Raw genomic sequence first — 70,617 nt, forward strand, 5'->3', positions numbered from 1 at the left:
AAAAATGCCTCGGGCATCCTTATTGTCCAAGTTCTTCCTGATGAAAATACATCGTTATTTACTTTCCTAGAAGGATCACTCTTTTTCCTCCTAGTATTCAACCCTTCTGCTGTATCAGTCATTTTATCTCTCCTTTCTTCCATAGAATCCAATCTAACTCCATCATGCCCCGAACATAGTTTTTTTCAATAATATCTGATAATTTAATCAACCAAATTCTGTACATTCTAGCGTATCAGTTTTTTTCTCCGATCGATGGCTCAATAACACAGATCTTGGAGAAGATTCGAAAAAGAAGAAGAATCAGAGAAAAAACATCGAAGAAGAAGGATTCAAAGAATTAGCATGAAGAAGAAGAAGAAAAGGAAACCCTAAAAAATCGTGGGCTTTTTTTGTAGAAAAGAATAAGAATCTTAATTTGTAGGGTATTTTGGGAACAAAAAATACAGAAAATGACCTTAATGACAATTAGTCATATTATTTTACGCTTCATGTATTATTAAGCATAATATTTTGACAACTTTTTGTCAATAGAAAAAAATGTAGGTTTTGTTTATGTTATTATGATAATTTTTTTAACTCTTTTTTTTTTGTTGAAGAGAGTGCCAGCAGACACCACTAACTACTATCTAGATCTAGATTCATAGACATCCTCGAGTTCCATAGTCGCCGAGACCGGTGAAGACGTCCCCATTTTTTCAACTCAGAAAGTCATTTTCTAAAACAACATTAGGCCATTTAATTTGGCTCAAATTGACATGATGTTATTCTAGTGACTTTTTAAGTTATTAAACCAAATTATTTTGGCCTAAACAACCACTTGTATTTCAAACAAGTTCCATTTGTTTTGGCACAATCAACCGATCTATAGAGGGATTAGGGATTTTTTAGAAGAGAGTGTTGGGTTATGGTGGTGTCTACTAATGTCGTAGGCGGAATCTCAGACATCTCATGTCTTGACATTAGTATGGTCCCAAGATTATATATCATGCATAAAGTAATAGTTAAACTAATAAGAAAATAGATTCTTACCTTAATCGTTATTTTCCCTCGAACCTTTCCAATCGCTAAAGAAGACCAAGAGCTCCAATCGTCGCTCCTCTACTTGAGACACCGAATGGTATACTTAATCTCCCACCTTGAAAGCTTGCTAGCACCCCAATGATGGTTTGATATGAAGAAGACCTTCTTGCTTGACTAGTTGATAGCTTGGGAATTAGCTCGCTTTCTCTTCTCTACTTGATGTGGTAGAGTAAGAAAGCTCTAAGAGAAATTCCACACCTTATTCTCTGCCCTAAGAGTCTTTATATAGAACCCTAATAAAAATCTACCTCCAATTAGGTTTCCTAAAAGACCATTTAGAATAAGATTTAAGGAAATTGCCGAAAATAGCAATTAGTTGATATTTTCTCAATTCCTTGAGGAGGTGACGTCCAAACCCAGCCAAAATTGGCAGATTTTATGTTCCTTGGTCGAAGGACATCTCCTTCAGAGAGAACGTCCCAAAACTTCTCTCCACACCGTACCCGAGCAATTCTCAGTCTTGAATTTTCCTCAATTAGATACCAATCATCACTTTAGGTGAACAAATCACCCCTAATACCTAATCCTAAAAGCCCTAGTTTAAAAAATCAAACAACCTAGACGAAATTGATAATATCTAACTTCTTAATATTTCCTTTCATTCTCAGATCTAATCTTTCGCAAACATACGAGAAGATTAATCATCATCTTGAACAAGATTTCAACAGGTCGAAAACGTCGAACAAGTGGTCTATTTGAAAAAGCTCTTTAATCTCTTCTACAAGAGAGTTGTAGAGGTTCACCATAGTTAGAGAAGATCAGCAGAGTCAGATCTCAATAATTAGAGAATATTAACAAAGTTGGGAAAGATCTAACATCGCAGTCAAGACTCCAGAAACCACTTGCGATCCTCGTCTGATCTACTAAACCGAACTAGAGGGGAGTCTATCAAACCTTAATCCTTTTAGTTCTAATCTGTCTTTATATTCTCTATCGTATTATCATCTTGTAGTCGTCAGATCTCTTTTACTTTGATTATTCGTTCCAGCTCTTATTCATTCATCAGTTATGGTTAGTAAGCAACCCTAAAAATTCTATTCCCGACTCTAGTAAATTAAACACCATTAATGGACTTAGACCAAACACCACTTCATCTTTCAAGCAGGTATCGACTTCATTGATCAATCATGTTTAATCTTCGTGGTTATTTTGTTTCTTACTCTTTTAGTCATCTTCATAACTCGTTATGTTACTACCGACTAACATCCGAGTTGATCTGCAATCTACCCTTCCTCCACTTTATGACCATCGGTCGGCCTGTTGCCGGCCGCTTTGGTCTTTATTCATTAAAACCACACATACCATCTTACTAAAGACGTGGCTTTTTTTTAAAAGAAATCGACTATGATCTACATTAGTCGTCACAAGCCATTGATACATCAGGAAGATGTGATAAGCACGATAATTGCCTAAGTTAACCCAGTAATGAAAGAGGCCTAAAGCCCAATAACATGAAAGAGGCCTAAAGTCCGACAAAATTATTACATTATTTATACCTTTAATAACCCAAGTTCAATAAACCATGAGTTCCACCTCCTCTAGCAAATGAACTTAGGACTTCTAGGAATTTGGAGTTTATGTCACCACTTTCATCCACTTGGCCAAGCAAGTGTTGACATAGCTATGTGGCTTTGACCTTGCGTCTTAAGGGGCCTTGTCCCTTTTCTTCTGAAAATTATAATATCAATCTCATTCTACCCTTTGACCCCGGAGGATACTGTATACTAGATATGAACTGTCCTCGTTGTTGCTCGTGTTTTGTATCTCATTTCTCAGCTCCTTTTTTGTGGTTCACTTTAGTCGTTGGTTGTCGGTTAGATATAACTTTTTATCATACCACCTTAACATTTCACTTCCACCCTTCTTTGCAATTCATTTGCGATCATTTGTTGGCTTAGTTCAGTATTTATACCTATACTATGACAGCGATCCCAATTACCAGGTGCCCAACTCGTTTCTTTTATTTAAGATTCGAGTGAGCATGGTCTCTTTATCCAGAGAATACTGGCGGGAAACTTTGGAATTAATTTTTTGTTCCACCCTTTGGACATCTTCTCTTCCCTTGGGAATTTTGGGTGTCCATTTAGTCCATCTACAATGTTACTAGATGCTAGATAAAATTTTCATCCTCCATTTAACTATGCAGGCTTGTATGATCAAGTTCCATATCACTTTGAAGTCGAGATGTCAGAATTACAAGCCACCGAAGGAAGATTTTTTTCTGAATCGAAGTTATTTTATGCAATTCTTTAGTTCTGAAATTTTGATTTATATAGTTTGTACTGTTGTTGCATTCTAATTTAATGCATTTGTCTTTCAACAAAAAAAAACCGATCTCTAGTCTTATAAAAGGGACTAAATCATCATTATCCAGAGAAAAAGAAGTTCTTGAGCAAAAGCAAAGGATTTTTGGCTATCTTTTGAAGCACATATTAGGCTTAATTAGCTATGCGTTATTGCTATATAAACTTTTGGAGCAAGTATGAACACACCCACATACAAACTTCATGACTATGTAGTCTGACTAGGCCGAGCCATCTGAGTGACTCAGGAGTCGACTCGGAATCAGGTCTTACTCGGATATGCTTGTTTTTTTCTTTATTTGTCAAATATGAATGTTGTTTTTGAAAATATTCTATTTCTTACCTTTTTTATTTTGTTGCAAAAATTTTATTTCCTACCTAATTAATAATAACTACCAAAAGAATAAACATATTAAATAGTTATAGAAACTCAATTTTGTGGGTACTTGATTAAGTATTTACCATCTTTGGAATACCAAAAGATTTTCTAAAAATAAAAAGAAAAAATTTGTTAGTAAGTACTTCTCTAGAGTCTAGTTTCTGATGTTGGGAATTACATGTCTCTAAGACTACCCTAACGATCCAACTAGTATTGCTAGCGGAATCTTAAACATCTAATGTTTAACACTTAGTTATCCTGGATCATATACATGAACTAAAGGTGAAATAGAATGGAAAAAAGAATACCTTTATTCGCTTTCCCGCGAACTAAATCCCGACCAGTATTCGAAAGATTAGAGCTTCAAGTGTAGCTCCTTTACTTGAGACACCGAATGTATAACTTGAACTCCCTGCCCCTTTCAGTTAGCTAGGACCTTCTTCAAGGTTTAGATGAAGAACACCTTCTTCTAGACTTGATAGATAGAATGGGAACCTTTTATCTAAAATCTTCTTCTCTCTGAGATGTATGAGAGAGATGATTTTCTTCTGAGAAAATTCCACACCTTTTCTGAATTCTAAGTTGGTCCTTATATAGGTAATACCTTAGTAGAGTCCTACTCAAATAAGGATTCCTAAAAGTCTCTCAGAAAAGATAAGCTTTAGTTAGAGTCCCATCTAACTGGGGATCCCTATTAGGGTCAAAGTCCTATTAGGGTTTCCCCTTTATGTGGCCGGCCAGACTAGCCCTTAATGGGCTTAGTCTGTCCGGCCCAATCCCCTCTTTTCGCTGGCAAGGAATATCCCTTTAAGGGATTTCCTTAGTTGGCCCAAAAGTGGGTTTTGCTCCTTTTCGGGCTTCCTTTTCGAGCCCGATTCTTTTCTATCTTTTGAGCATTATTAGACAAGATCATATCCACTTATATGCTAGTTCTCGTCAGTCTATTCTCGCCGTTCAAGTTACCATTCTTATGTGTAACCCGTTGTAGGATCCGATCTATGTTAGCCGCGGATAACCGAAGTGATCCGATAATCGTAAGTGACTTCTAGCTAACCATTACAACTCCTAATTGAACTGGATTAATATTTCAAATAAGGTCTGTAGGTATATCCTTCCGAATGAATGTCCTTCGACCAAGATGCTAGTTCTCGTCAGTCTATTCTCGTCGTTCAAGTTACCATTCTTATGTGTAACCTGTTGTAGGATCCGATCTATGTTAGCCGCGGATAACCGAAGTGATCCGATAATCGTAAGTGACTTCTAGCTAACCATTACAACTCCTAATTGAACTGGATTGATTAATATTTCAAATAAGGTCAGCATTATCCCATGAGCCAAATCGTACGCATTGCCATCTTGGTCGAAGGACATTCATTCGGAAGGATATACCTTTAGACCTTAAGGACATATATCCTTCAGTCTCCCACTTGTACTTATAACAAGTGTAATGCTCGATTCCCATGTCTTTTCATATCTCATCTGATACGTCACACTTATCAAACTTTCTTGATCGGGAGGACAAACTCTCAAATCAAATGATTAAGTCTTAATCCATTTGAGCACGGCCATGCATTTTTAGTTGTCACTCCTCAAGTGGCCTAGAGATACTTTATCATAACTTTCGTTAGGAAGACATATTCCATTCTTGTACTCCCACTCAGCTTCATGTCTATCCTGTTTCACCCGGCCTCCGTTTTTATAACCTCTTTTCACGGCGCTGCGTTTGACGGGACCAAGGCTCGACATTCCTTACATAAGATGAGTGAGTACTCATGTTTTGAGGAATCTGTCTAATTTGTTAAATGAGAGTCATGACGTTCATATCTTCAATTCTTTAAGCACCCTCACTTGGTGGGTTTCCAGTGTATCTCATACACCCATAAAGTTGACTTGAATACTCTTATTCCCATAGCCCAAAAAACAACGTTATCTTGTCAATCACTCATGCTAGTCTTCTTAAGTCATTGTTGTCCAGCCAATAACCTGGACTAGGGATAATATAATGGAATGCTTCCTTGTTCACTTAGTAGGGTTTCTTTCATTAAATCACGTATCTAATAAACCTGCCTAGAACTTTCCATTATTTTTGGACTGTCGTCTAAATTCTAAACCACAATTTAGATGACGAAATAAACTAATTTTATTTCGGATCATAAGAGTTTGTAAAAGTGAGTTCCCCACATAAACTCCTTTATGTGCCATATTTTATAAGTTTTTCCGAGGGCAGTCTTTCATGATCCTAATTCCTTAAATTCGTACATCTTTCATGTTCGATTTAAGGTGACAGTTTAGTTGTGGATTTAATCCACGTTTTGTTTCACTTTGCTCATTATTATCATGTTGAAGAACACCTTCGTCAGCTTTTACGATAATATCAGTTTTCTTTGAACTGAAACTAAAACTACCTAACTCCTAATTGTTCTTTCTTTACTAGTAGAGTTTGTAACGATTCCCACTGTGAAAAACCCCGTTTCACCTGGTTGTCCTACCTAAAAGATTCATATTTTTATACTATGAATATTTCTTTTTATGACTTTCTTCAACTTTTACTTTCAGAGACTCTCCTAGATGCTCCAATTATCTCAAGACTCTCTCTGTTATTTATGGGCTGACGACATCAAATACTTCTAGTATTTCAAGATGTTCGGGTAAACATCGATCATATCCATAATTGATCTTGTGCTTGGTGATACAAGTGTTTCTCCTTCATGTGTGCTTTCGCTCATCAGAACTTCCAAATTTTGAGTCTTGCTTAGCAGTGATCCATGAGAGATGGGTAGAATCTTTCTCTAAGAGTATTTCTGAGCAGATCTCTTCAAAACTTCTTTTGAACGAGTCTTGTCATTTGTTAATCTATAACTATATAGATTTCGATGCCCAATTAATTTACCCTCGGCTGGTGTTCTATTGAGTCAGTTAGTACCGATTCTCAAATTTAGTACGTCTCACATACAGGATGTAAAACAAACTTGTTTCACTCTCACTTACCTTCTTGTCGAACAAGACTCTAACAATTCTTTTCAGAAAATCAATCCTTGAATTTCTTTATGAATGTTAGATACCAACTCTTACTTCTGATCCTTTTGACTCTTAACCAAATTTCAGAGTTTGGTTCTGCTATGGTTTTTGTGGGTCTTCTAAAGACTCCCTAGGGTATTGAACAATATCGTGAAACCTTCTTAACTCTTTAAGAAATTACTTGGCGAGTTTTTCTCGTACTCCCATTTTGTTGTTCATTTGTCGCTTGGTTCGAATCAGATTCAATTATTTCTCCCACTTATCTTCTTGAATAACTCCTTACAAGGAAGACACCATCGAAAGCAACAATCCAATTTTTTTTCGATGTTGTGAGTGAAAAAACCCCATATTCTTTCGTTTGAAGAAACTATGTCTAAAGTTTTTAGATTGAAATAAAAGACTATTTTTAGAACTTCTTCTAAAATCTATACACGTATGGAATTCTTTTATTTTCTATAGCAGTTTTAGTTTCAGTGGGTATGCAGCATGTATTAGACATTGTTGTTTTGGAAGACTTGTTATGACTAAGACTATTGATCTCATCAAAATCTTCAGTCATTTAGATTCATTACCAGTTTTTAAGTCAACTTTCTAAAATCTTCTCCTAAATTCGAGGACTTAGTTGATTCTAGTCACATTAACCATAATCTTATGTTTAACATAAGTATTAGTGATTAATTGACCTTTGTTTTGTCATAAGAGATCTTGTCAGACCAGTTAGTTTGAACCATGTTCCTCCTAGTTGTCTGACTAGATTAGAATAACTAATTGAATCGTTTGGTACCGATGTTTGTAAGTTAAATAGGCACCTTTCTAAGAACATCATAAAATATTAAAACCAAATACTTTATTTTCTCATAAATCTAATTCTAGAGACGAAGTTCAAAAGGAAAATACTAAAATCTAATAAAAGTAATGCCTATAGGAGACTAAAATCCTTTTTGAGCCTTCTCAGCAACCATTGCTTCTTCTACTCTTGACAGGTTCGTCTCCTTTCTAATTAAATACTCAGTTTACATTTGCTTTTGTCATTCATAATGAGATGAGCATTATGTATCCAATACCTTTAAGGGAATGTATTTAATTGAATCAACTTTTAACATTTTTACCTTTTGCGGAAACCACGGTTCTGTTTTTCTTGTCTCCCAGGAAGTTGGGACAGTTTCTCTTCAATGGCCCATGCCTTCACAATAGAAACACTTGGAATCAGAAGAGGAATTCTTAGTTTCGGCAACTTGCTTGCCTTTTCCTATGCCCATTTTCCTTTTGTTCTTCTGTTTTCCATCCCTGTTAAATCCCTTGTCCTTCTGAACCATTAGAACTTCTTTCTTAGGTTCAACTACTATGATACACTCTTTGGTTGTCTGGAGCATTGCGTGTAATTCCTCCAAAGATTTATCCCATCCATTCATGTTGTAGTGCATTCTAAATTGATTGAATCCATTATGAAGTGAATGCATGATAATATCAGTGGTGAAATCCCGGCTAGATCTACTCCAAGTCGTGCTAGTTTCTCAAAAAGATTGACTATTTTGAAAACATGCGGGCGACAATCTAGTATTGCCTTTGATGTCTCGTACTTTTTCATTCTGGACTTCTTTTGGAACAATTCCTTAAGTTGTCCTATCATGGTGTAAGCATCCACGTGTATGAACTTATCCTGATGACTAGGTTCCATGGTTGCTAACATTAAGCACGTTACGGGTTTGGATTTCCTCTGAAGTCTCTTTTCTTGCTCCTTCTCCTCATTAGTCGAATCTTCAGCAATTATCGAAATAAAAGTGTCTAATACAGCTGCATTGTTTTCGGATCTGAGAACGATCCCCAGATTCCGTTCCCATACCATAAAGTTATATCCATTCAGTTTTTCCCTCTCATGGAGCCAAGAATGTTGAGGGTTTCTTTGTTCGTCATAATTAAACTACATGTAAAGAATGCAAAGTGACATAAACTTGTTATCCTAGCAAAATCCTAATTCTTCCATATTATTCAAGAATATTTTCCCTATTTGAATAATATGATTCCAAGATCCCAATTCTTCGAAGTTAAGCATATTAGGACACTGCCCTTAACTTCGTCGTCTTGGGGGAGTAACATCTTTACTAATCATACTCTTACGACTCTTGGTTGATTAGTTTCACTTTTGAGTGTCAAACTAATCCTTTGCCTCGAAGTCCAAAACCCTTTTGCTGACTCGTTGAGAATAACTAGTTTAGACGTGTAGACCCCTTCATAAATCTACCCGTATGGTCCCGAGATAAAAGACGGTACCATGCGGAGGCAGACCCACCATCGATGAAGAAGGGATCAACACGTGTCTTATTCTGGGTAGGCTTGTACTCAAAATTCTTTTAGGGATTATTACGTATTTTATCAAGTTTGCGTTACTCTGAACTCTATCGTAACCATTCGGGACAGTATACGTAAGTGTTTTATGTGAATTCTCGTAAGGTTTTAACTAAACCCTAGTATAGCCTTTTGGATTATCATCCTTGAACCACCATTGATTACTCCCACTCGAATCATGATCTCATCATTCAATTCATCAATGGTTTCTACAGACCCTATACTCTAAGTATTATTTGGGGCACATACTTGTTTGTGCTTAGAAACAAGAATCAATAACTTATCTAAAGGCAATACTATTCTACGCATTCACATATATTTACATACAAAAATATGACATTCATAAGATAAAGTATAAATCCTAGATTCGTTTCTAAGTTTGCTATGTTCCATATAGCTATTCGTGGGAAATAGTGACATCTCTATGTCTGACGGGCTCCTAAGTCTAATTTCTGTAAATATGGACTAATGGCACGTTAAGTTTCTTCCTTAAAGATTTCTAAAACTGATTTAGGAAAAAACTCCGCTTTATGCTCTCGGATGGTCCAGGTCATTGTCGGAAAAATATGTTTGTAATCGGATGAAAAGGTAAGAAAAATCTCCCACTCGAGTCAAGGCCCAATGGGCCCAAGTCAAACATGAAAAGACTCAAGTCAAACTTGGTCAAAGTCCTTTGAGTGGTCTCGGGTCAATGTCTTCATCTTGGACTCCAAATCTGGGAGGCATCGGACGTGCTAGACGCGTCCTAGAATGGGACAACACCTAGGCCATCCCGGTTTATAAGTCTGAGATGCCTAAGTGTACCATGGACGCGTCTTAGACGCGTCCTGTGCATAGGACGGCTTTGACCATCTCGGACTATAAGTCTGAGATGCCCTTGGACGCTCCAGACGCGTCTGGACGTTCCGACCGCATCCTAGGTGCGTCTGGAAGCTTCCAGACGCATCCTAGATGCGTCCGGGCTTACGTTCAGGGTCTCGGTCCTAGACCGAGACCAACTAGGAGTACCCAGACGCGTCTGGGATGTCCGAGACGCGTATGTCTCGGACTATCCTAGTCCATCTCGGACTGGGACTACCCAGACGCGTCCTAGACGCGCTGGGTTGTCCGAGATTCTAAAATCTCAGACTCCCAATTCGGTATGGAATAGGAATCCGACCCTAGTCGGAGTGGGACGTCCCAGTCCCTACTGTCTCGGGTCTCGGGATACTGTCTCGAGACCTGCTGGACCGTTTGGACACGTCCTGGCCGGTCCGACCAGCAGTGTTTCCAAATTTTTGGAAACACTTACCCGAGCTATGTCTTCTTTCTTCTTCTTTCTGCTGTTTTAGCTGATGTTTTGATGAAATTCATCATCAAAAATACCGTATTTTGATGATTTTCATCAAAATCTATTGAACATCAAACTAGTTTTCAAAAACCCTTCTCAACAAACTAAGATTTCAATGTTTTGAGTCATTGAATCCCATTCAAAACCCTAATTGATTACATCTAAATCATGTTTAAACTAATCAAGAATATGTTCGAATCTCTATTCAAACAAATGTATCTATCAATTTGAAGTTTGAATCTAAGTCGTTCTAGCCAAAGATAGTTTCATGCAAACGGCTCGTGATGCCACTGTGAGGAATTAGATGTCCCTAAGACTACCTTCATGATCTAACTAGTGTTGTTAGCAGAATCTCAAACATCTAATGTTTAACACTAAGTTATCCAGAATCATATACATGAACTAAAGATGAACTAGAATGGAAAGAAGAATACCTTTATTCTCTTTCCCACGAACTAAATCCCGACTAGTATTCAGAAGATAAGAGCTTCAAGGGTAGCTCCTCTACTTGAGACACCGAATGTATAACTTGAACTCCCTCCTTTCAGTCAGCTAGGACCTTCTTGAAGGTTGAGATGAAGAACACCTTCTTCTAGACTTGATACATAGAATGTGAACCTTTTCTCTAAAATCTTCTTTACTCTGAGATGTATAAGAGAGATGATTTTCTTCTGAGAAAATTCCACACCTTTTCTGAAGTCTAAGTTGGTCCTTATATAGGCAATACCTTAATAGAGTCCTACTCAAATAAGGATTCCTAAAAGTCCCTCAGAAAAAATAAGCTTTAGTTTGAGTCCCATCTAATTGGGAATCCCTATTAGGACCAAAGTCCTATTCGGGTTTCCCCTTCATGTGGCCGGCCGGACTAGCCCTTAATGGACTTAGTCTGTCCGGCCCAATCCTGTCTTTTGGCCGGTCAGGGATTTCCTTAGTTGGCCCAAAAGTGGGTTTTGCTCCTTTTCGGGCTTCCTTTTCGAGTCCGATTCTTTTCTATCTTTTAAACACTATTAGACTGGATCATATCCATCTATATGCTAGTTCCCATCAGTCTATTCTCGATGTTCAAGTTACCATTCTTATGTGTAACCCGTTGTAGGATCCGGTCTATGTTAGCCGCGGATAGCCCAAGTGATCCGACAATCGTAAGCGACTTCTAGCTAAGCATTACGACTCCTAATTGAACCAAATTCATTGATCTTTCAAATAAGGTCGTCATTATCCTATGAGCGAAATCGTACCATTGCCATCTTGGTCGAAGGATATTCCTTCAGAAGGATATACCTTCAGACCTTAAGGACATATATCCTTCATCTACAACTAAAGACTCAAAGTATTGACCACCAAAAGCAAATAGAAACAGATTTTAGAGTAAGAAAGCTTGAAGAGGGCTTCAGAGCTTGGAGTTCTATATAAGTTTTTGGTTTGATTTTTGAAGTTTGAACTTGATTATATTATGAATGGTCATGTTAATCATGTTATATGCATACATAAGTAACTATTTTTTGGCAGTAAACACTAAACAAAGAAACAAGAAAGTTATGGGAAGCAAACTCATGAAACAGGAAGCTAAAAGATTGATACGGGCTAACTCGATCGGGTGACTAGGCTGGTTCGCCCCTTGACTCGGACCTTGGCCAAGCCGAGACCGAGTCGAACTGCTTTGCTTTATGAGTTCATTTTGAAGAGCAAGTTTGTGGGATTAATCAAGTTTTTGGGTGCACGATTTTAGAAGATTCAAGAGCAACTATGAAAAACAATTTTTGGGAGAAAAAAAGATGAAGATTCAAGAACGACGAAACATCATCGACATCAACTGGGTTTTACCATTTTTCTCTTTTATCTTCCATTACTTTTTCATCATATCGAAACACGCATTTGATTTTTATGGGGGTCTAACTCTCCCATTAGGGTAGATGATCTAACATGACTTTTGTGTTTTAATATCGTAATTTCATTGCTATCTCTTTTAATATGCTTTAATATTTCAAATCAATTGTACTTCGTTTAGCCTGAGAAACTAACAATTTTGGTTCTTAAGTGCATGATATTTCAAGTGAAGTGGGTTATGGGTTTTATTCTATAAAGATTATTTTCTTTTATATTCCGAAAATTGAGGCTTGATGGCCATTTATTTTCAAATTATCAAAATAGAGATAGTAATTTGAATTTTGATCTTAAATTCAAGTATGATTGTGATGATGTCGAAAAGTCGTTTCTCGAAAATTGTCCTTGAACTTTCAAGTTACTGTTTCTCTGTGCCGTCGGTCATGAAATTGGGGTTGGGGGACGGGTAGTACTTGGAACAACATTCTAACGGTTAAGTCAAGTTCGGTGTTGCAGGCTGAAAGTCAAATCATCACAGAGCAAAGATCGAATTCCTCTATATAATTTTTGAAAAATGATAGAGAACAAGAAAAACTAGGCAAACTCTAGACATAAATCCTACGTGGCTTGCCATGATTTGTGCTTCTAACATTTCTGATTCATTGAACCGCGAATAATGGCAAGCCACATAGGATTTCTGTCTAGAGTCTGTCTAGTTTTTCTTGTTCTCTATAGAACTTTTTGACTCCCCCTACTAGAAAAGGTCAATTGAAGAGGCCCCTTTTTAAAGGGACACTGGATTTATCCGTGAAAGACTCCTTAGAAACCAGTTAGGTTTTTATATAGGAATTTTCGACTGAACCCTCTCTCTCTCTCAATCAGTACTAACAGTCATAGTTTTTATTTTCATGTATGTTTTTCCATAGAATTAGCTTATCTAACGTATACCCAAACCTTATCCAATGAGATTTGACCAATGAAAATGTGACAAATCAGTAGCAAATATCTGAAGTGTATCCAATGTTTAGCATTTTGAAGCCACAATCATCTCATGTGGTTGTGGTTCAAGACTCACTCTTCTCAACTGTTTAAAGCCTATCTGACTCCTCAAATCTGAACCAAATTTAATACTATTGTACTAAAAAGAAGAAAAAACTCTTGCGGAGATCTGCAATGGCAACTCTAACAACTTCTCTTCCACAGTTCAGTGGCCTTAGGCTCAAACCTTCTACTGCCCCTATCCAAAGTCTGGTAAGCTTCTACCTTGTATTAGCAGACAGTTCAAACGTTCGTGTGTAACAAGGCCAAAGAACTTAGCATTTCGAACCTGGTTTAAAGATAACAAGGTTTGTTGTATAAATTTCTTGTTGTGTAGGTGAAAGTTCTACCTAGCCGGCGCAAGGGCAATGGTGCTTTAGGTGCTCGCTGCGACTTCATCGGTTCACCAACAAATCTGGTATCATTCTACACATACTTCATGTTAGAACAGTTAGATCCATTAAATTCCTTGAAATTTAGGTCAGAGAGGGAGAGTGAGATAGACCATCAAAGGGTTCTCTTTAAATACCATCAGCATCTCTTCTACCTATCTCCTACGATTACAACCACATTTTTCTAATATCTAACTTTTTTAAGAGGATCTCCCAGCAATTTAGATCATATTTCACAGAAGAATTCCAATTTCAGCACTACAAGATTGGTGTAAACGAAGTGAAAGGATAAGTCCGGATATGTAATTAAAATATTTGGGCAAGGAGTAAGGTTTTCGTTACTATTTTCTTTAATCTATCAGTGTGTTTTTTGTTGGGCAGATAATGGTGACAACTACAAGTTTAATGTTATTTGCTGGAAGGTTTGGGTTAGCTCCATCAGCAAACAGGAAGGCAACAGCAGGGTTAAAGCTTGAGATAAGGGACTCTGGCTTACAAACTGGAGATCCTGCTGGTTTTACACTTGCAGATACCTTGGCTTGTGGAGTTGTTGGTCACATTATTGGTGTTGGTGTTGTTTTAGGACTTAAGAACATCGGTGCCCTATAAGCTGTTCTTATTACTCTTTATGATTATGTAAAAATATTATTTCATGCTTTTTCTTCCTCTCCTCATCCTCCAATGCCTATTCTTCACGAAGTTATTATTAGTAATCCTAAATTCGACTAGGTTTCATAGAGTTCAAGCTCAATAAACTTTTCAAATTTGACGCTATTCTAGAATGACCGGATTAAGTCTTCAGTGGACTTGAGTTTTTATTTTTGGTTCTTATGTTAATGTCTAGGTGTATCTAACTTCTAAATCATTAACTGTCGAAAAATGGCATTTTATTTTAGCCATATGTGGGAAATAGGATTGATAGTTAACAGGAAATTAGGCCGAACAAAGGATTTTGTGTTGTTCTTGGTTAAAAGGACATGCCAACATATTTTTAGCCTTAGGCTTCTTATGCGTTCACACCTTTGCAAACCTCTGTGAACTGATGCAAAACTATGCAAACCAAATGCGAAGTATGTGCCAATTTGTTCAAAACCTGAAGCCTATAAAGACTTGGATCCCTTTTGACAAATGAAAATTGGCAAAAGGAGCTTCAGCCGGGTTTTCCTGTCTATCGTTTCTTTTTGTAGTTTCTCTATTCAAGGGACTAATCTAAACTTGGTTTTGGATTTAGCGTAGTTTCCAACAAGTATGTACATGAGCAATCTAAGTAAATACACTGAAATGGGTTATCAGTATAAAATAACCAACAAGAAGAAGTATAGCTTACATAAAAGACAATTCTTGCTTCATTTTGTCAGAACGAGCCAAGATGCAGAACTCATTAAGAACTGTAATAAGTGATACATTTATTTGTTTTTGATTCAAAAGCAAGAAGTAGAGATTTATTAAGACATCAATTCAGCCAAGCTGTAAATAAACAAGTGGATTGTTGTTACCTTGCTTGCCTTCTTGATGTATCCTGAAAATCATTCCCAAAAAGAAACTACCAAGATCACCGTACCGAGCTTTTGATAGTTGATACTATTACACTATCTGAATGTGGCTCATTTCATTCTCATCCTTGTTCTTTACATCAATGGGGCAGGAGGATTGACTAATACAGTAATACACACTTCTTCAAGTATCACAACAAAGTAGTGTATTAATTTTCTATAGGTTTTTCAATTTCATGATGTTTCTATACTCGTCAGAGTTGTCTCAGGAAAAGTGAAGGAATCACAATTTTCTTCCATATCAATAAACTTTTGCAGTTTGCTTGTAACCTTTCAGAACCTAAAACTTCACATTATGAGCATCTCCGGTGTGAAATCAACTGTGTTTTACAAGAACTAAACTATATTTAGTGATTTCTTAGATCCAGAATGATTGGTTAGCTTCCAAAGTCTGTGTTCCCCCCATGATTTTGATTTTTCATCTCATGCTTGGTGATGGCTTCAGTATTCTCAATCTGGAAATTGGCAAATCACCAATAGTCCTTGCAAGAACATAACCCATCTCTAAAATGGTGAAATCGACTACGATCTCTAACAATGATTTCCCGATGATAAATCTTCGAAATAAGCTTAATTGCCAAGTGACAATCGCCACACACCCTTAAGTTCTTTACCACCCTTATAGGGGTCCTAGGATTCGAGTTAATAAGTGCGAACGCGATAGCAATTTTCTCACTATGAAAACTTAACGTATTCTCCTTTTCTTCGTCCTCAATATCCGCAAGCACATTTGAAGTTCGAGGTATATATCCTTCTAACTTTAGTTTCTTCATAATCTCGTCTAACTTTTCGTATATCTCATTGGTTTGTGGATGTGATTTATCACCCATAACAAATTCGTGAACACGGTTTCTCAACTCAACTAAGCTATGTCCTGGAGCCTTTTTCACTCCCTTCTTTAACATCGTCTTCCTTACTTTTTGGACATCAGACCACCGTCCCTCTGATGCATATAAGTTCGACAAAAGAACATAATCTCCACAATGTTTAGGCTCTAATTGAAGGAGTGCGGCTCGAGCAACCTCCCCTAGAGCCAAATGCCCATGAATCATACAAGCACCTAACAATGTCCTCCAAATAACTGCATTGGGCTCCACTGGCATATTTTGAATGAACTCATGGGCTTGTTCGACTAACCCAGCCCTTCCTAGCAAATCAACTAAGCATCCATAATGTTCTATCTTTGGCGAAATTCCATAATCCACACTCATTCTCTTAAAATAGTCAAACCCCTCATCAACCATCCCACAATGACTACAAGCATATAAAACTCCGACGAAAGTGATTTCACTAGGGACTAATCCTTCTCTCTCTAAATTCTCAAAAATCTTAAGTGCTTCTTTACCAAAACCATTAACAGCCAAACCCACAATCAAAGAAGTCCAAGAAACAACACTTTTAAACAACATTTCATCAAACACTTTATGTGCTTCCCAAATACTACCAGACTTTGCATAAAAATCAACCAAAGCATTACCAGCATGTAAATTACCAGTCAAACCAACTTTAAACATATACACATGAGCTCTTCTACCCAAATCCAAAGCTCCAAGTTCAGCACAAGCTGTTAACAAGCTAACCAGTGTGAACCCATCAGGCTCAATTCCTTCAACACTCATTTCCCTGAAAAGAGTCAGAGCTTCATTAGGCCTACCATTAACAGCATACCCATTAATCACAGAATTCCAAGTAACTAAATTTCTTTCAGGCATTAAGTCAAACAGTTTATGAGCACTCTCAGCAACTCCAAAAGCTGCATACATATGAACTAAAGTATTTTGAACAAAGACTAATCCTTCAAACCCATTTCTAATAGTAATACTATGAATCTTTTCACCTTGTTTAATGGACATTGATTTAGCAATTGCCTTAAGAAGAAAAGGGTAAGTATGGGTATCAGGTTCAATGGAAGAAATATGCATTTGGTGATAAATTTCAATGGATGGAGTTGGATTTTCACTCTCAGCATAGCCTCTAATCATAGTATTCCAAGTGAATATATTTGGGTTTTGGATTTGAGAGAAAATATTTTGAGCATATGTCATGGGTGATGAGAGAGAAACGAGAGAGAAAATGAGGTGTTTACCAAAGTCTGGGTCATAGAGAGGAACACCATTCCTGATAGAGAATCCATGGATTTGCTTGAGTTTCGATTCAGAGGAGTTGAATAATTGTACAAGTGCAATGGATTTTTTGAGGATTTGAGATTTTGAGGGTTGTTCAGAAACAGGGTTTGATGTGGAGAATGAGAAGAAAGAAGAAAGGTTTGTTGGATGAATAGAAGCTGAGGTTGATGATGAAGAAATGCAGAGAGAGATTATCGTTGAAGTGATGAATTTTGGTTGCTTGATTTTCGAGTGCATTACTTTTGTTAGCAAGAAACGTTGAAGTTCGACCGTTTACACTTGGGTAGCTCGTTAGTTAAATCGGATGAAATTGAATCCAACTTCAATCATGTTTTCCAGTTGGGAAGTTTTCAAAGCGCCACCAAAGTGTTTTTTTTTTTTTGTTGAAAGCCACCAAAGTATCATTGGCTTTCTCTTTCCTGGCAACTTTTTTTTTCTGCTGACTACAAAAAAAGAAAACAAACTGAAAAAACATTCTCTAGTAAGCTTAGTGTGACTAGCCCAGTTCGCTATCTTGTCTGCTGTGGAATTGTCATCTCGAGGTATGTAAGAGTAACGAATATCTTTGAAGATTGGTTCCAGAAGTCGGATTTGTGCTATAATCGCCATCGGTTGCCATTGAACGTTTTTGTAGTGGATTTGTAGGTGATCAATGATGTTTTTGTTGTCTCTTTTGATATGTAGGTACTCCATCTTGTTATTCGCTGTTAATGTTGTAGTGTATCGTCTTTGCTTCACATTCTTCTGCATTTCTTCCTCTAGTTGTAGATGACAATGCTATGATGAATCTGCTTCGTGAATCTATGATGCGTCCGTGTTGATTTTAATGTAAGGTTTTTGCGGGGGGAGGGGGGGCACGAGGTTGTGTTACTGTTATGTCTATTATCTTTTGGCTGTTTTAGGAATAACTTGCGTCTTTTATATGTTCTGAATCGTTCTTTTGAGTTGTTTCCAAATGTCTTTCCTCACAACTTGCTCCCAGTTTTGTTTTAAGGGGTGCCGTAACAGATTGGAGGGCCATAAAAATATAGGGTTTCTTGGGGGCATACAGTTTTGGTTGGGCATCAAGATTTTGGGTCAATTGAGTTTGACCCAAAATTGAATAGAGGGCAACCAAAAATCAACATGTTTTTTTACCCTTAATTTTAATCTTCACCAGCCCCATCAACCATAATCACCTCGACCACCACCCTCGCATGCTTTTTATCCTTCACGAGAACAAAATGAGAAAGAGTTTGAGGAAGAGGAGAAAGAATTAGAGGAGACAGAACAGAGATGAGAACGAAAGAAGAGAAAATAATTGGGATGCAAATTGGGTTTACCAGAAAGGTTATCATCTTGCCCCTAGTGGGACGGGTTTGGTACAATTCGATGAATTAATGAGACAGTAATGGGATGGGAAATCAAAACGCAATAAAGAATGGGTCGGGAATCAGATTTGTTATTAAAACCCGACTCACCCTAAATAAAATAATATGTATAAGGAAATAAATGATATCTATACAACAAATGACATAAGTTTTGGTGCCATGTCATAATTTAAGTTTATAAATCTCGGTCGTCCAATTTCCTTTTGTGAATCATGACCCTTCTTTTTAAAGAATCTTTGAAAAGATAGATATTTAACCGTCAGAATAACTACCCACTCCCTATAAACTCTCTAGCTATTTTTCTTTCTTTTCTTTTTTCTCCCTTCAAACAACTCAATATAATCTCGGTTATTATTTTTAGTCCACAGGTTTGGGGAATAAAGAAAATTCTCCGGGGAATAAAGAATCAGTCAATAAAAATTATTTTTGAGGGCATAGTATTCTTTTAATCCAAAAATTGACTTGATTAAACATCGCCCCCTAATCTTCATCTTCTCTCACCCCCCCCCCCCCCTCTCACCATCTCTTTCATTCTCTCTCACCATCTTTTTCACTCTCATTGACTATCTCTTTGTCGTTCTCACTCTAGATCTCTCTCTTTCATTGTAGATCACTCTCATCTCTCTCTTTCATTGTGGATCACTCTCATCTCTCTTGTTGTAGACATATCTCTCTGTAGATTACTTTTTTTTTCTCGTAGTCTTTTATCTCTCTTTCTCGCAGCCTCTATCTCGTCCTCTCTCTCTTGTAGTATGTATAGATCTCTCTGTGGAGATCACAGAGTTCGTGGCCACGAAAGGTTTTGTGGCCACGAAATGTTTTGTAGCCACGAAACATTTTGCATCCACAAAACGTTTTGCAGCCACGAAATGGTCAAGGTCACAAAATGTTTTGTGTCCACCAAATATTTCGTGGCCACGAAATACTCGATGAGTTTCGCCAAAGACCCTCCTCGAGGTCTGGTTCTGGCGAAGGGAACACTTATTCCTTCTTCGGAACAGTGTCTGTGTGTGAGAGGGAGAGAAAAAACAATGAGAGATCAAGCAAGAAACAATGAAAGATTGAGAGAGAAACATCGAGAGATCGAGCGACATATATAGGGAGAGCAACAGAGAGAGATAGTGAGAGAGAAGGTAAGAGTAAGTGAGAGAGAAGACGAAAGGAGAGAGAAGATGAGGAAATGGTAGTCAAAATGGTGGTAGTGGAAAGTTGTGGTTGTGATGGTGATAAAGAAGATGAAGATTAGGAGGTAATGTTTGATCAAGTAAATTTTTGTGTTAAAAAATAATATTCCCCCGAGAAAGTACATAAAAACATGGATTCCCTAGAGAATTTATTCCCCGGAGATTATTCCTTATGCCCCAAAGCCGCAACCTATTTTTAATATATTTTTATTACTTCAATATCTGTATAAGACTAAAATATTTGATTATTTTGTATAACATAAATAAAGAAATTTTGTGCCCTACGAACACGGGCTATACCCTAATAAGATAAAAATACAAGATGGTCATGTGTTAATTGAAATTGGTCATCATACATGATTTGTTATATGAAGTCTTTTTTCTAATAATTCTTAATTATTTGAATAATCGTAGTAATGAATTATTAGTTATATTTTGAAGTTAAATTTGGGAAGACCCGTTTGTTAACGGAGCAGGTTTGGGAATTAAAACCTCACCCCCATTATTAATAGGGTCCACTGGTTTTAGGCCCAAAATAAAATCAAAAAGGGATCAGGGTCCAATCTTCCCAGGAAAATGGATCTTAGTCTTTTTCTCTTTTGGAATAAACATTGTTAATGCATAATGTGTTATGTATGACACATATAAAAAAAATGAAATAAAGTATGAAACTTAAATAATAAATAATACGTTATTTATGAAACAAAACAAGAATCAATAAACAGGAAAACACTGTAACTTTGACATCTAGACATACCTTAAATATACTAAATGTGTTTTGTTATATGAAACATACATAATTGATACTAAATAGCGTGTATATAGCGAAACAGATAGTAAGTTTGAAATCAATAGAAAAAAATCTAAGGAGAACGGAATTTTAGGATTGGTTTACAAAAATGGATTTTTCTTACATAAAAGGTTATAATGGGTATTATGATTAAATAGAAATCATAGAGATCTGTTTTCTCTATAAAGATGGGTCAATTTGGACTAAATATCCATTATAATTATTATTTTGGCTTAAAATCCTATATTAATATTACGGTGGACTAAATGTGTGTTTAGGAGTAGATTTTTGGACTAGAAACCCACAAATTTTTATTAATAGGACGGGATTGGGAAGGCAAAAATCATTGACAAACCCACTCTGTTTACTTCCTTGAGAAAAAGAAAAAACGGTAGTGGTCCCCTAGTCGGAGGTGGTTATATGTTATGTCGAAAAAAAGGTTTTTGGTCATCACTCAAATGACGAAGGATCAACGAACATATAATGAACTTTTCCTCGCTTAATTGCTGGAAGAGAGCCTGCAAGAAAAAACAAAAACTACTCCAGCATGCAAGTAGGTAGTTTTCTTTTTTTGCAATTAGGTAGTTTTCTTTTTTTGTAATTAGAGAAATGAATTTAAGTTTGAGTTTAAAAGGCGAATTTCTCTCCCTTCTTTGGACGAACCTGATATGCTTATATAGGTTCGATCAATCGATCGTCACGATCGACTGAGATGATGTGGTGGTAAGGCATCGACTTAGATGAAGCCACATGTTGATGGACATTAGGGCGATGATATGCCATGAGTGCGTAATGCATGATTCAACACTTCGAAAAAGAAGAATGAAGAGAGAAACACAAACTTGCTTTAGTAAATGCGACATAAAAGCCAAGGTGTTGATCAAAAGTCTTGAAAATCTGATCATCAATAAGTGCAAACTAACTCAAAATCAGTTGGAATAAATTTCTCAGCTTGGAATATGGAAGAATTTTCCTTAAAAAAGGCGTTAGGATGGTTCCGATGACCTTGGGCCCACGAGATAGCTATTATGATATCGATGATCAGACCCGAGGTAAAAAAGGAGCTCTGGTTAGAGAGTCTGAAAGGCTTGGTCGTAGGAAATTTAATCGATGAAGACGATGAAGAAGGAACTGGAGCAAAGGGCCTAGGAACATACAGAGGTTGCAACGATGGTGGTTATTGTTTGGGGGCAGTGAGGCGAGATCACCTAGAGCAATTGTAGTGTTGATGGCTAAGACAAACTATCTGTGTTGGATGATAACTCTGAGATCTTGGGGAAAGACGTTGAGATTGTCCCCAAGATCGAGAAGGGTGACGAGTAACAGGTTGACCACGACGGAAAGAAGAAGAAGCTTGTTCACAGAAACTTGAGGAGGGACCAAGGAAATGTTGAAAAGAAAGTATCGGAGAGTACAATGAGAGCTCCCAGATATAAAGCTTAGGCGAGAGAGAAAAGGCAGAGAAATTAGTTGTGTAAATAAGAAAAAGAAGAATTCATGAAAACATTTATGCAAGGAACAAAAGATCCGTGTCAATGATGAGAACAAATCTCGATGGTCAGACCGAGTATTGAAATCAGGACGTGTGACAAAAGTGTGTATCATCAAGAAAAACAATTAGATTAACAAGAGATTGTGGAATCATGAGGCGGTTCCACAGTTAATACACCCCAAAATAGATCGGATGATGCAAACAAAGATATCAAAGGCGTGATCCGGGCAGGTCGGATCTATGTGGTTCCCGATAGTGAAACTCATCTTCATTAAAACAAAATCTGAGTTATTACATGAGTTTATATAGAGAGAGTTTTAAACTATCTCTCTAACAGAAAACAAACTTATAACAAACTCTTAACAAACAAAAGAAATAGTGATATGGTGTTACACGAGTGGAAAAAAGATGGTGCAACCATAACTAACATCACAACTTAAGAGAAGTCTTGATCGAGTGTATCGGTTGGAGAACACCATTTGTACAGCTGAGCTTCATTTCGAATAATACATTCCTTACCCTCCCTCAAGCTAGAGATGTTGAAGAGATCTTTAGCTTGGATCGAAGGAAGTTGAATCTGGGACCAGGAAGAGCTTTAGTTAGAACATCAGCTAGTTGGTCCTGTGTGGAAATGTGAGCAAGATGAAGCCTCTTGTTGGTAACAAGCTCCCTGATAAAGTGAAAGTCCAAGGCTAAGTGCTTTATTTTGGAGGGAAACACTGGATTGGATGCTAAAGCTAAGGCCGAGATGTTGTCACACCATAGCTTAGGAGGATTAGGCAAGAAGAACTGAAGATCCCGAAGGAGTGAGCAAACCCATAGAGTCTCAGCAGCACTGTGAGCAATAAACCTATACTCAGCCTCAGCAGAGGATCGAGAAACAGTAACCTGCTTCTTTGCAGACCAAGAGATGGGATTTCCTCTGAGAAAAAGCACATAACCTGATGTGGAACGACTATCAAATGGACTCCCAGCCCAATCAACATCAGCATATCCATGAAGATCTAAAGAATGAGACTTTGCAAAGTGAACACCATAATCAACTGTGCCTTTAAGGTATCTAAGAATTCTTTTAACAACCAACAAGTGAGCAGAAGTGGGTTTACTCATGAATTGACACACTTGACTCGCAGAGTAGCTAATGTCAGGCCTTGTCCATGTGAGATACTGTAAAGCCCCAACTAGGCTTTTGTAATGAGTTGGATCAGAAAGCAGAGACCCTTCCGAGGGAGTGAGTTTAGTTTTATGAGCTAATGGAGTGGAGCAAGGCTTAACATCAACCATTTAAGCCTTCTTGAGGAGATCCAATGTGTACTTGGTTTGAGAGAGAAACAGACCAGAACTATTTCTATGAGCCTCCATACCGAGAAAATAGTGAAGATCCCCCAAATCTTTCATAGCAAACATGGTGTTGATACTTGTAATGAGATCAGCACATGCTGATTTTGAGTTCCCAGTAACCAATATATCATCAACATAAACTAAAACATAAAGAAGTATACCTCCTTCTGAAAGAACAAACAAAGAAGTGTCTGAGAATGATTTTTGGAACCCAAAAGATAAAAGAAAATCTACCAATTCCTCATACCAAGCTCTTGGAGCTTGTTTCAACCCATAAATTGATTTGTGGAGCTTACCCACATGATGAGACTTGGATTTGTCTTAAATCCAGGAGGCCGAGACATATAAACCTCCTCTTTGAGTTGCCCATGTAAAAAGGCATTACTTACATCCAGTTACTTAATCATCAAGTCATTAAGAACAACAAGAGTAAGTAACACTCGAATTGTTGTTGGCTTGGCAACTGGACTGAATGTCTCTGAAAACTCTATACCCTCTCTTTGATGGAACCCTTTAGCAACCAGTCGAGCCTTATACCTTTCAATGCTGCCATCTGATTTTTGTTTTAATTTGAAGACCCATTTGCACCCAACTAAGTTTTGTGTGGAAGAAGCTGGTGAAGGAGATATATTCTAAGTTTGAAGTTATGGCCTTTTTGATAGAAATATATCCTAAAGGTCTAAAGGTATAACCTTCCGAAGGAGTGTCCTTCGAGCAAGATGGAAAAGCGTACGATTTGGCTTATAGGATAATGATGACCTTATTTGAAAGATCAATTAATCCGGTTCAATTAGGAGTCATAATGCTTAGCTAGAAGCCGCTTACGACTGTCGAATCACATCGGTTATCCGCAGCTAACATAGATCGGATCCTACAACGGGTTACACATAAGAATGGTAACTTGAACAGTGAGAATAGACTGATGGGAACTAGCATATAGATGGATATTATCCAATCTGATAATGCTTAAAAGATATAAAAGATCGGGCTCGAAAAAGAAGTCTGAAAAGAGCAAAACCCACTTTTAAGGGCAAACAAGGGATTCCCTTAGAGGGAGTTCCCTGGCCGGCCACTTAAGGGGATTGGGCCGGACAGACTAAGCCCATTAAAGGCTAGTCTTGCCGACCATAGTATAAGGAAACCCTAATTAGGAGTTTCAGTTAGATTAAACTCTAACTTATGCTTATCTTTTCTGAGGACTTTTAGGATTCCTTATTTGAGTAGAACTCTACTAAGGTAATGCCTATATAAGGACCAGTTATGAGTTCAGAAAAGGTGTAGAAATTTCTCAGAAGGAACTCCCTCTCTTCACACAACTATTGGAGAGAGAAGATTTTAGAGACAAAGTTCCCAATCGATCTATCAAGTCTAGAAAAAGGAGTTCTTCATCTCAACCTTCAAGAAGGTCATAGCTGACTTAAAGGAAGGAGTTCAAGTTATACATTCGGTGTCTCAAGTAGATAAGCTACACTTGAAGCTCTATATCCTCCGAATACTGGTCGGGATTTAGTTCGTGGGAAAGCGAATCCAAGTATTCTTCTTTCTTCTAGTTCATTGATTAGTTTATGTATAGGATCCTGCACAACGTAGTGTTAATCATATGATGATTGATATTCCACTTACAACACTAGTAACATGATTAGGATATGTATTAGATACATGTAATTCCCAACAGCTGGTACCAAGGACCAAGTGTTGAGATCTTCCAAGGCCTTGAACTCAGAAGCCATGACTTCTCTCCAATTAGGATCTTTATTGGCTTGTGTAAAGCAAGTGGGTGTGGAGGGCAAAGAGATAGCACTTAAAGCTGTGGGAATTGGATGTCTTGTGGCACCTAGTTAAGTTTTGGGCTTATACATACCAGATTTGGATCTAGTCTGCATAGGATGAGTAGATTCATTTTGAATATAAGGAAGGGACAGTGATGTACGCACAGGGATAGATGGTGAAGAATCAGTGAAAGTTGGAGGTGGTTCTGTGATAATTGGTGGTGGTCCTGTGATAATTGGTGTTTGTTCTGTGATAATTGGTGTTGGTTCATTGCCAATTGGTGGTCAGTCAGTGATCGATGGAGATAATTTTAAAGAAGTAGAAGATGAATGGGATAGGAAATGGGAGATGAAGAAAGGAAAGTAGAAGAAATGCATGATTTCAAAGGAAACTTATCCCTATTGAACACCACATGCCTTGAAGTATAGACCCTTCATGTGGAAATATCCAAATATCTATAACCCTTCTGATTTTGAGCATAGCCAATAAAGATGCATTCCTTGCTTCTTGGTTCAAGTTTGTTCTGAGTATAAGGCTTTAGCCATGGATAACAAGCACAACTAAAGGTTCTAAGAAAATCATAATCTGAAGTCGAGTAAAACAGCTTTTCCAATGGTGATATAGACTTCAAATGCTTAAGAGGAAGTCTGTTAATGAGATAATTGGTTGTGGTAAGAGCATCAAACCAGTAAGTAGACGGAAGAGATGACTGAATAAGTAATGTCCTAGTAAGCTCAATTAGGTTTCTGTGCTTGGGCTCAGCAGCTCCATTCTGCTCAAGAGTGTGAGAACATGTCATACGATGAAGAATTCCTTTGGTTTGAAGAAATTGTCTGAGAGAGGTAAGAGAAACTCTCCACCACCATCAGTCCTAATAATTTTGATCTTACTACATAACTGATTTTCAATAGTAATAGCAAAGGTAATAAAAGCAGATGTAAATTGAGACTTGTGTGAGAGGGATAATCCTGCAGAACTTAGTATATTTATAAATCACATAAGCATAATATTGGACTCCATTATTAGAAGAAACAAAAGCAGGATCCCAAAGGTCTATATGTAAAAGTTGTAATGGTAAGAAGTTATAATAGTAGAAGCTTTAGAAGGTAGTTTCTTACTCCTTCCCAACTGACACTCAGTACAAAATATAGGTTTCAGTGGAGAAGAGGAAAACAAATGCTTCAAATTATGCAAAGTCCAAAAAGAGGGATGACCTCGCTTCTTGTGCCATAGAGCAGCAGATGTGGGTCGAGCTATCAAAGCCTTTATTTGAGGTTTAATAGTAGAAGAGACAACAGGAAGATGAATAGGATAAAGACCTCCTTTAGCTGGCCCTTGGAAAAGAGTTTGGTTGAAAGTTAGATCCTTCACACAATATTAAAATGGATCAAAAGTCAAAGAACACTGATTATCCTTAGTAAATTTATGAACTGAGAGAAGATTATGAGCAGCTTGAGGAACAACCAAAAACATTTTTAAGTGAAAATTGTTTATGATTAGCACAAAAAGAAGAATCACTAATGTGAGTAATATTCATACCTTGGCCATTGGCTGCAGAAATTGTTTATTTTCCATTATAGACAGAAGATGAAGAAGAAGCAATGTTAGATGCATCAGGTGTTATATGGTGAGAAGCACCTGTATCAGCAAACCAGGGATTCTCTCCAAGAATATTAGCTGAAGCCATCATAACTGCTAGATTATTTGGAAGATTTCGACCTTGATATGAAAAATTCATTCGATGATAACACTCAACAGCCATGTGGCCTACTTTATGACAGATTTGACAAGTAGGTCGATCTCCACTATTGATTCTTGATGGTGGATTAGAAGAACCTTTCATCTGATTAAAAGTATGATTGGAAGCAAAAGTTCTTCCTTGAGATCCAGAATTATTATAGTTTCTTGATCCCTTGTTTCAATTCATATGCTGATTATTAGTGTTATTAGACCTAGACTGAAAGAATCGATTGAAAGACTGTTGAGATTGAGGATTAGTAAAGAGAGCATGATTGACATTATAAAGACCTCTTTTGTTGCTCACTTATAGTGATTTCTTCACTAATAAGTAAATATTAAAGTTCAGTAACTATCACAAGAGGTTTCCTTAATTCGAATAGCAGCAGAGAATGAATCATATTCAGGAGGTAAAGCTCTTAAAATGCTTACCACTAATTCAGCACTAGATGCTAGACTTCCAGCAGCTGCTAATGAATCAGAAATCTTCTTCACCTTGATGAGGAATTCAGGCATTTTCTCACTTTGTTTCTTCAAACCTCGCAGATATTCTTGAAATTGGAAAATGTGAGAAGTAGATGCTGATGCCAATGAATCTTTAAGATTTTGTCAAAAACGATGAAGTATCGCCAACCACATAAGGAATTACTAATTCAGATAGAGTCGAATTTATCCAAATCAACAAAGTTTAATCTTCTTCAACCCATTCAATATAGACAGGATTGATTACCTTTCTATCATCATCCAAGAATTGGTCAGGTTGTGGACGAGAGCCATCAATCAGATCCAAAACTTTGTATTTCTTGAGTATAGGTAAGAACAGGGATCGCCAAGCCAGGTAATTGTCACTTTAAAGTTTGATTGTGATGATATTTCCTATAGAAGTGATAGCTAGAGATGTGATTTTAGGATTATCCATCTCTTATGAATCGAATTTTCAGAGAGAAATTTGCAGAACTAAACGAGAAAACAAAAGAGAAGAAGAAATTGTAGAGAGGGAAAGTGAAAAGAAGAGAATACTTTAAAGAGAGAGAATCGATTTTCAGAGAGAGAATCGATTTTCAGATACCATAGTGAAACTAATCTTCAATAACACTACAAAAATGGGGACTTTTGGCGACGGTTTTTAGTGACGGTTTCTGAAAACCGTCAGTGAAAGCTGGTAATTCTACGGGCACTCTCAAAATCTAACAACTTGGGTGTTTTTCCCGTTTGTGCCCTAGTTTCCTGTTCGAGAGAAGGGGGAGAGAAATCGACCGAGAGAACGAGAAAAAGAGAAATCGACCGAGAGAACGAGAAAGAGAGATGAAGGTACCAAAGTGTAAACCCTAGAAAAGCTTAGACGAAGCTGCTGATGCCGAGGTTTGTTGTTTCTCACTGTAGATTCTTCGTTCCTCTTTGTCTTTAATGTGACTGTGTTAGCTAGAATCTGAGGTTAAATTTATATACATGTTGTGATCTTTTGATATGTCTGTGTTTGAATTCGAGTAGTTTAAATTATAATCTTGAACGATTGAAAAGCTAAATTCTATGATTAAGATTATTCTCTTATTATCTCCCCAAAAATTCATAAGGCTGCAATTTTTACTTGAATTCGAGTAGTATAGATTGTGATCTTTTGATATGTCTGTGTTTGAATTTGAGTAGTATAGATTGTAATCTTGAATTCGAGTAGTATGGCTTAGCACTCCGACCCACGATGAAGCCGAGTGTCTCTTTCGACATAACTTCACATAGATAAACAAGCAATAATGATATTTTTACTTTTAAGTTTTGGATGTTTTTTCGAAAACCACTTAAAATCTTTCCGCGTAAATCCATACACTAAATTTTTTTTCATTGTCAACAATAAACCAAAAGACCCGTGTGGATAAGTGCAAACTATAATTAATCTTGTATAGAGATTGTGAAAAAGCAAAGAGAAGATTATGGAAGTATACTAAGATGTGTGGGATAAGTGCAGTTTATACTTTAAGATCAATTTTTGGTGAATAAAAGAGCTATTGAGTCATTCGACCCACATATATTCTACTTTATATTATAAACTTCAAATGGATGATTTCGAAAAATAAACGAAGTAAGTCATGATCGTCTCTAGAAGCAATAGTCAGATGCTACTTGGTGATGAGTACATATGCAATTGTCGTTGACCTCGAATATATTTATGATGGTGATGTTGAAAGTGATGAGCTCGAGGACACGGAAGACAATGAATCTTAGGCTATTAGATACGTTAACTATGTAAAATGTTGCATTGAATTCAAATCTAAGTCCTATAGGACACCATATTTTGCAATGTCCCTTATGTTTTGTTTAACCATTTCTGTCACATTAAAGTTTCTGTACGATCTGAAGTTGAGCGTTTTATTTTGCATCGTTCTTATGTTGAAATATTATAATTACTATCCTTGAATCTAATCTCATCGTTCACCTAACAAAGTCTGCCTCAGTTCTTATAGTCGTTCATGTGTTCCTTTATCCTCTTCTCTGTGATATTTTCAATTCATTGATCTAATTCTTCATATCACAGTTGTCATATTCACCGAAGTTTTTTTCAATTGCAGAATTGCTCCAATTCACTCAATTTTTCTCTTATATCCGTCTGGTATAAACAATACTAGTGATGTCTAGTATCCATTGCAAATAATCAAATTACCAGTTAAGCCCCAACCAACCATTGCTTTGTTTTCAGAGTTAATGACTAGTCAGTGTTAATGTCAACTTAAGCATTCAAATCTGTCTTGGGTTAGTCAGAGATCAGAGAGAACAATAATTTAAAATTTAAAATACTGTTTGATCATGGAAAAAGACCTTAAGTAACCTATTTTAAGCTCAAAAGTGAAGCTGAACTATAGATATCTGCTGAGAGATGGTAATGATTCTAGTTGTTTTTCATACAAACTTACCAAATATATAAATATATTTGAAAACTTAACTCTCAGCCACTTGATATAACTTAATGAGACTAAATCTGGACCATTGGGAGGAGGGGAAGATACCCTCCTCCCTTGTTATATAGATATACATTATGAACAACATCATATCCAACTTCTCCGGAGTGAATCAGATCCTTCGTGTAAATTAGTTAACTCAAGGTACCTAATAGCAAGATATTGATGTATTTATATAGAAATGATAAATGTACAGATTATGATAAATGTACACAAACAACCAATATATGTTATCAACCATGTCTTCATACTTGCATTTATCACTTATTACTATTCTTCGAAGCTTTAGCCCCATAATAGTGGAACATGTCACTTATTGCATTCATCACTTATTACTATATATTCTCTTGACTCAACAAAGTTTGGGCATTGTAATTGCAGGGTAATGGATGAAGATAACCAAGTGCGTAGAAAGAAAGGAAGGGGGTCAACTAAGCTTACATGGATAGATCAACTGCCAATTGAGGAAAAATTCAAAATAGAACTTGATAATAAATTGCAGCCTTTAAGGGTCAATGCAACCCACTTATCGAGCCATATCGGATATTTAGCGAAAGATGAAAATATGTTTCCACTTACTATATATAATTGGAAGGATATGGATAAGTTGCATAGGGATCTCATAGATAATGCAATAACCCAAATCAAGGTATATATATGAATACCTTCTATTTAAGTTTTAATGATATAAATTCTACTTGATCTTTTTTTTTTGTACAAGGAAATATTCGAGACTCCTCCTAATTTCGACGAATGGTTATTTGAGAGGCTAAGTTCTAGATGGAGAGATTTTAAATGTAAGATTAAAAGAGAAGGGTTCACTCCATTTGACAAAATAGAAGATTAATACGCTAATCGACCTGACGGAGTTGTCCCAAGTCAATGGGTGGAGATGGTCAGTTACTGGAAAAAGATAAAGTGAAGGTACTGATGCTAAGAACTTACCTACTATATCTATCATTGAAATTATATTTTGTAAAAAATTTGATACTTATATTGTAGGAACAAAGCCTTAAAAATGCACGAAATAGGGCATGTAACAAAATTCCACACACAGGTGGTTCAAAGTTGTTTGCTAACCATGCGGAAGAGGTTACTTTTGTCTTTTCCCATATCTAATACGAATGATTAAATTTTCTATGTGCTTAGACCTTACTGTATTTTTCTTTCATAGTTGAGGAAAGAGCATAACAAGTTCCCCTCTCGTACGGTGCTGTATAGAAAGACTTATACACGCAAAAATCTTGTTCCGGTGAATCCATTAGCTGGGGAAAAGATGGTATATATTTAACTTATCAGTTTCTTTCATGTTTTCCTTACTGTATTTTTTATGGTGATTGTGTTGCTGGTGATTGAAGTGGATAGAGAAGTTTGAAGGAGGTTAGGTTTGATTGGTATAAACTGTTTTGCGAACTTTTTGAAGTCTTAATATTTATTGAACTCAATTTAATGGTATTTGACAGGATGAAATGGAAAAATTGGAAAGACAAATGACTCAAGATATTCAACCCGATGAAGAATTTATCGATTTAGGGCCAAACGATATTTTCTCCCAAGTAATAGGACCTGATCGAGCAGTTAGAGTGCGAGGTTATGTCCGGTAAAGCCAAAACGATGTTGGGTCGGAGAGACATCAAATTCTGGTCAGAAAACTAAAGCTGAGGTTGTTGAACTAAGACAAGAGGTCGTTCAACTGAAGAATCAACTCAAACAACAAAATGATCTATTGAAGATGCTAGTGGAGAAGTTTGCACATGTAGAAAATGATTGTTTTGTCGGCGAAAATGCTTCAAAGGTATGGATTTTTTTTCATCAAATTACTAGCAACAACTACTTCGCTAATTTTGTACCAGGTTGTTATGTATCGCTTGATTAAATCTACTTAGTCCTTCAATCAGGACAACCCTTAAATGGCATGCACCTCATTCCAATTTCCAACCACTGACTTACAAGATGAGTTCAGAAGGCAACTTCCTTGGCAGACTGAAATTACCAAAAAAAATTAGATGGCTTTTGTTGATGACTTAAACATATATTCATCTTAGAGCTTCACAACTTCGCCTAACAGGTTCCATCGGTAACAGCTCCAGTTAGCATGGAAAGTTTTATAGCTTTACTGTTTTTTCGTGCTTTGACAGTGAAGTTCGAAACAAGGATAACTCTTACTAGATTTGAATCTTTACTGCGAGAAGTTTCTCCGATATAAAAACAAAAAGTCCGACTTGAAGAGCAGAAGTGGTAAATTATAGAACTATAGACGGATAATATAACGATTGGAATATCCACCATCTTAAAACGCCCTTCTGAAATCACGAACACGGACATAAGCATAAATCATGGTGGAATATGTGACTAATAGTTATTGCCTAGTAAAATCTCCATATCTTATAAACTCTTTAATACCTCAGAGACTAAGTAGTTGATATTGGACTATTCTATGTTTAGAGTTGTTGATAAGAGATATTGCAGATAAATGGATGATGGTTTTCAGGTACGATATGACAGGAACAGGTATTCATTCTCTTTAATCAATCTCGTTATTCATTTGTTTACATTTTTTGTTATATCTTCATTCACATGATGACCACTATTCTGATTCATTATCTCAATATTGATCTTTGGTAATCCAGATGATGAAGATGGTACTTGTTTAACATGATTTTGAAGAAAGTAGAACAGGAAAGTCCATCAGGGATTAAACGCTTTTCCTTCACTTAAGAAGTTTAAATGGAGTAGTTTCTTATGGAATCTTCGAGTTCTCCTTCAATATAAATTTACGACTTGAAATCCTAATCAACAAACTTTGCTACCGTTGCAATAGTGTTTCTGATTTATAAGACCTTGATGTTCCAAAAGAAAGAAAAATTTATATAATAAGCCAATAATCATTATTCGTGGTTGATTGTTTTACTGCAGGAACAAGAGGTTTTATGCAAGCTGTCAACACTGTTTAGATCAGTTGGTTCCTTCCACTTTAGAATTGGCGACAACTATTGCAATTGATGATTTTAGAATGGAAGTTGAAGAGCTATGACAGGGCGTAGTAACCTAGTTTAATACGAAGACAAAATTTGATTAGAATTGTTTCTGCTAGGATGATATATGAATGATATTATAGTATTTTGATGGATTTGTAAATATTTCAGATATTGATTCCAAATGGGAGGGTCAATTTATTGTTTCGAAATACAATTTTTTTTTTTTAGAAAATCAAAACATATCACCGACTGTTTTTTGCCGTCGCTACTTTTCAGTAGCGACGGTTTTTCCTGTACACAAACCATCGCTAATAATCTCTTTTAGCGGCGGATTTACAACCGCGTCGCTACCAACTGTCGCGAAAAGTATCCCCGACGGAGGCTTCCACGACGTATTCTGATCCGTCACTAAATAGTTTCTGCGACGGTTTTATTACATTACCGACGGTTTTAAGCCGTCTAAAAGTCTCCAATTTTAAAGTGATTAAAACAAAATCTGAGTTATTACATGAGTTTATATAGAGAGAGTTTTAAACTATCTCTCTAACAGAAAACAAACTTATAACAAACTGCTAACAAACAAAAGAATAATCATATGGTGTTACACGAGTGGATAAGAATGTTGGGTTTTGTACGTCTCTAAGACTATTAATCATCTAACTAATGTTGTAAGAGGAATCTCAATCATCATATGATTAACACTAGTTATCCAGGATCGCCTGCAAGAACTAATAATGAACTAGAAACATAAACAAAATACCTGAATTCGCTTTCCTCAAATTAGATTCCAACTCCTTTATCCCGAACATGAGAGCTTCATATGTAGCTCCTCTACTTGAGACATCCAAGTGAATAACTTGATCTCCCTTCTTTATATGTCAGCTAGGACTCCATTGAAGGTTGAGACGAATAACCATTCTTCTTTTGATTCCATAGATAGATTGAGAGCTTTTTCTCTAAAACCATCTCTCTCCACTTAGCTATATATTGTGAGAGGGAAGTTGTTTTCTCTTGAGAAAAATCCAACCCTTTTTTTGAACTCCAATGACCCTTATATAGAGAAACCCTAATAGGAGTCTCACTCAAATTAGGTTTCAATAAGAGTCCCCGAAAAGGTAACTGTCAGAATTCCTTCTAACCCGAATTAGGGTTTTTACCCTAATATGGTGTGGCCGCCCACTTAAGCCCATTATGGGCTAACCCTGGCCGGCCCACCCACCTTATATGGTCGGTCTTGATCAATTCCCTTTTGGGCTTGATCAGGACACCCTATAAGTGAGTTTTACCACTTTTCGGGTTTCTCTTTCGAGCCCGATTCTTTCTATCTTTTTGGCACTATCAGACTGGATCATATCCATCTATAGACAAGCTCCCACGAGTCAATTCTCTCCGATCAAGCTACCATTCTTTGGTGTAACCTGTTGTAGGATCCGGTTTATGTTAGTCGCGAATTATCGAAGTAACCCGACGATCGTAAGCGGCTTCTATCTAAGCATCACGACCCGTAATTGGACCTGACTAGATGATCTTCCGGATAAAGTCATCGTTATCCTAACTGACAAATTGAACGCATTGCCATCTTGGTCGAAGGACATCTCCTTCACACCGAAGGACTATATCCTTTAAAGAGATGGTACAACCATAACTAAAATAAAAACTTAAGAGAAGCCTTGATCGAATATATCGGTTGGAGAACACCATTTGTACGGCTGAGCTTCATTTCGAATAATACATTACATTACCCGACCCCTTGCCAACAAAAAACAAAACAATAAAGCACATCACGACTCACTATTCTAGCTTAGGTACGCATTTAAATTTTTGAATGTTAATATTGTGAAATTACACACTAACCTTGAGGGTAAATGACAATAAACTATCCTACTCCCTAACTTTCTTTTAGCTAATGAGGGGGGCGAGAGCCCTGACACAGGAGGTCGCCACGAGTTTTCAAGGCACCTTCAACCCTGTGGTGGTCCAGAGGCAGATGAATAGGTGAATTCGGGCCAACTCTAGAATCAGAACAATGGAGGGAGGTATGCAGAAGCTAGCTTCTCACATCGAGCCCCGTTTTACGTTAAGGCAAGTGGGAAGGTGGATCTGAGTTAGCTTCACAACTTGAGTCCTACTCTTGTCAGAAGCACAAAGAGAGAACAGCTACGACTAAAGAGAACAACAACGATGTGGAAGGCTAGACAGAGCCAAAGATCCCCTATTTATACACGAATATTTATGTGTTAAAGGATCTATTAGTGTCAAAACATATGTAGCCATCGAATATTATCCTTCACACGTTCGTATCCACATGCTATTTCCAGAATCGATGTCTTGTCGCTGCCATCATCTCATTCCTGTTCTGTTCCGGTCATCCAAACATATATAAGTATATCAGATTTGCTCTAAAAGGGATCGAATATCATCTTCTGCATTTAAACTCTTTGAATTATTTTTTTTATTTGCAAAAATATCCCACTAACTTGGACGTCAGAGTATCTTCTTCTATTTTTGCAGATCCTTACCAATTGAATTCAATCAGAATGACAAAGGAGAATTCATTGTCCAACCAAAAAGTTTTGATCATCAGGTTGGTCTCTAAGAGAACTACTCTCCGACAGCACCATCAACCTATGCCTTTCAATATTGATGTTCATCTCATTGAAAATGAAGAAGAATATGTTCAGTTTGGTAGTAGTTAATGTAGGTGTGGGAAGAATATCAAATGAAATGAGACATACCTGGCTTTAAGTTTGATATTATCGATGTGACAAATCGAGAATGTAGAAATGACGGTTTACCCATGGTGCTGATAGACGTAAAGATAGAAGGGAAATAGAAAATTAAACAATAACAACCCTTGGATGGAAGAGGAAAAAATAGATCATCTCATTCTCAGCATTTCCTACCATCTAGGGGCACGCAGGGCGCTGACCCTTGTCTTATGCACCACATACGCAAGAAGGTCACCAAGTGGTCATCAAGTGGTACTCTTTATCATTTTGTATTGTTTAAATTAGTATAATCTCTTGAAATAGCAAGGTAACCAACATAGAGAGTCCCCGATTTTGACTCAAAAATCAAAATAATAGCAGATAGATTCACATGGAAAGAAGAAAAACTGACGTTCAAAACGTGGGGAAGTTGTTGGGAGAAAAAAATCGGTCCTACCCACCCACACCAACCCTTACTAGGATGCCATTTAAAATGACCTCGGCTTTTGATCCTTATTTAAACCCTCATATTCCTTCTCTTACTCCTCACACTTGCATTATGCATTTGCAAAAGCATCACCTAGGAAACAAGTAGAACAACTCTTTCTCTCTCTCTAGATCTTCAAACTTTTCTTTCTAGTTCTTACCCTTCACCAAAAGAAAACACATATTCATCATCAAAATCCAAGATGGGTAGCTTAAACACTGATTTACTTGAAAACAATTCAGCTTTTGGTTCATTGAACCCATTAGACCCAGAAGAGTTCAGAAAACAAGGTCATATGATTATTGATTTCTTAGCTGATTATTACAGAGATATTGAAAAATATCCAGTTAGATCTCAAGTTGAACCTGGTTACCTAAGTAAAAGATTACCAGATTCAGCTCCTTATAACCCAGAACCAATTGAATCTATAATGGAAGATGTCAAAAATGAAATAATCCCAGGTTTAACTCATTGGCAAAGCCCTAATTATTTTGCTTATTTCCCATCAAGTGGTTCTGTAGCTGGTTTTCTTGGTGAAATGTTAAGTACTGGTTTTAATGTTGTTGGTTTTAATTGGATGTCATCACCAGCTGCTACTGAACTTGAAAGTATTGTCATGGACTGGCTTGGTAAGATGCTTAAACTGCCATCTTCATTCTTGTTTTCTGGTAATGGTGGTGGTGTTTTACAAGGAACTACTTGTGAAGCTATTTTATGTACATTAACTGCTGCAAGAGATCGTATGTTGAATAAAATCGGACGTGAAAATATCGGTAAGTTAGTCGTTTACGGGTCTGATCAAACCCATTGTGCACTACAGAAAGCTGCTCAAATTGCTGGTATAAACCCTAAGAATTTTCGAGCTGTTAAAACTTTTAAGGTTAATGCATTTGGTTTATCAGCTGATACACTTAGAAGTGTTATTATTGAAGATGTTGAAGCTGGTCTAGTACCACTTTTTGTGTGTCCTACTGTTGGGACAACTTCGTCGACGGCTGTTGATCCGATCGGACCCATCTGTGAGGTAGCAAAGGAGTTCGGAATGTGGGTTCACATCGATGCGGCGTATGCCGGAAGTGCATGTATTTGCCCAGAGTTCAGGCACTTTATTGATGGAGTTGAAAATGCAGATTCATTTAGTCTTAATGCACATAAATGGTTTTTCACTACTTTGGATTGTTGTTGTCTATGGGTTAAGGACCCAAGTGCCCTAGTTCAAGCCTTGAGTACAAATCCTGAGTATTTGAGGAACAAAGCTACAGAGTCAAGACAAGTTGTTGATTATAAAGATTGGCAAATTGCACTGAGCCGCCGATTCCGATCCATGAAGCTTTGGATGGTTTTAAGAAGTTATGGAGTTGCTAACCTCAGAAATTTTCTAAGGAGTCATGTTAAGATGGCTAAACAATTCGAAAATCTTATCGCCATGGACAATAGATTTGAGATTGTTGTGCCTAGGACATTTGCTATGGTATGTTTTCGCCTTTTGCCCCACGGGGTTCGCGAGGGAAACGAAGATCAATTAGAAGTCGTGAACAAGCTTAACCAGGTTTATTTGGAGTCAATTAATGCGACAGGGAAAGCTTATATGACACATGCCGTGGTAGGAAATGTGTATATGATTCGGTTTGCAGTTGGTGCAACTTTGACTGAAGAACGCCACGTTAACGTTGCTTGGAAGCTCATGCAAGAACACGCTAATACAATTCTCGATAAACTTGATCTTTCATGTTAATATATATATATATATATATATATATATATATATATATATATATATATATATATATATATTGTAATTAATGCAACACTCCGGTTAAACCGCCGAGTGTTAAATAAGATCACGCAGATCGGATCTCAAGCAAATAAAAGAAGAAGAGAAAGAGAGACGTACGACCTACTCTTAATGAGAGAAAATTTGTTATTTATTTAATTATTTATTTTGATTTTGTTATTCTTAATTTTTGAGTTATTTTTCGAATTATTTATTGAAATTGTATTAAATAGAAACATGAACTTTATATAGTGTAGTGGTTATGGGTTGGCGCATGATTCCTAGCTTTATTAATTATTTACTTGAACATTTCTCCCACTTTCTTTCTCAATGTTTCTTACTATTATTTTGATCAAGGAGAAAGATTATCTAAATCATAGTACTTGATCTCCACATAGTAGATTTATGAGGACAATTTGATGAAATTTCAGTAAGATATTTTCTACCTTAATAAAATACATAAAAGCTGGACCTAAGGTTGTGTTGATTTTTCTATGAGTAGTCTTGAAATTAGGGCTTTCAATAGTCAAACCTAAAACCCCAGTGTGAAAGTTACCCAAAGTTTTAATGCTTTTCTCTAATTTATTGCCTAATTAAATTGTATAGGAAGTTTTTTTTTTTTTTTTTTGTTGAACTAAGAACATCACTATTCAAGAAAGTCTTATAAAATGATAAGAACATCACTATTCAAGAAAGTCTTATAAAATTGTATAGGAAGTTGATAAGAACATCACTATTCAAGAAAGTCTTATAAAATGATAAGAAAAACAAAGTGGTAACAAGACCAAGTGCACAATTTGTAGCCAGCGCAGTTTCTTACTTTCCAACAACATGAGAGAAAATAGGGGTCAATTACTTTGAGAAATCATAGTCTTTTATCTTGCCTTTTTGTTTTGGGTAGGTGGCTATCCCACTTCTATTAGCAGCCTCTTGATATTTATTAAAGATTATGTGTCCCACCTCTTTTGAGGTCTTTCTCTTGGTCGGGTTTTCGCTTACAATAAAAAACAAAATGAAAAAGAAGTAGGGGGTGGAAAATGAGTTTTTTATGCCTTCTAAAGAAGAGGAAGTTAGTCCATATCTCTACGATAATGATATTTTAGTCTAAAAGTGTAAAAATACCATTTAATCGATATTTCGCCTTATTATTAGGTTTATATATAAGGTTAAAATAGATATTAAAGAAAAAATGGCGTATGGGATAATGTACTCTTTTTGACTAAAATTATATAAAGAGTGTATATTCTCGATATATCTCTAAACTTAAAAGCTATATGATGGCGACCATCAACATGGGCCTCACGGCCAAGTCATTGGGCCTCATGGCCGAACTAGTTAGAGGGTTTCATGGCCGAGTCCATTAGGGTTAGAGTTTAGGAGTTTTCATGTTTTAGTATTTCCTACTAACTCTAGGTTTAGAAGTTTCTATGTTTGAGTATCTTTGATATTTAGGATTCCTAGTTTGAGTCTATCTAGAAGTTTCTAAGTTCCTATAAAAGGAAGTCAGGTTTGTCCTTGTTATCCAAATCAGAGAATATTATGAATCAAGTTTATTGTTAATCAAGTTTTTCGTTTTTTATTAGTCAAGTTTATCGTTTTATCGCTTTTATCGTTATTTCATCAGCTTTATTTCATTAGTTTAGTTTAATAACAATGGTGGATTCCATTACTTTTACGCTTCCGCAACAATCTACATCAGCTGGTATTCAGAGCTCGAAGAATCTGGAAACAAAAGATGAAATTTTTTTCATGGATACGTGAATGCTGGAAAAATTTTCCACGTTTAGATTGGGATCCTTTTCGAGATTCAAAACAATTTTATATTGATCGAAAAGATGAAATAAAAATTCATTAAGTTTCTAAAATTTCACTATTCGAAGGTCAATTCCATATAAATTTCTGGATTCAACACATAGAAGATTGGTTTAGAAATCAAGAAGTTCATGACAAAGATAAGGTTTTTTTGGTTGAGCAACATATGCCCGAAAGAATCTATGAAGAATTCAATGCACTGCAATGGAGACTTATTGATGAAGGAAAATCGTTCATTGATGATTGGGATATATTGAAAAGGATTTTCAGGTATGTTTTTCTTCCTTTGGATGACTACCTGTCTTATATAGAAGCTCAAATCTAATCGAACAAATTATCCGAAATTCCTTCGACTACCAGGGTCGATACTGTTGAAGGAGATTTTCTTGATAAAATAAATACTAGTTTTTCAATGACGGAGAATGAAAAGTTCAATGAGATGAATAGAGAGGAAGAAATTTAATCGAATAACACAAGTTCAAATAAATTATTTGCTTTGCATATAATCCTAGGAGAAGAATTAGTTGTTTCAAATCATAGAATACTTCTTCGTCCATCTTTATCTTCATAGGATATTAGACAGACTGGACCTCCTTTTATAGGATATTAGACTTTCCTAGATAGACTCAAACTGGATTTTCCTAAATAATAGAAATACTAAAATAATGCAACTTCCTAAACCTAGATTCATTATGAATCTTACTAAACTAGGACTCTTCCTAAAACTAATGACCTAGCCGACCCGAACCGTTTCGATGAAGAAAATAATTTGATGCACCCACATACGATGAATTCTGTCATGGCGATCCGTAATTCCCACTTTGCACGAAAGTTGCATTGAAAGTGAAGGATACTAATTTGCAAGCAATCGTCAACTTTATTCCCAATCTCATATGCAATAGATTCTCGCAAAAATAACTTTAGGGAATCAAGAACATTCATCTCGCCATCTTCCCAAAATTCGTCATTAAGAGCCAAAGTATAACCGTAAGCAATTTCAATGAAGTTTTCGGGATTGAAACGTGTAGTGTTGATATGACACCCAAAACCTACCTTCCCATGTTCGTCTTCATGAAATTTATAGAATATAATTCTATCACAATATGTCAACTTATGAAATCCTCCGGTTAATACATCATACTGTCGACGAACCAAAGTTGACAAATCTCTGTATGGAAGCCTAGTATCGATTTTGTATTCACTCAGGGTTCCTCCAACATAGTTTTTTATATTGCCTCGCCAGATAGCTTTCTCCAAATAAATCACTTTTGCTTTCTCCGACAGTGAAAGAGTATTGTTTTTATTATGAACTTCGTCATTGATATCATCACCCTTCTTCTGTCCACCTATGTCAAATAAAACAATAGGGCCTTGCAATGCTTCCTCTTCCATATTAGAATTAGTCAAAGATGCATCACTATCCAACTCGTCGGGTTCCGGTTCATTACTAGATTCGGGTTGCGAATTAGGATCTTGCTTTTGCAATTTTCCATCCTTAATATCTTTAATTTCTTCATTGTCACTGAGTGTCTTGATCTCGTCATTGGTTTTCTCATGGTCCTTTATAGATAAGCAAGCAGGATCATCGAAGGAGATGGAAGACACTGTCCCAAGAATGTCTAGTGGAGTCTCAGACCACACAAAATCTGAAGCTGAACACACCTTCCTCAAAGTTTTATTTCCGTCCTCATATCCATCACGGTGCCTCTTCTGCTTGGTATCTCCAAGAACATCTACAATCTTTGTGCGCTTAGTGGCTTGATTAAACAAATGCTTCACATCAAGCAAACGAGGATCAATCTTGGCACGGGTTTTGTAGTCTTGACCCACAACATAAATTTCTGCAGATGCAGAACGACTTGCAGCTGGTTTGGTCACTTTAACCTTATCAAATAACTGCTTAAGACAGTAAAGTACAACATTGTAATCTTGTGACCTGAAAACCTTGGTAACTAGGATTCCTCTGGGTGAGAGAAATTCAGTAGCAAGTCTAACAGGATCAATAACAAGGGAGGCTTGAGGGATAGTTTCCTAAGCCCAAGGACCACCAACATTAGGTGAACCATCGTGTAATACAACATCAAAAGCCTTACAACCCTTTTCAGCCATTAATCTCTTGATAGTTGCCCTACCTTGTTGCAATATCTTCTTCAGATAAGGTTTCTATAATATTAAAGAGGACGTCGTCAGTTGGATCCTCACGAGAAAAGCCAATAAAGATTTCACTATTAAGATCCTGCTTGTTATTCTCGGTTGGGAGATTTGGGTGATGGAGTTTTAAGATACTCATCAAAAAATATGAGTCTTTCTCAATCTCTATGTTGAGACTACGATAAGGACGAGGAGTAGGAACTTGTCGCTCATCTTTGTTCTTTCCAATATTTTCAACAATATTGCTTGGTTTTGGAGATGGGATTGATATCTTTTCTTTTTCTTCTGCAGTTTCAACTTCAGTGATGGTAGTATTATTTTCTTTAGGAGATGGAGTACTCATAAGGCTTGAGTTAGAACACATATCGAAAAGTTTTTCATCGATATCTCTGATTGTATCCTAAAGTTCACGAAGTTGGTGATGAATGCCCTCAAACTTTTCGTTGTCTTCTTCATTGGATGGAGCCAAATCTTTGTCCAATTTTGTTATTACTGAAAGTCCTTTACTGATATTCTCCCATTAAGAGTTGCAAGTTGGAGCATATGTATGTGTAGAATAATAAGACGATTGAGGTGGCGGTGGTGGTGAAGTTGGTATTGAATACGGTGGTGGAGTATAATAAGAGTACGGAGGTGGTGGTGGTGGTGAAATTTCTCTTACGGGTTCTCTTTCAATGTTCTCCCATTCGGCTCCGAAAGTTATAGTAATTTTGGTCGGTGTATAAGATGATTGAGGTGATGGTGAATAATAAGAGTACGGAGGTGGTGGTGGTGAATACGGTGGTGGTTATAACAAGAGTACGGAGGTGGTGACGGTTGGTATTGACGAGGAGACAGTTGTGGAGGGTTTTCTCGTACGATTTCTCTCGGATTCCAATGATAATTGTACGAGTTGTTATTCGCATATAAACATGATGAACATGAGTATCGATTCTTTATCTCTTGATCAGTATAATCTGGTTGATTATAATCTTTTTGCGGGATAGAATACGATCTATATTGATTTAACTGGTCTGGAAAAAAAATTCCAGAAGACAATAAAATAAACGAAGAACGATAAAATAAAGATAAAAGAACGATGAAATAACTCTAAATAACTATAAACTTGATTGGTTTTTCTCTTCAACATGTAAAATAAAGACTGACTGGACCTCCTTTTATAAGATATTAGACTTTCCTAGATAGACTCAAACTGGATTTTCCTAAATAATAGAAATATTGAAATAATGCAACTTCCTAAACCTAGATTCATTATGAATAAACTAGGACTCTTCCTAAAACTAATGACCTCACCGGCTAGGCTATACGGTCGAGAGGCTCGCGGGTTCACGGGCCCAGCCCGGATGCGCCTGCATCACTATATGTGCATACCCATATTTTATCTAAGACAAAATCACCCATATTTTATCTAAGACAAAATCGAAACTGGGAGAAAGTTTTCTAGTTTTCTGTTGCCCTCCCTCCACCTAACGATTTCTGATGGCAAGAAGACTATTTTATATCATCACCAACTAATTAGAGGGCCATGTTGATGTGTAATCTGTTTCAAAGATTTACACATTTGAAAATAAGAAAATATGGTTTGTCAATTGAATATTCTCAAAAGATTTTATTGGACTGGAAAGAGTGTTAACCTAGGGTTTTCGGCTAAGAGATAATACAATCAGGAGAAGAGAAGAATGAATCTAGGGTTTCCTCAATCAGTCTTACATTGGTCTTTGTCAGCCAAAGTCAAGGTCTGCATAGACTAAGTCAAAGCCCGATTCTATTCTGAAGACACCAACATGTATTCTAGAGGCAGCTCGTATCCTAGAGGCACCTGCCAAGAAATAAAGAAGTTAGTTAGTCTTTTAAACTAAACTTCAAAGTCTGTTAAATGTTAGTTACATTTCTGTTATACAATAAACTAACTCTAGCTTCTCTATTATAAAAGCTAAGTTTGTAATCATTTTAAGTGATTGAATAAAATTAGAGTATTTTGAGAAACTTACATGGTATCAGATTTCAGGTTAGATCACTCTAGGGTTTCTCAGCTATACTCAACAACAATCTTTCATTATTCTCCATTTTCTCGCAAAATCACAACAAAATTGCAAGAAATGTTAAAAACAAGTACAATCAACATCTCCATGATCAAAATCAAGTAAAATCAAGATCAAAATCAAGTAAAATCAAGATCGAAATCAAGATCGAAATCAAGTAAAATCAAGATCAAACTCTAGAAAACTAAGTGATCAAGAATCACTTACTGTTTTTCCGCACTCATCACCAACAATCTATCGGTTCTTCATCATTTCTTCACCCTTTCTTGATCATGGCAACTCTAATTCAAGGTAATCTTCCTCCCATTTCCTCTGTCTTTAGTTTTATAACAGAGAAACTAGATGACAACAATTATTTAATGTGGAAAGACCAAGTTGAAACTCTACTTGGAACCTATGAGCTATTAGGGTTTGTCACTGGCTCTATAGAAGAACCTCCCCAATTTCAGTACATTCATAATGTAGAGCAAGTAAACCCAGATTTTCAATGTTGGAGATCAAAAGAAAGTTTTGTAAAGTCATTTCTCAAAAGTATCTTATCAAAATCAGTGTATTTGGATATATATGGTCTGAAATCAGCTAAAGATATATGGGATTATCTTGATCTAACACATAATGAAGCACTTGAATCCAAGAAGGATCAACTTAGAAGAAAGCTGCATACTTTAAAGAAAGGAAATACCTCTATAGCAGATTATTTGAGAGAAATCAAACAACTCTCAGACTCTTTGTTATCTATTCATGATAGAGTACATGAGTCTGACCTTGTTAGAATAGCAATTCAAGGTCTAACATCTGACTATGATCAGTTTACTATTGCCCTAAGAGTCAATAATGAAGATTTGTCGTTAACCCAACTCAAATCTAGGCTCATTCAACATGAACAATGGTTATCTAATAAGGAGACATATCAAGAAGTCTATTATGCCAACATATCAAATTGGAAATCAGTTCAAAAATACAAACCTTCACCATCTTACTATAGAAATCACTCTCATTCTAAGAAGGAAGGTGTTGTTCCGAATAATCAAAGTGCTCAATATAAAAATAAGAGGGCATATGATTTTGATTTTTCCTCAATTCCATGTGGAATATGCAAGAGATGGGGCCATTCAGCAGGAGTATGTTATTTCAGATACAAGCAAAGTAAGTCACTAGCAGGTTATCATACTGAAAACCATATTCATAAGGAAGAACTAGATGTTAATGAAGGTGTCAAATCACCTAAGTCTTATTCATATGAAGTAGAATGTAAAGATGCAGGAATATATGAATATACACAAAGTGATAATCAACAATTTCATGAGTGTTATACTGCCATAGATATTCAAGAACAGGAGGATGTATATTTCGACTGTGAATCAGAAACGCTCCAAGATGATATTCCAAGTGAAGAATGGTATGAGCCACTTACAAAGAGACTATATATATCCAGACATGCTATTTTTTATGAAGGAAACTATCCTTATACCAACATCAGTAAAATACAGTCAAGTAGTGATCAGAATTCAAAGCCACGCATTTCATTACCTTTGCCAACAGTCACCAACTCTTCCACCCTTAACACTGAATTAGGGACATCTAGTTTCCAAATCAGCTCACCAGCTAATTCACAGGTTCCAACACCTACTACAGAGTTTGGTCAAGTGGTAACTAGAGGCAAGGATAGTATTATCAAAAGTCAACAGTTACTTGCAGACTTTGTGGCCATCTACTCCTCACCTCACAATTTCAATATGGCATATCTATTCATTCTTCCCTTACCCACTGAACCATCAACATATAAAGAGGCAGCACAAAGTGACTGGTGCAATGCTATGAATGAAGAATGTCAAGCACTTCAACAACACAAAGTGAATATTGTCCCTTACAATAATCAAATGCATATATTGAGTTGTAAGTGGTTATTCAAGTTCAAACAGAAATGTGATGGTTCTATATATAGGTACATGGCAAATACAATAAGCCATTCATATGGTTTTTAGAAGAGTAAAAACAATATGCCATCTCAATGTTTGTGCATCACAATAGGACAGATATAATGGTATTTCCACTCTATGTAGTTGATATTTTTATCACAGGGAGTCATGTCCCTCTATTCTCTCAGCTCATTATGAGACATAATTCATGCATAAGCTGTCAACAACACACATGGTTATTATCATGAAGATACTTCGATATTTACAAAGGTATGTGGACTCAGGAATTTGTTTATCTTGTGGAGTTCTACAAAACAAGCAACTATAGCCAAATCGTCAAAAGAGGCTGAATCAAGCTTTATCTTCAACAATAACAAAGTTGATTTGGTTGTCTTACCTCACGAGTAAACTTCAGAGTCATCTTCAGCGATCAATTTTACTCTCTATTGTAGACATTAAACACATATCTCTACCACAGAGCAACTTGTAGATTTACTCAATAAGGAATTATCTCTTGCTCTCGGAGACAAACTGATGGTTTCACAAGAACAAACTAATGGTTCATCATTCTTCTTCACCATTGGTTTGAGGGGGGATGTTAACCTAGGGTTTTCGGCTAAGAGATAATACAATCAGGAGAAGAGAAGAATGAATCTAGGGTTTCCTCAATCAGTCTTACATTGGTCTTTGTCAGCCAAAGTCAAGGTCTGCATAGACTAAGTCAAAGCCCGATTCTATTCTGAAGACACCAACATGTATTCTAGAGGCAGCTCGTATCCTAGAGGCACCTGCCAAGAAATAAAGAAGTTAGTTAGTCTTTTAAACTAAACTTCAAAGTCTGTTAAATGTTAGTTACATTTCTGTTATACAATAAACTAACTCTAGCTTCTCTATTATAAAAGCTAAGTTTGTAATCATTTTAAGTGATTGAATAAAATTAGAGTATTTTGAGAAACTTACAAAGAGTATCTTAAAATTTAGTTGTTCTGTTTTTCTATAGTCTGTCTAGGTTACGGTAAGTAGGAGTTCTTCGAAAATGAATAATCAACCTAAAAATCCTATTTGTGTATTTGTGTCCTTAGTGTTTTGCCAATTAAAATTACATAATAGATGTTGTATATATATAAATATTTTGATTCTACGCGCCACAGAATCATGTGAAGACCAGCTTGAACTATGGCCTGAGGTGGTTTTTATTACTTTTTTCATCCAAGAGTAGGCTAAAACTCAGCTCAATTGTATGTTATTCACCTTCATCAAAAAAAAAATTGTATGTTATTCTTCATGAGGGTTAATATTTGGAGGATTTAATGCCTTTCAGCGCATCTGTATATTGCTACGACATATCCTTCTTTTTCTCTAGTTAAGGGATACGTTTGTCTTCTCTATCGTATTATTACTAACTCCCCATAATAACCTCCATATTTTGATTAGGTACTACAATAGTATCTTGTAGTGACTTTTTCTTTTTAGTTTTTTTTTTTTAAGAAAAATATGGTTGGAGTCCCAAAAAGTCATGGGTTAATGAGATTCCACACCAGCGTGTACAGAAAATTAGGCGCATGTCCAAAGCGTAAGTTTGTGTACAGTTTTCTGACATTTTTCTTTTTCCAGTTGTACATTTACTTTTTCTTTTCTTCCTCCTTTACCTTTGCACCGTACATTGACAGCCAAACCTTCATTTTTCATTATTTCTCTCTATAGTTTCTTCATCGTTTCTCTCTCTAAAATTATAGAAATTTTATTTCTTCTCTCAGTAAAATTTTATCTACAAATCAATGAAGCAAAGATTAATAGGGTTTTAAGAAGAAATCTGAAGGATTCTGCATCAAAATTACATGAAGTGTTTCTCGAACAAACTTAAATTTTTTTTCTTGAACAAGTCTGGGTTTCTTTTCTTGAAAATATTTAGAAGACTTCGATTTTGGAAGGGTTTGATTTCTTTAGAAGATTTGATGAAAATTTAATGATGAAGAAATTTTTTATTTGAGTTTAGAATTCCAAGGATCGTTGATGATTTATGATCAATTTTGTATGGTTAGGTTCTTATCTTTGAGTTTTCTGGATTCATGGATCTTAAAATCAAGATCTAGGATTTCTTAAATATTTAATTAAATAATAAAAAATTTGGTATCTTTAACCAGATCGAAGTACATAAAAAATGTCCAGTACATAACAAAATGTTCAGTAAATAACAAAATGTCCTACAAATTTACAGGGAAATAATTTAAGGTTAATTCCATTTTGGCCCCCTATTTGTGACCAACTGGCCATTTTGGCCCCCAATTGTGTCCGGTATAATTCATCGCTACTTTATTTGTATTATTTACCTCTTCTGTGTAACATATTGGTCGTCACATGTGATCGAACAACAAAAAAACACTTTTTATCTATTCTTCCAGTGGTTCAGGCATTTTCCCCTCTCGATTTTTTTCTAAATTTGTTTATATGGATGGAAAAGGGATTTGGTGATTTCTGCCATTTTCTTCTTTTTGATTATTCTTCTTCTTCTCTAGTACTTTTTTATCAGTAGCTAAATCGTGTTTGCTCTTGAAGGTGAAGATCTAAAATGGAGGAGTAAAGACAGAAATTGGGTTTCTTTCAAACTGGTTTTGTTCTTCAGATTTGTTTTGGAGATATATTCTTTAGATTAATTTCCAAATCTGTTCTTTAGATTTGTTCTTCTTCTTAGATTTGTTGTCTCTGAAGAACTCATCCTTAAATTGAAGAGACGGGTGGAGAAAGAAAGAGTATGCAAATAAAAGATAGAGAAAATAAAAAAATATAAATAAAAGGAATCAGAAAAAAGAATTTACGAAATTGCCACAATGACAAATATGGTACATTTGACAAAAATTGGGAGCCAAAACGAACTGTCGGATACAATTGGGGTCCAAAATGAACTGTCAGACACAATTGGGGATTAAAACTATCAGTTGGTCACAAATTGGGGGTCAAAACGGAATTAACCCAATAATTTACCTTTGCGAAGGAATGTATATGAAATTTAATTATGTACTGTACATACCAAAATTCCTTATATTTTTTCTTGTTTCCATATCAGTCCATCTAATCAAAGATTGATTTCTTTCTAAGTTGAAATATGTTTTATTTCATATGTTGCTATATTGATTATTCTATCATCTTGACATATTTATTTTTTTTAATGCTAGATTAATAATCGCAAAGTTTTTATGTTCCCCACAGAATAGCCCTCGATTTTATGAGATGTAATTTTCTTTTGAGAAATCAATTACGATCTACGTTAGTCGTTATAAGGCATTGATACATCATGAAGATGTCATGAGCACGATAACTGCCTAATTTAAACCATAATGAAAGAGGCCTACGCCCGACAAATTTATTATATTATTTACTATAGTCTATATATATTGTCTAAATTACATGAGATAAATCTTGATGGCAAACTGCTTCTATCGAGACTCGATCCCACGACCTCATGGACTTAAGAAGGATGTCCAATCCCTTCACCAAAGGATGGTGGACTTTACGAGATGTATTATACGTTTGATTCTTCACAATAATTATTAGCTGACCAAAATTTGGAAAAGTAGAAGAAGGCAATGAAAAAGAAAGAAAGTTTTATCACACCCATAAAGTCCACAGCCAATGCAAAACTCCTTGTGGTTCATGGGCATGACGGGCTTTTGAAATCTGAAAGGAATAATCGCCTAAAGATGACCAACAAACCTAAATGGCCATCTAAAGATGTCTGGTTTCCAAAATGGCCACGTTTGGCAATTTTTGCCATTCAATTGTTAGTCAATCTTAACAAATGACTATTACTTCACTTTTTAGCCTTATTTTGAAAAGTATTCACCCGTCTATCATTCTTCTTATTTTTGTTCGTTGGAGGAAGATCGTCGACAGGCAAACGACTGATCACTTAACGACGACCCATATTTTAAGTATATATATATATATATATATATTTTGTTCTTCTTCCTTTTCCCTCCTCACCATCACCACCCTTCGGCGACCACCACAAGCCCTCCCCCTCTCTCTCTCTTTTCCGTTCTCTCCTTTTCTGTCTAAAAAATCCAGCATATTTGAGATGTGTTCGGGAAGATGTAGATGATAGTAAAAGACTCCCCTACATTTTCGCAACAAAGTAGCAGATTGGTTTCCCTACTACAGCGATGAGACGAAGGGACTCCCCCCTTTGTCTTTATCTTGCCTAGCAGTTATCAACTCTGCTAAATTTTTAGGAAGAGATTAGAGGGTCATGAATAAAGAGGGGGGGGGGGGGGGGGGGGTGCCGGAAGGAGTAAAGAGAGGGATAGTTGGCTGGTGGTTGTGGGCGAAGGGCGGCGGTGGAAGGAGTAAAACAAAAAAATTATAATTAATGGGGTGCCGGAAGGTGGTAGGTCACCCGTGCCTGCGGTCTTCCTCCTGCGAAGAAAAACAAAGCAAAGACATAAATGTTAAACTTCGAAAAATAATCGTAAAGACGTAAAATAAATCAACAGTGAAAGTTGACCATCAGTTGACTGGCGAAAATTTTAAAAAGGGAGTCATTTAAGAAGTTCGCCACCTTAAGAGGAAATTTTGGTGAGTTGGCCACCTTTAGAGCGTCATTGTGGTGAACTGGTCGTCTTTAGGGGGTCATTTTGACAAATTCGTTATCTCATCAAAGGAGTGATGTAATAAACGGTCACACATTTTTGAGAACTAGAGATCTAGCTAACCATTGTTAACCTTTCACAATTCATTATGGACCAATATATATGCATAGACAAATTCTTAGATTTTTCTTTTCTGATTTCCTTTTTCTTTTTTAGTGAAGAATAAAAAGTGCATATCAGGTAATGGGTATTACCACATATGACATGTCCTAGAATTATTTAACAACATACTTGGGCAAATGGAACATAAAAAGGAAACATAAAAAATCCATTTGATGATCAATGTCCATGATGGAGTAGAGTGGATATTTTCACCAACTTTAATTTAATTAACCAGAAGTCAGCAAATAATGTCAATTGTTGTTGAAAACTTAGGTAGCTCCCAAATTAATCTCGGAAAATCAGCTTGAAAAGCATCACTAATCTTTTGAAGATTATTAAGGGGTCATTATTAATAATTTTAGAAAATCTTCTTAGATTGTAAGAAAACTTAGGTAGCTCTCAAATTAATCTCTAAAAATCAGCTTCGAAAGCATCACTAATCTTTTGAAGATTATTAAGGGGTCATTATTAATTATTTTAGAAAATCTTAGATTGTGAGTCGAGATTTGGGACACCAGTGTGGACATATTTTACAAAAAGTTATGATAGTTTAAATTTTATACCATTATATCATCATTGTAAGGTGAACCAAAAATAACGACGAGTATCTGTTAAGTTTATGGTCATCCAGATTAAAATCAATTGACAATGAGCGGAGAGGACTTGGACATTATATGCTTAGTTGTTAGATACCTTTTCTCTCATGTGAGACTATTCTCACACGCCCTTTGACGTGTTTTTTTCTCTTCGAGCGATGTGTAATATGTGTGACTTTTAAACCTATCACGTGTGAGCCTAGCTCTGATACTATGTTAAGTTTGTGACCCTCCAACTCAAAACCAATTAGACAATTGACAATGAGTGGAGAAGACCTAAAATTATATGCATGTTTGCTAGATACCCTTTCTCCCATGTGAAATTGTTCTCACAGTATCTAATATTGTTCGCCTGAAATTTACGACCTTCATCCAAAGTAAAAGTCTTCAACAGCTGAAATGTATTATTCTCTGCAAGTGTGAGTTTGTTACGAGTCCTTACGTTCATAACTATACAATTGAATGAAAGTTCTGAGATGTCACTCGCACTTGTGTAGCCATTAAGGGTTTTGGGACAAAAACTACAAAGGTCAAAATAATATTAAAATGAGTAAAAAAACACAAAACTAAAATAAGTGTGAGTTGATTCCTATTTGGCCCCTATTAAGTGTGAGTTAATTCCTATTTGGCCATTAATTAAGGTCAAAATAATATTAAAATGAGTAAAAAAACACAAAATAAGATGTCACTCGTACTTGTGTAGCCATTACGTGTGAGTTAATTCCTATTTGGCCCCCTATTTTGTGACCAACTTTCTTTATGACCTCCTATTTTGTGTAAATTCAAATATGACTCCCTTTTTTATGTAAATGTCCTAACTACCTTTCCTATAAAAAATTTTCAAACTAAAATAAAAAAGAAAACTTATATTCCACCTCACTTCCCTCTCCACCACACATATCTCTCCACGTCACTTCTCTCTTTCTCCATCTCACCTCTCTCTCCAACTCACCTCTTTCTCTCTAGAAACTCCGGCGAAGGGGTTTCCCCTTTGCCGAAGCAAGGTCTGTTCACGTATAGAGCAAGGTCTGTTCACGAACATACCAGATCTGGTCTACGTGAACATACCACATCTGTTCGTGAACAGACATTGCTCCGGCAAAGGGATTGAGTTTCAAGAGAGAGAGATGAGAGTGTTTTTTTGAAGGTGGCCGGCCGGAAAAATTTTCGGCCGGCGATCTTCGTCGGAGAAGAGAGAGGTGAGTTGTAGAGAGAGGTGAGTTGGAGAGAGAGAGAGAGAGAGAGGTGAGTTTGAGAAGGAGGTGAGATGAAGAGAGAGAGAGAGAGAGGTGAGGTGGAGAGATATGTGTGGGGGAGAGGGAAGTGAGGTGGAATTCAAGTTTTCTTTTTGATTTTATTTTGAAAAAATATTTATAGGAAGGGTAGTTAGGACATTTACATAAAAAAGGGGGTCATATTTGAATTTACGGAAAATAGGTGGTCATAAAGGAAGCTGGTCACAAAGTAAGGGGCCAAATAGGAATTAACTCTAATTATTATTCTAGTCAAAATCCATACAAAGACTAAAGTGCCCTTTTATCATTTTGTGTTACTAATTCTTTTATTTTTCTAACAACTTTTAACCTATATAACTTTTTCTTGAGATGTCTGATTTGTATGAAATTTATATATTTAGAAAGGATTTTTCATTAGCTTTCTAACAAGATCCACTTTTAATACATTTTTTTCGAGGAGTTTTTTTTCTTCTGAAAAACGTTATTTTTTCTGCAAATTGGATTTGCAATCACTGCAAACAGGGGTTTGAAAAATGTAAATTGCAAAGAAGGGTTTGCATAATGTAAATTGCAAACTGGGGGTTGCAAAATGTAACTCGCAACTAGGGTTTGCAAAATGTAAATTGCAAACTGGATTTGCAAGCTTTACAGACTGTAATCTCGGACTCAGATTTTCCAAACTCGATTTGCAACACGATAACAAAAAACATCAATATTTCTTCATACCTGCAAATTTGTATATTCATCATCATTAGATAAATTAGGGTTTCAGATCTAGGGTTTGCAAGTTCCTTGATAGTCATAGATCTGAATCGGTTTGCACTGAAAACCTAGATCTAAAACTTAGTGGTGATGATGAACTAGATCTGAAGAAAAGAAACAAATGAGAAGATTAACCAAAAATTAGAAAAGCTTTCATCTTCTTCATTTTCATATAACGAAATATATATTTGGTTTTTGTAGTGTCAATCAGTTGAATCACATGAAGAACGGAGATCATATGAAGTCCTGCTAATCCATATATTCAGGTTCATTTGAAGAATTCCAAAGCTTGCAAAGGGCTTCCATGGCTGAACCTAACCCTTATCCAAACCTTATCGAACCAGAAAATATTAAATCAATAGTAATACGAATTTATCCATGGAAGTAAATGGCTATTTAATGGATCAATACTAACATTGTAGACAACCTTGATGGAGAAGAAGATGAATGTTAAGGCATTCTAAAGGGAGAAAGTAAAGGTGGAGAGGAAAAATAGAAGTGTAGAGTAAGAGGGTATTTCTGGAATAATTTTTTTTACAAAATAACCTAAAAGATAATTATTCATATTATTTTACACAAGGCTGACAATTATACATAATATTATGACACATCATAGTTGTTTGAAAAAGTCAAGTGTTTTTTTTTTTACTTATTATGTAAAATATTTTGACTTACGGGGTCATTTTCTATTCTTAGTTTTCTAAAACTCCTAAACTAATCTAGGGAACTAGATATTAGTATTGGGTTTTGGTGTCACCTAGTTTTGTTAGCCGAATCTCAGACATCTAATATGTCTAACACTAGTTTTCAGGATCACATGCAAGAACTAAAGCTGAACTTGAATGGCTAGAAGAATACCTTATTCTCTTTCCCTCGAACTCTGATTCTGACGCCTATTCGAAAGATAAAGAGCTTCAAAGTGTAGCTCCTCTACTTGAGACACCGAGTAGGTTGACTTGAACTCCCTTCCTTTAGTCAGCTAGGACCTTAAGGGAGGTTGAGACGAAGAACTCCTTCTTGACTAGATAAATAGAATGGGAGCTATTTCTCTGAAATCCCTCTATACTTGATGTTGTAGATATTGATTTTCTCTTGAGAAAATTCCGCACCTTTTCTGTTCTCTAATTAGTCTATGTATAGAGAAACCCTAATTGGAACCATATTCAAACTAGGATTCAATATGGACAACAGAAATGATAATGTCAGAAACCCTTTTCAACTAGGATACGTAGATGGAAGGTGCTGATGTCAAAAATGGCCTTCTGTTATATCAGAATGAAATAGGGACTTGATGCATGACAACGTCCGTTATGATCGAATATTCTGGTATGTTGATCGAGATTCCTGCTTTTTGTTCCTGCTCCTCGCTCCAGCTCTGATTCTATGCTCCTGCTCCTCGCTTTAGCATTGCAGTTGAAGAATTAAAACCAGCTCGGTAACATGCAAAGTCATAATGACAAAGTGTTTGGGTGCGGCTCAAGACTGACTTGGTCAGAGAGGGAATTAATGGGCCTGACAAGACTCGCTCCCCCATTCACAAAACGTCACGCGTGGCAACAGAGGTAACGTGGAAGGTCACCAAAAGATTAACGTGGAAGGTCACCAAAAGATTAACGTGGAAAGCGCGTGATCAGAGAACAAAATCTGTGATGTCACTGATAATGCACAAAATGTCTAGACGTTGACTAACGTCGGAAGAGTCCAGATCAGACCTGAAGTTTACTGGGTCAACCCGGCTTAAGGTAGCAGACAGCTGAGCCCCTGATGGTCCACCGAATATTCCCCTAACTGGGAGGTCTGCCAAAAGAAACCAGCCCTGCAAAACTCCCTTGGCATGGACAGATCAGACTTGAGGTCTTCAAAGGAGTAAGGGGGTCCGCACAGGTTCGGCCAGTGTCTTACGCCCAGAACTGGGGAGGCAGTTTGGACTCCACGCATCTAAAGGCAGGTTCGACCACCGACTTAATCCCGAAACTTCCAGAAAGATCTCAGTCGGCTACCCATCTCGAAGTGTTTAAGCCAGTTTGGACTCCACGTATCTAAAAGAGGAAACTTCTCCTTTAGAGTCTAACACATCGGCAAGATATCCACGGAGAATCCTTGAACTTAGGAACTTCCACTTATCAAAGATCTGAGATAGACTCTAAGAGAAACCCTAGATATTCAAGAGAGGAAACTTCTCCTTCGGTTTGACGGCAACCGCCTCACCACCGCCACTAATCACAGTCGGCCTAACAACACCTATAAAAGGCCCCCCACATCGTCCTTCACAGGACACGATCTCTTTACCCCCAAAAAGATCACAAGAAACTTAGAGTTCTCATAACTCGACCCCCAAAAGGATCAATCAATATTCATTCTTTTACTGCAAAGAGCACCCTGACTAGCTTGAGCGTCGGAGCGGTTTTCGAACCCTTTTCAGGTTTTTCTCCTTGGGGAACAAACGAACATGAGCAAGAGCAAGGAACTTGAGCAAGGAGCGAGGAGCAGGAGCAAGGATCAGGAGCGAGGAACTGGAATAAAGAGAAGCAAAGCAGGAAGCAGAGCTGGAAGCAGGAACATTAAGGCTGAATAACACCCAACATAACGAAGGAATCATACATAACGGAGGTTGTCATGCATCAACTCCCTTTTTCATGTTGATCTAACAGAAGGCCAATTTTTGACATCAGCATTTCATGCTAGAAGGAGGGGATCTCTCCAGCAAAATCATCAATTCGGTAACTCGAATCCTATTTATTAAACTTTTCAGACTAACTACTTCCCTGAACCCCTCAGGTAGATATGTCAGCAGAAGACTACATGCCCAGCGAAATTCGGGAAACATCCCTTAACCACATGATATTCACATCGGCCCTCAAACGGCTCAAGGCCGAAAGAATGCAGCAAGAGGAGAAAATCACATAGCTACAGAAGAACCTTAGCGCGGCAGAAACCGCGCTAAGAAAGTCAATGCCGGAAACACTCGAATCTCTGCTCTGGGAAAATCCCACAGAGAGCAACAACCTAGTAGGTCCCCTAATCCCAGGTCTGGGATCGTACTCCGGGTCGGGAGACCCGCGGGAATTCATCAGAAATTACGTCGCGATAATGAGCTTCCACACGACCAACACGGACGATTGGTGCTCAACCTTCGCTACCTTGCTACGAGGACCTGCTCGGGATAGGTACCGGTCACTGACGCTGGGATCTATAAGGTCCTTCGAGGAACTCGCTCAGGTCTTCCTTAAAACCTTTGGGAAAGAACTGACCGACAAGCGAGCCATTGGCTCAAACATGGGGAGTCAGACCAACAATCAGACGTTCCGTCCCAACCAACGAGAGATGACCTTCACCGTGACAATGACCACGCGCCTAGCGGAGCTGGCACAAGAATTCAATAGTGTATCGGAAACTTTGATAAAGGAGCTCACATGGAAAGAAACGGAGTGGGAGTCCGAAAGCGGGGAAGACGTCTATGTTATAGCTGGCGGACTAATTCGCGAAAGAGACAGGGGTAACAAAAGGCGTCGGAAAAACAGCGAAGTCATGACGATACACGACGAAATGACGCCCCCCGTGATCTTCACCGCTGAGGACCTAAGAGGGGTAATCACACCCCACACGGACCCTCTAGTGATAACAACACTAGTGGCTAACTGGAGTCTAGGGCGCATCTTAATCGACACCGGCAGCTCCACCGAAGTTATAAGCAGAACATGTCTCCAAAAACTTCAGGTAAGGGCACAATATACCGAGATCTATGAACATTGCCTAACGGGTTTCGGACAGGACCGAGTAAAGGTTGGCGGGATGATCACCTTACACGTACTCAATGGAGAAGGGACGACTAACAGAACAATGATGCTAAATTTCTGATCATCGACAAGCTGCATGCATAAAACATCATCTTGGGAAGAAATTTCTTTAGAGAATCATGAGCTATAATATCAATGAATCATCTGATGATAAAATTCTCAATCTCGGGAACAAGCTGCATGGGTACGGCGAAAGGAGACTACGCAACGGCCAAAGAGTGTTAAGCAGTCTCGGCCCGACATTACAGAAGAAAGGCAACAGTTCCAGCCCCCACAGGCGAAAAAGAAGTCGCCAATTGCGAACACGCGACAGACATGCAAGAATAAAGCCGCGCAGGTCACCATCTCATCTCCCTTTTGTTTTTTATCCCAAATATATTTCTGCGAATAAAGTCGTTAGGCAGGAGAAGTAACGCTACAAGCTACATATTTGATTAATAAAACAAAAGATTTTACCAAAAGCGAAGTCATAAAAGGAGGAATCCTAGTTACACTCACTTTGCTTCGGCATAACAGGTAGCTCTAGTAGCTAAGGAGACGACCAGAAGCCTCAAGGAGCAGTCCTAGTTAAACTAAAACTTTACTCGAGTAAAACTGACCCTTCACCAAGTACCCAGGAGACGTCCTAATTAAACTGATCGTGCTCAACCCGGCAAATTAGGCAGCTCTGGTAGCTAAGGCAACAACCAAAAACCCTACAAGGAGAAGTCCTAGTTAAACTCACTTTACTCGAGTGAAAAGCGGTCCCCACTGAGGATCCCAAGGAGAAGTCCTAGTTAACCTACAACCCTGGCAAAGGTGACCGGGGGTATAAGGAGAAGTCCTTTCGAAACTAATCATGCTTAGGCAGACAAAACAGCCTTGGTAGCGAAAGCAACGACCGGGGGTACGAGAGGAATCCCGGTGAAACTAGCTGCGCTCAAGCCAACGAAACCAGCCCTGGTAGCGAAAGCACGACCAGGGGCCTAAGGAGAAGTCCTAGCTAAACTAGTTGCGCTCAAGCCAACGAAACCAGCACTGGTAGCGAAAGCGACGACCAGGGGTCCAAGGAGAAGTCCTAGCTAAACTAGTTGCGCTCAAGCCAAAAAAACCAGCCCTGATAGCAAAACCAACGACCAAGGGTCCATGGAGAAGTCCTAGCTAAACTGGTTGAGTTCAAGCCAACGAAAAATAGCACTGGGAGCAGCAGCCATGATTAGGAGCAAAATCCAGACCCGAAAATCATACTAAGCTATGCGGTTACGTTTACCTAGGTTCCATTTTGCAGAAGAAATTAGTAAGCCTAGGTCATTCTAGAATAAGTCTAAATTATTATTATTTTTGCAGGAGCGATCATTCGAAGCATGCGTAGTAAGTTAGGGGAAATGCATTAGTAAGTTAGGGATGGACTAACTACAGCAAATACCTTGTTTGTGAGTTTTCGTTTATGCAGCAATAGGACATAGAAAGTAAGTCAATCAAGCAAAAGCAGAAGTATAAAACCAACTCATTATAGCAATAAAAGATGGCAAGGTCACGGTTCAAGCAGCAAAGGAAAAGAAAGTCAACACCCAAAATACGAAATAAAAACGAAAATCAAGGCAAGTTATGGTTGTTTGTTAGAAGGAGAAGGATCAGGATGACTGGCGAAACCAGGCTAGGGGACTGAAAAGGTAGAACCTTCATCAGAGTCATCATCCACCAGAACCACAGAGGTAGCAGCCTTGATGTCCCATTCGTCATCACTGAAAGGGAAGTCCTCCTTCGAGCCCCGATCAGCAGATACGACATTGACAAACATGGCCACCCGATCTTTGTCGATATGACACAGAGGAGAAGAATCCTTGGGAGCATAGAAGCGACGAGCTGCCTCCCAGACAACCTGAAACCCAACTTGCGCTGACTCGTCTTGATAGCTGAAACTTCATCCCCACACTTAAAAGAAGATACCGTCTTCGCCCGATTCGCCTCAGCAAGTTCGAAAATGTTTCGGCGTGCGACTTTAAGGGCAGCCTAATCTTTCTCTCTTTGAAGAACCAAAGCGGTCTCCTTCTCTTTGAGAGCCTCGAGTTGTTTTTCCAGAACAGAAACGCGGGCATCGGACTGAGAGGACTGGAGTGCAGCACTGGCTCGAGATTACTCTGCCTCTAGCTTCCACGAGTCCAGCTCGGCTGAGACTTTTTTCAAATCATTGGTCAAGATCTCGGCCTCGACTTTGTAAGATAAAGCTTCTCGCTCGGCTTTCATAGACAAATACGCCACAACATTATGACTAACCTGGGAACACTGAAGAAGAAGAATACAAACACATCAGCAAAAGAAAGAAGAAAGGAAACCAGGAAACAAAGGATGCAGACTGAAATACCTCGTTTTGAATATGATTGTAAAACCATCGACCAAAGAAGTCACATAGAGAGGAAGGCCTTTAGGCCAGATAGCCATCTTTGCAGATAAGCCCATGACGGGCGGAGCTTTCCCCTTGTCAGCCGAAGAATGGATACTTGCCCTGGTCATGAAAGCAACAGTACCGCCTCTAATCAAGAAGGGAGCATTAGGAGAGGAGCTGATAGGAACTGATAAGGAAGCCGGACTATCAGGTCCGCGAATGGTGAGGTCAGCCGAGCTCCGGCCAACCGCGGATTTAGTACGAGATTTCTTTACACCAGAAGAAGACGGAAGGTCGTTGGCTCTGGTCCGTTTCCTTGGGAACCCTGGAAACATAAGAGAATGGAAAGATCAGAAATTAAAAAAAGAATATGTGCGCCCAGAAAAGAAAATAAAGATATTTCTAGTAAAACCCCACCTGGAAGAGAAGGAAGCACTTGAGCTTGATGGAGGGCCTACAAGTCAGCAATACTTTCAAGGATTAACCCCTTCTTTTCCTTTATCCAAAGCGGTCAGAATTTCAAGACACTTGACGTCTCCGGCATCAGGAACGATCTTGGGGCGATCGTGAGAAGAACGAGGGGCACGAGCAACAAACCCAAAATCCTCAATTGCAAGAGAAGGACGGACGAAAAGGAACCTCTCCTTATAATCCTTGGGGATATTAGGAGCAGAGAAGAACGGACCAATACGGGAAGAAAAATAGTGCCAAAACTGATCACTGGACTTGACAGATAAGATCTTATCAAAAGCATAAAGACTAACCTTCTCTCCCTGTTGAAGACAGAGGAAGTAGAATGCCATAATGGTCATCACAGCATTGGGGTTTAACTGAAAGAGTTGAAGCCCATAATGATTCAGCAGTTCAACAAGAAAAATTGAGAAGGGAAACACCAAATCCAAGTTAAAGAAAACTTCATAAACACCGATGCGACGATTGTCCATGAAACAGATCCTATCTTCAAGAGACGGAAGAATGAGTTCGATGGTGGTCGGAATCATATGATCAGCCCGGAGAGTCTCAATGTCTTGTTCAGTCATCTGACTATGGAAACGCATTTACCAGAAAAATCAGCAACAGGGGGGATTAGCCATATTACTCGCCGAAAAAGAAGAAGAGGCACGCAACAGTAGACAAAGGAAATAGGTCAAAGAAATGAAGGGTTGGCTAAGCAGAAAAGGCGAGAAGGGAATAGTCGGAGCAAATCAAGGCACTTAAGTATAACAAATCTCGCGAGAAGAGAGACTCCGATCCGAGCCAATGTGAAGGAAGCCAATAGAAGCAGGACATGTGGCGGCAACCATTACGGTACTAGAAAAACCCTAGCACCCCTTTTACTACTGGTTAAAATCATCGACGGTTCAGATTGATCAAAGCCGGCATAGGAGTTAATAGAACCCTAAGGAACGTGCCTATTCTCCCACTAACAAGGCACCATGTGTCCACGCATGCTGAAATAACTGCCGTGTCCAAAAACCCAAAAGATCAGCGCCGAAAACGCGTGATCAGAAGATCAAATACGTGAAATCACAAAATCACGCATGGAAAGGAAATTAATTGCTTGAGCAGAAGTCAAAACGTGTCTCGGGAGAACAAACCACGCGTCCATCAGTCCAAGGCAAACGCAACTTGAATCAGCTCTGGCGAATACATCCTTAGAGAAAGAGGTTTTACCATCAGCATTGTCTACCAACTCGATACAAATCAGCTCAGGAATATGCAGCTCTTAAAAACCAAAAGAAAGACCAAGCTTCACGAAACAGCTCTGGTCTAGGTAAAATCCTCGACTTCAGGGTCTTCAATGTTTTAAAACACACAAGTTACTTCTACTCCTCAGTCTCATTACTTTCGACTAAGGAGTGGCGGAACTCATGATGATGCACAAAATGTCCAGTCGTTGACTAACGTCTGAAGAGTCAAGATCAGACCTGAAGTCTACTGGGTCAATTCAACCCGACTTAAGGTAGCAAGACAACTGAGCCCCTGATGGTCCACCGCATATTCCCCTAACTGAGAGGTCGGGCAAAATAAATCATCCTTGCAAAATGCCCTTGGCATGGACTGATCAGCCCTGGGGTCTTCAAAGGAGTAAGGGGTCCGCACAGGTTCGGCCAGTGTCTTACGCCCAGAACTGAGGAGGCAGTTTGGACTCCACGTATCTAAAGGAAGGTTCGACCACCGACTTAATCCCGAAACTTCCAGAAAGATCTCAGTCGGCTACACATCTCGAAGTGTTTAAGCCAGTTTGGACTCCACGTATCTAAAGGAGGAAACTTCTCCTTTAGAGCCTATCACATCGGCAAGATATCCACGGAGAACCCTTGAACTTAGGAACTTCCAGTTATCAAAGATCTGGGATAGACTCTAAGAGAGACCCTAGATATTCAAGAGAGGAAACTTCTCCTTCGGTTTGACGGCAACCGCCTCACCACTGCCACTAATCACAGTCGGCCTAACATCGCCTATAAAAGGCCCCCCACATCGTCCTTCACAGGACACGATCTCTTTACCTCAAAAAGATCACAGGAAACTCAGAGTTCTCATAAGTCGCCCCCCAAAAGGATCAATCAATATTCATTATTTTACTGCAAAGAGCACCCTATCTGGCTGGAGCGTCGGAGAAGTTTTCGAACTCTTTGCAGGTTTTTCCCCGTCAGGAGCAGATGAACAGGAACAAGAGCAAGGAACTAGAGCAATTAGCAAGGAGCAGGAACAAGGATCAAGAGCGAGGAGCTGGAATAAAGAGAAGCAGATCAAGAAGCAGAGCTGGAAGCAGGAACACTAGGTTGAATAACATCAAACATAACGGAGGAATCATACACAACGTAGGTTGTCATGCATCAACTCCCTTTTCATGTTGATTTAACGGAAGGCCAATTTTTGACATCAACAGTCACAGAATCAAGCATGGAAGCGGAAATCGTTCCCCTTCAGCAGAAATCGAAACATGTCAAATAAGAACTGGAGCGCCTGAACGCTTCTGTGAAACCCTAAGAGCTCTGGCAAACGAAACTTCGTCAACACAGTTAGAGAAAAATCACTCTAGATAGCTCAGCCAAAGATAGCCTGGGAACGTGGAGCTCAGGCAATTCAGAGGAACTGACCGAGCTTCACGAAACAACTCTGGTCCAGGTATACCCCTTGTCTTCCGGATCATTTAAATCATCTTAACTTAGAGAGCCACTTCAACTCCTCGGTCTCAATACTTTCGACTAAGGAATGGTGAGACTCATGATGATGCATAAATTGTCCACATTGACTGACGTTAGAAAGTCAAGAACTGACCTGAAGTCCAACGGGTCAACCCGGCTTAAGGTAGCAGAACAGTTAAGCCCTCAACGTTCCGCCACCTACACCCCAAACTGGGAGGTCGGCTGAAACAAGCTAAAGAGGTAACAGCTCTGCTTCGCCCCCGGCACAGACAGATCGACCATGGAATCTCTAAAGAAATTAGGAGGGTCCGCGTAAGTTAGGCCTTTGCCTCACACCCTAAACTGGGGAGGCAGGACAGCGTTGCAGGCTTACCGACTCAATCCCAGAATCTCCCTAAAAGATCCCAGTCGGTTAAAGATCTTAAGTGGTTAAGCAAGCTTGGGCTTCAAGAGTCTCAAAGGAGAAAGTATCTCCCCAGAGATATATCACCGCGGCAGGATATCTACGAAGTATCCTTGAACATAGGAACTTCTTGTTATCTTAGATAAGAGATAGACCTTAACAGAAACCCTATATACGAATAAAAGGTAACTTCCCTAACGGTTTGACGGCCACCGCCTCACCTACGCCACTAATCACAGTCGGCCTAACATTGCCTATAAAAGGGCCCCCATCGTGTTCCACAAAGAGAGAACATCTTCATCAAGAACTACAATCACTTGGACTGAGTAACACATATTCGCCCCCAAAAGGTTCAATCAACATTCAATCTTTTACTGCAAAGAGCACTCTTATTGTCTTGACCGTCGATGTGGTTTCTGAACCCTTTGCAGGTTTCCCCTCAGAAACCAGGAGCTAGGAGCAGGAACAAGAGTAGGAGCCGGAGCAAGAGCAAGGAGTAGGAGCATGAGCGAAGAGCGGAGGAAGGAATCTCAATCAACTCATAGAATATTCGATCATAACGGAGGTTGTCATGCATCAACTCCCTTTTTCATGCTGATATAACAGAAGACAATTTTCTAACATCAGCAACAACCATTTAATAAAGAGAGAGATTTTAGAGAAAAAGTTCCCATTACATCTACCTAGTTAAAGAAGAAGGGTTCTTTATCTCAACATCTCGATAAGGTCCTAGCTGACTCTAAAGGCGGGAGATCAATTCGTTTTCTCCAGTCTCTTAAGTAAAGGAGCTACAATTTATAACTCTCATCTTCGGGATAGAGGCATCAAATTTAGTTCGAGGGAAAGCAATTCAAGGATAACCTACATTCCATTCTAGTTTGTCTTTAGTTCTTGCATGTGATCATGGTAGATAGTGTTAGACGTATTAGACGCCTGAGATTCTATTCAAAACACTTGGTGGGACCAAAATCCAAGAAGCATGCTAATCTTCTTCTTCTTTTTTTCTCCTCGGCAGTTCCTTCTCCTTCGAGAGTTTAGTGATTTCCTTCATCTTCCTGTATATTTCTTCTGTTTTAACCACAAATTGAACTCTTTTAATGAAACCTCTTACGGTGGGAGGTTCATCTTTGGCTATCTCCCCTATTATGATGCCCTGCGGCAAACCTTTTTACAAGGCTATGCGGATGAATCCTGAATTCTGGTGAGGTATTTGGACCAACTTATTTTGAAACCTGAGTTATAGCTTGCAAACGATTCTCCATTTCCCTGCACGAAATTGGAGAGGTCTTCGCAAGTTTCGTCCATTATTCGACTGCCCTGAAAGGCAGTACAAATGGTTGAGGCGAGTTTGTCGAATGAATAGATAGTTCGTGCTCCAAGAGCATTGTACCATGACCTTGCTGGTCCCTTCAGGAACTGTTGGGAAGACTAGACACGAGGTTGATTTATCAGTGGTACTCAGGCTCATGAGTGAGATATAATCTCGTAGGAATATACTTGGGTCTCCCAATCCGTCGTAACTTTCTAAGTGAGGGCACTAAAAGTTTTTCGGCCTCCGCACCTCGAGTATTTCAGAGCTTAGTGGAGGTGGGACTATTTCCACCCCTGCTGGCGTATTCTATTCTTCGTACCTCCGAGTGAGTTCGACAATTGATGTATAACTAGATCGCTTATGGGGAGATCGTCTTGCTGCTCTGGTATTGCGGGATTCGGGTCGAAGTTTGCCGCGAATTACTTTATAATTCGACGATCGTAGTTGGTTTCTAGCTAAACACTACGACCCCTAAATCAATCGGACTTGATGATCTTCTTCATCAATTGTCCTAGCCGACATATTGCTCGCATTGCCATCTTGGTCGAAGGACAACTCCTTCAGTCTCCCACTTGGACTTAGAACAAGTGCAATGCCTCAATTCCCGTGTCAATTTAGTATCCCATCTGATACGTCACGTCATTCAGATTTTTTTTATCTCCGAGTACAACTGTAAAAGACAAACGATTAATTCTTAATCCGTTTGAGCGCGACCACGCATTTTCAGTTGTCACTCATCAAGTGGCCTTGAGACACTTTTGACCTAATGTGATTAGGATGACACAATCCATTCTTGTTCTCCCACTTAACTTCATGTCTATCATGTCTTTCCCAGTAGCTGTCTATATAACCTCCTTTTACGGCGCGGTGTTTGACGGAACCAAAGTCGGACATTCCTTACATAAGATGAGTGGAGCACTCATGTTTTGAGGAATCTCTCCAATCTTGTCTTTTGAGAAGTATTTGACGTTCATCAAGAGTGATGTACTTCTCATTAGAGGGTTATCCAGTGTATAAACCTTTTACACACCCACGTAGTCGAATCGAATATTCCTATAGCCCATGAAACTGCGCTATCCCATCGACTCCCGTACTAGTCTTCATGAGTCATTGTTGTCCATGCAATGACCTAGACTAGGGATTTGACAATAAATATTCCAAGTTCACTTAATAAGGTTTCATTCATTAGATCACGTATCTGACAAACCTATTCGGGATGTTTTATCATCAATGGACTGTTGTTTAAACACTAAACCAAATTTAGACGACTTGTGAAATAACTCTATTATTTCTGATAACGAGAGTTGTAAATCTGAGCCTCTTCCGTAAAACTCTTTTTACCCACTCAGTTTTACTTGTCGAGGTTTATTCCAAATTTACCTCATGCCTTAGACTGTGTATGAATCTCATAATATGTCTTAGGTGACAGTTTAGTTTGACTACCGTGGTAGTCGGTTGTAAACTTTCACTACGAAAATGAAGACTTTTAGCGACGGTTTAAAGCCGTCGTTAATGAACAAAAGACGTCGCGAAAACTATTAGTGACGGTTGAATGTCTGCCGCTGAAGGCTCCGTCGCAGATACTATCAGCGACAGTTGGGAACGACGGTTTTGAGATCCGCCGGCCATTGTGACTATTAGCGACGGATTTTCCTTTACAAAAACCGTCGCTATTGCATCTTGGCGACGCCTTAAAACCGTCGGTATATATTTTGATTTTAAAAAGAAAATTACATATTTCCGAACAATAAACTGGCCATTTGATTATGAATTAATCGATCTAAAATATTTACAAATCATATGTGAAAATACTATAATATCATTCAAGTACCGAGTTCGGAATCAACTAATAAACACTAAACAACTTCAAAATTTTGAAGACCATAAACATCCTCAAACCTGAATCAGGGAAACAAAATCGAAAAAGACATTTTCTGGCTTCCTATATTGCTGCAGCTGCAAAATCCACTTTATCCTCTTCAATCATCACCAGTTCCCATCACATCTTCTTTGTTAGTTTAGACATGGCTGCAATTAAGAACAAAAAGATCCTTTAAGAATAGGTAGATTTATCTTTTAACCAACACTATCAACAAATAAGATCTTTAACTTTTTAGTCACTGAATGAAACAAATCAGAATTATAAAGAGTGAACACTAACAATAACAACATACCAGCATGAGTGCACACTGACAATTACATGATAATATTATTCCCTTTTAGTAGTAGATAGTAGTAGTAAAAAAAGAGAGGCTCAACCACGAACAAATGAATGAACGAGAAAGTGAATACGAAGAAGAAAAAGTAGCATTACTAGGCTGTTACCTGGATGGTTCTACCGACTAAGATGGGGACGGATTAGGCCTTAGGTTCGTTCATACGCGCATATGTATCTCGAAGGCCACCTGAACAAGCTCCACAACTAGGGTGTCTTGATGTATCACAACCAGCTTCCTCGAATATCTGTGAACATGTCTTGCCCCCTGAGCCGGGTATTTCCATGCCATATAAATCCATCCAAACCTGGTAAATTCAATGCAAAAATAGAAAAATCATCTTAATGTCTAAAACCGTAATTGCTTTTCCATCAATAGCTCGAAAGGACAGATAGAGAAGAGAAGATATACAAACCTTTTGGGTGGCAGGAACAAGAAAAGTCGAAACTTTGACCTTCTTGCCCTGTTCATTAATAAAAACAGTTTCGATTAAACTACAATTTAGAAGACTAACATCGTGGATACATATCGAAAATTCAAAACACTTTTAATTATGGTAAAGATGGAACTTTTAGAAAACCAAAAAAAGAAGAAATAATAGTACAAAAAGTAAAGAATCTACAATTCTGCACAGTAATTGCTGAAGCGAGAATTTGTTAACGAAGCGTGTCCTGTATATCAATTTTTTACCTCCGCAACCAGAGGTCCCAGTTTCGAAACATCAAATCTGTACTCCGCAAGGAATCTAAGTCCAGCCAAGGAAACAACAAAAACATATTTTTCCAATTAACTTCAGTGAAGAAGTTGGTGATAATAGAATAATAGAAGAGTGAGTGCATGAAGCACAAATGACTAATAGAGTTGTTGAGTATGAAATTTTAAGACCCAATTACATCGCATCTTCATCACTATATACTGGTTCAAATGGCACTGATGTCTTACCCTGTGACAAGAAACACCATTTACCTCAGCACAACAAGACAACCGACAAATTGTTGTTCCATTTCAGTTGAGTGAAGTTGGTGCTTGTGCCTAAAGTTCGCATCACCCCTGTAACAAATACCCAAGTCTAATTTGGTCAGTATATACAACTTTTCCTGTTATTCCACTCTCATCGCAGATTACCAATATCTTCTTCTATCTTTTCCAACCCAATCCGAACTCAATAGTCCAGTTATGAAAGATGCTAACATCTTCAAGGGATGCAACTCAATAGTCAAGTTATGAAAAGTCTTCTTTATAATCTTTGACAACTAATTTGCTTACAAAATTTAAATGCAAGATTAAATCTACATTATAATTAACAACATTGCGTAAGATTGAACATTTGAGGATTTCAAAAGGGTGCAGCATTTTGGGTTTTATGCATTAGAACCTACAGTAAAACAATAATAGCAGAGGGGGTCTGTATACTCCATACAGAGTCATGTTCTACTGTCCTATGCATTGAAATAACTAACAATTTTTGTCTCAACTAATAAAGGGTGGCGGGGAATATCATTTACAAGCATTTGAATTTCATCGATTATTCCAACCATCCATACCCCTTCTACAAAACCTATTCTGAAATTGCAAAGTGGAATTTAGGAAGAATACCATCTACAACATAATCATCCAGCAAGCTCTCCAAATACAACAGAACATGTCAACTTGAAACCATAAAACAATTACAATTTCCACAAGATCATCCCCCACCCAAAATGTCAAATTTTTAACCCGTTATCTGAATGTTTATCTTGTTCTTTTTTCTTAATCGTAGATCTAATAAACCTAAATAATAGATACGATTCTAATAATCAGACACAACTCAAATAAACAGTTCCATTACATATAAAACTCAACAAACATGCACAAAATTCTGGGACACTCATCGGGTGCTTATTAAGTGTAGGGGGAGAACAAGAGTTTAACCATGATAAAAACGCTAACAAAGAAGAACTAGTAAGTCAACTATCATATCAAAAAATCAATCTTTTCGGTTATCCAAATAAAATGAGTTTGTCATTAGAACACAAAGAGTTAGGTATATCTTGGCATCTAGCTATTATGTCGTTTTAAGCAAAAACTCGTTGAAGAAATGAGATTTTCTTTTACATCTATAAATTGCTTTGCTAGTGATTTTGGGAGGCATTGAAATAAAGCAATTAACAGAGAGAGAATTAGCTTAGCTAGAGAAAATTGGCTGTAATTGAAAGTTAGGCCAAATATAGGAAGAACAAGTTAGGGCAAACCAGATAAACTAGAGAAACTTACATCTTGGATTATGCTGAACACATCTTTGATGACGTGAAAAAATGACTTGAAGAACAACAAATTGAGACTTGAAATTTCAAAAAAAAAATCTGTATATGAACAAATCAGTAGATGTATAGAAGAAACAAAGAGGAAAAACGATATAGAGAGAGGAACAACTAACCTGGTCTAATCGATTAAACCAGGATGCGATCGAAGAACCCTAAACTTCGCATCACAGTAGATTCATCTCACCATTTCTAGGGTTTACATCTCGTAATATTCTCTCTCTCTTTCTCAATAATCTAGCATTCTAGCAATATGAGCTCTCTCTCTCTCTTCCTCTCCCTCTCCCTCTCACTGGGAAGGAAGGTTAGGAGTGAATACATGGCATTACTGATGGAGTATCCGCCTTCCTCTAGTTGACACTCTTATTGGGTTTCATGGACTACAAGGGAGAGGTTAATTCGTTATCCTAATGTCACTCCTAGTGGCTAAGAAAGTTGAGCATACGAGATCAAATGAGCTTTTTTAATAGATTACGAGGTTGAGTAGCTCTTCGTTCTACTCGGAGTTAGTGCAGAAGAGTACACTCGAAGGACAATTTAGGCTTTGAGTTCTCACATGGGTTAAGTCTCCACTAATGACTACTCTAGGTCTCTTAGAGATGTTTTCTCTTCACTAAGATGTTACTCCCATAGTATAACACTCAAAGACTCGACTTTCATGCAAAGACCATTAGCAATCACAAAACTCATCAACACTACAAAACAGACCGTCATTTGTTATGGCCAGGGTCCATAACAAATATATAGAAAGTCGTAGCAAATGATCATTTGTTATGGACTACGTTCCGTCATTGAAGGTCCCGTAACAAATAGTTTTTGCTACGACGTATTTGCTATGGAACCGAATTCCATAACTACTGCATAGGTTTTTGTTACACCATAAACCATAACGAAAGGTAGAACTAAATTTAAAAAATATGACCGTTGAAACTTTTTGCTTACGACAAGAACCGTAGCAAAATGCTTGTAGCTAATATTATTTGTTACAGGGTTCCGTTGCAAATATCTGCATCAATTTTGGCTTTGATTACGGTTTAGGCATAACTAAAAATCCGTATAAACTGTGTTTCAATTCCAAAATTGGCGTAGCAAAAAACCCGTATCAATTGTTCTTCTACTACAGTTAAGACTTGTAAAAGCTCGTAACAGATATGTTCTCAAGATAATATCGCAGATAACAAAAAGTAACCTAGAATTTAATAAATAACTTAGTTGCACATTCAAACTAATAGATATAAAAATTCTGCAATACAAGTTCATTCGTTAGTACTTCACTGAAATTCTCCAATTGTATCTTCAAGTAAACAAGAAAAAAAAACAATATTCTTCCTTAGATTCATCAAACAAGCTCCGAATGTTGTAGAGAAGTTGTTGAGTCACTCTTCGTATAAGCTCTGTTGTATTGCTCTAATATATACCACCTGATTACAAAAATAAAAATTTGAAATTAACACTAAGATAAAAATAAGTTAAACACTTGAATAAAATTGCCAAAAGGAAAGACAAGTTTAGATTTGATTAATTGGTACATTCCAAACCCATATAATAACGCATACAATAATTCGTATTATGGAGTTTGCTTCAATAAACTTAAATGTGACAATGTTAATATGCAATGCTAAATAACGAAGACAAAAGAAAGAACGATAAACTTGAATGAAAATTCAAGCAACTCACATGAAATTGAAAGTAACTATTAATAATACTCAACAAGACTAAGGCATCACAACAAGAAAGGCATCACAAACAAATAAGAATTGATTATATCATCAACACCCAACAGAACAGTCCATGTAGTGGTGAATCATTTAATAGATTCAAAAAAAGTTACAT

The 70,617-nt window shown here is 37.5% G+C and overlaps 4 protein-coding genes across 7 annotated transcripts; 3 read left to right on the top strand and 1 right to left on the bottom strand.

The window, feature by feature from the left end:
* Nucleotides 1-13,092: 13,092 nt before the first annotated feature.
* Nucleotides 13,093-14,487, top strand: PSAK (photosystem I subunit K). The gene is made up of 3 exons (XM_086658357.1): nucleotides 13,093-13,534; nucleotides 13,659-13,739; nucleotides 14,095-14,487. The coding sequence occupies exons 1-3, from the start codon at nucleotides 13,457-13,459 to the stop codon at nucleotides 14,320-14,322; spliced, it is 387 nt and encodes a 128-aa protein (XP_086514483.1). The 5' UTR covers nucleotides 13,093-13,456; the 3' UTR covers nucleotides 14,323-14,487.
* Nucleotides 14,488-15,036: 549 nt separating this feature from the next.
* On the bottom strand, nucleotides 15,037-17,852 carry LOC147557538 (Tetratricopeptide repeat (TPR)-like superfamily protein). The gene is made up of 2 exons (XM_086658356.1): nucleotides 15,210-17,852; nucleotides 15,037-15,101 (listed from the first exon to the last, which is right to left on the bottom strand). Exon 1 carries the CDS (start codon nucleotides 17,627-17,629, stop codon nucleotides 15,737-15,739), a length of 1,893 nt encoding a protein of 630 aa, XP_086514482.1. The 5' UTR covers nucleotides 17,630-17,852; the 3' UTR covers nucleotides 15,037-15,101; nucleotides 15,210-15,736.
* A 10,438-nt stretch (nucleotides 17,853-28,290) lies between these two features.
* LOC147557539 (uncharacterized) lies at nucleotides 28,291-33,214 on the top strand. Of its 4 annotated transcripts, none has more exons than XM_086664121.1 (10): nucleotides 28,291-28,438; nucleotides 29,641-29,734; nucleotides 30,409-30,676; nucleotides 30,749-30,951; nucleotides 31,030-31,119; nucleotides 31,202-31,306; nucleotides 31,491-31,822; nucleotides 32,473-32,538; nucleotides 32,658-32,710; nucleotides 32,944-33,214. In XM_086664121.1, the coding sequence occupies exons 4-7, from the start codon at nucleotides 30,910-30,912 to the stop codon at nucleotides 31,629-31,631; spliced, it is 378 nt and encodes a 125-aa protein (XP_086520247.1). In that variant the 5' UTR covers nucleotides 28,291-28,438; nucleotides 29,641-29,734; nucleotides 30,409-30,676; nucleotides 30,749-30,909; the 3' UTR covers nucleotides 31,632-31,822; nucleotides 32,473-32,538; nucleotides 32,658-32,710; nucleotides 32,944-33,214. The 4 variants fall into 4 exon arrangements, with proteins under 4 accessions (XP_086520247.1, XP_086520248.1, XP_086520246.1 ...); XM_086664122.1 differs by having other exon boundaries at nucleotides 32,473-32,518; XM_086664120.1 differs by lacking the exon at nucleotides 29,641-29,734.
* Nucleotides 33,215-36,256: 3,042 nt separating this feature from the next.
* Nucleotides 36,257-38,223, top strand: LOC147557540 (tyrosine/DOPA decarboxylase 2-like). Its single transcript, XM_086658358.1, has one exon. The coding sequence runs from the start codon at nucleotides 36,403-36,405 to the stop codon at nucleotides 37,933-37,935; it is 1,533 nt and encodes a 510-aa protein (XP_086514484.1). The 5' UTR covers nucleotides 36,257-36,402; the 3' UTR covers nucleotides 37,936-38,223.
* Nucleotides 38,224-70,617: the final 32,394 nt, after the last annotated feature.

This window comes from Eschscholzia californica, unplaced genomic scaffold (genome assembly GCF_041429995.1).
Source record: "Eschscholzia californica isolate CP2 unplaced genomic scaffold, dmEscCali1.0.p SCAF_2, whole genome shotgun sequence".
NCBI classification, from domain to species: domain Eukaryota; kingdom Viridiplantae; phylum Streptophyta; class Magnoliopsida; order Ranunculales; family Papaveraceae; genus Eschscholzia; species Eschscholzia californica.

Coding starts and splice junctions, on each gene's coding strand:
- PSAK (XM_086658357.1), top strand. CDS start 13,457: ATGGCAACTCTAACAACTTCTCTTCCACAGTTCAGTGGCCTTAGGCTC. Junction 13,535..13,658: donor CTGCCCCTATCCAAAGTCTG/GTAAGCTTCTAC, acceptor CTTGTTGTGTAG/GTGAAAGTTCTACCTAGCCG. Junction 13,740..14,094: donor TCGGTTCACCAACAAATCTG/GTATCATTCTAC, acceptor TTTGTTGGGCAG/ATAATGGTGACAACTACAAG.
- LOC147557538 (XM_086658356.1), bottom strand. CDS start 17,629: ATGCACTCGAAAATCAAGCAACCAAAATTCATCACTTCAACGATAATC.
- LOC147557539 (XM_086664119.1), top strand. Junction 30,677..30,748: donor ATGCAATAACCCAAATCAAG/GTATATATATGA, acceptor TTTTTGTACAAG/GAAATATTCGAGACTCCTCC.
- LOC147557540 (XM_086658358.1), top strand. CDS start 36,403: ATGGGTAGCTTAAACACTGATTTACTTGAAAACAATTCAGCTTTTGGT.